The sequence below is a fragment of the Dermacentor andersoni genome, chromosome 10 (genome assembly GCF_023375885.2).
Source record: "Dermacentor andersoni chromosome 10, qqDerAnde1_hic_scaffold, whole genome shotgun sequence".
Classification (NCBI taxonomy): domain Eukaryota; kingdom Metazoa; phylum Arthropoda; class Arachnida; order Ixodida; family Ixodidae; genus Dermacentor; species Dermacentor andersoni.
Window position 1 is genome coordinate 62,787,922 of NC_092823.1, and position 60,948 is coordinate 62,848,869.

Consider the following 60,948-nt stretch of genomic DNA (forward strand, 5'->3'; position numbering starts at 1 on the left):
TGTCATGGTTATAAACTTGCACCTATATATATGTGATACATTTCTTCAATAAAATATCAGTTGAGAGTCAGTGCCGTGTCGCCGTTTAGGCTTCCTCCGTTCTTGTTGTGCCCTTGTCTTCTATTGCGCTGTAACGAACCATTATGAATCCCAACCAACTGACCCAACTTGCCGTTTTGAAACCATTGTTATGCAGCGATGATGACAAAGTTGTCGCCGACTCCTCAATAAAATGTTGAAAAAAAATTCACAAAGGGAACGCACCGGTCATGTGAACGTGTTTTCCTAACGGCTAGCCCTGTCAGGCCACTTATTGAAAAAACAACCCTGACTGACATCACTAAAATTAAACATTTTTTTCCTCTTTGGAGGGTGGTCCCTTCTCCAGTACATAACACCAACTCAAGGCCGACCAGAATAATCGATACTTTGACAGTAGATAAAATGACATGCAGAGCTTTCAGGCAATCTCGCGTCTTTCTTTGACTTCCTTAAGCTGATGCAATACTAGTGAAACGTTTTTCCTCAAGTAATTTTCAAAGTATGGCTGCAAGCTTTTCATTACTGATTTGATTGGGATTCTGCTGTAATCGTCTATCCTTGCAAACGCTGCCGTACTGTTGCACATGCGTCTAACTCTCAGGGTGATGAACCTAAGCATCTGGAAATATATACTCGATAGAAAACATTTCCGATGTCAACTTGATGAGCAAAGGGGTTTATAATCACCCGTTATAATCTGAAGAAGATGGAGGCAAGAAATCACTAGACCATCACAATATACTACTATGCTGTGTCGGCATTGGGATGTACTGTTCGCTATCTACCTACTTTCTTGATGCGTTGTAGTGTATTCTACCACTACAGTGTAGAATTGAGTAAAAGTGACCTGCTTGCATTGAAAAGGCCTATAGCAGTCGTATACGAGAAAGCTTATATCTATAAGGTATTTTATGCAAAGAGCCAACAGTATTTCTTGAAAGCACAAAATTGGATCAGGTTGATTAGAATAGAGTGTGATTCTGGAGAAGTAATTTGTTCTCTGTTGCATGAGGACACTACCATGCGTTGTGAGAAATGTGACACAGAGTTCAAACGAAATATTTAAAATTCTATCACAATATACAAATAAATTTTTTGCAGTGGTGCATTTGGCTAGTGTCCTAAATGGAAGATGTCTCAAAATCGGCAGTTAAAGTATTATCAGTAATTTGTTGATACTACAGTCTCAAGCTCCTGAGAGTCTTTTTATCAAATACTATTTCCAAACTTTTAACTTGACGAAGTTTAGGCACATATGGGTTTAACCTAAACAAAACATTTAGCTCAAAGGCAGCTTCTCAATAAAAGCCGATGTACCAGTGTACTCCCGAGAGCATGCTCAGTGGAATGCTCCCCAAAAAATGCGATTAATAAACGAACCCACTAAGCATGTGGCAATATCGGACGTGTGCCACATGAATCACATGAATAATTAGCATTACCATCACCTCGACACAAACACTGAGACTGCAGCAGTGTAAAACCTTCGGCTACGTGTTCCATGCGTTTAGATCTAGAATAGGAATGAAGTTTTGTCTTCCTAAATCTTGGAATCTTCGAGATATTTCTGGCCGTTGCTGCGCGAAAAATATCCCGTGTATATTCGGTATGTTTATTACTATTTATTTGTTAAGTGAGCTGAACAAAATTTGTTTATTTGCAACTCGAAATTGCTAGACATTGCCGCTCCCCCGTTCACTTGAGCAAGAAAGCGTGCAGAAGGACGTACCCCGAGTTTGTTTTATAGGAACCTGCATGAGACAAACACGAAAGAAAAGCTAACGATGACGTGACATTAGTGCGTTTCTTGCAGGAGCATCTACATTTGTTAACAGAGATTATTGTTAAACAATTTTACTAAGAGATGGTTTCCGTGGGCGGGGACTGGCATGACACTTCATACTGGGCAGAAATCACCAGTGAATAAGGCCAAACAGTCTAAATTTCAAGAAATACAGGAAGCAATCTTTCCTACAAATGTGGGGGCCATGTGACTTCCAGTGAAGATTGGTTTGGCCTCGGTAAAATGCAGCAGTTCAGGTTTTCTAAATTTATTTAGTCAGCTCATGGGCATCTCCAACGGCCGTTGATAGGAGAATGGGTAACTTTGAATATTTTCCTATAGTTTGATTCCGCTTGCCGACTAGCCCTATGATGCGTTTTTTGTTTTGAAGTTTCAAGTAATATATAATTTTCACACCATCATAAATACACACACACACACACATCTACACACATCTGAAATAAAAATAAACTAGCTCAGTAGCATTTTCACAAATCTCATTTGTTTAAAATTGCTATTACAAAAGTGTGAGTTCTAGCCACTGTTCATTTGTACGTGCAAATTGTACCAAAAACTAAAGCGATATGTGTCGAAAGCTCATATCACCTTAATGGGACATAGAAAACATCAATACACATCATAGCAATTCTAATGAATATTATTAAAACTTATGCTAGCAAAAATGGTAAAAATCTGGCCGCTATCTCCAACCTGTTAAAGCTAGAGTTGGGCGACTCTCGAGTATTCGAGACTTGTGACAAAGCACACAAAAACATGCGATGAGGTCATGCAGCGCACAGGTCACGGCGCCAGGAGAACTCAAAACTACCGTCGTCTCTTAGATGCTCCTTGATTCAGTCCGCCTTGTATTTTTGGTTAATCAAATATGTCTCAAGCAATAATTTTCTCCTCAGGAACAGAAACATGGCGGAAAAGTGCCTTCTTTTGTACAAAATGGTATTCTCATATGATCACTGCTGGAGAAATATAACGACATCCTCAAAGAAAACGTTATATTAGGCAGCGCGCCATGCGTTTCACGTTAAAAATGTCAGTAAAGGCAAGGTTTTTTTTTAAATAATTGGCAGCAGCCGTATGTTACCTACAATTCACCAACTTATTGCCAAAGCGCAAAGCACTTGGACAATTGAGTGAAAGCAACAAACGAAAGCGAGTTCCATATAAATCGTGTGAAACGAATTTCTGATCATTTAATGGACACCGAAGAACGGAAATCCACACTAGCAAGGTAAGCAAATTTGTCTACATACAGGTGGTGACGAAAGAGCCGAACTAAGCTTATACAACTAAATGTATGGATTTCATTTCATTTTCATTTCTGCTCATGCCTTTTACGATGCTTGGTCTCCTCCTCGCAGCGACTGCTTTCAGCTTTCTCTGTGTGAGAGTTGATGGGCTGAAGTGAGCAGGAAGCTGGCTGTAATGCCTCCTGACAGCTTAACGAGCTTGCCTTCTTTATCAAGGAAACGGCGTCGGCGTTGTTTGAAAATCACGAAGCCTGAAAACGTGGGAGATGTTCGTAGCCGAAACGAAGAGCGCTTGGAAGATCAGGCAGTTAAACAGAAGCGTGCAGAGCAAACGCTAATGCAGGAAGCTCAAATTCCTGACAAAACTTGCACGTCGTACATCGAGGAAGTGCTCAATGGGGCATTGGCCAGGATAGTGATGGTCTATTAACTTTTTTATTCGGTTAAGGATTAGTCATTTCTCATTTTAGCCTTGAATTGGTTAATCGCATTGGATGTTGGGCTTTTAATTGATTAATTATATAGGAAGCACAATTATTGCTGGGCTTATGAAAAAACCCTAAATGACAGTTATCTATACTTGAAAGACCTTAATTTAATAATTTGCAGGGACAACATGGCCACAATTAGTACATGACCGGGGTAGTTGGAGAAGTATGGGAGAGGCCTATGCCCTGCAGTGGGCGCAACCGGGCTGATGATGATAATGATGATGATGATGATGATGATGATGATGAATTTAATCTTTGAGGGGTGGAACTCAGTTTGAAAGACAAGTGTAGAAACGATTGATAAAGGATAATCCTTAAGTTGCTAAAAACTAAATACATTTGGCATTAGTTGCTTTTGACAATAAAAACCACACATTTTGGAAAAAGGCACTTAGTACAGAAATAAATAAGATGCGAGACACTAGCGGGTCTCTGTACAACACTGGTAAACAAGAAATAAGAAAAATATCAAAGGGACAGGTGAAGTTCAACAGTAATTGGTGGGATTCCAAATAGCCGCCGTTAATTGGAGGTACTTTTAAAGAGAGATAGTAAGAAACAGATAAGATCGCGTGTGGCATTCTTTGTTATGGGCTTACTGCTGTCTTTTTTTTTTTTTGCGAGCACCACAGGAAGAAAATATGTGGAAATCCGTACCTTTCAGTGCACATTTCTCAACCACACCCTAACTCGCAAGAGGCGCGAGATATAAGCTGCTGCTTAGTTGATTCAGCTGCAGAGCGGTCCAGAGTTTTTTCGCTGCACTTGCCACTTTACTGAACTACAACGCAAATCAGCTAAGTGTGTAAAACAAACTAAGCGCAGCATATGAATTCGCTAGCCATAGCTGTCAAGGGTAGGTCTCAAAATTGTCTCTCACAGTGAGCTACGCTACACTGGAACATGGGCGTTCATACAGTCCCGCTTCTAATACGGAGGTGTCATGCGTAACGACTTCGACGTTATTTTCAAATCATAATACATATATAACATTATACCGTGCCGGTGAAGCGGCGCATTGAACACCACTGAACTGAGCAAAGAAGAGAGTACACAAAGCTACACAACAGTCACTTGCTTGTGCTCTCTACGCTTTGTCTTGTTCTGTTCGCTGCTTCCCCCACATGATGTGATAATGAGTATGCAACTCACCCTACATGACACGTCGCTGAAATACATATACATATGTCGCGCATGAAACAAGCACCTCAGTGGCAAGACGTGTCCTTGAGACTGGCCTGACTATAGCATCTTAGAGACGCCTGAACCATCTTGCGGTTTTCTTCGAAGACGCAAGCCATTACCTGTTTTTTTTTTCCTATTTCTTTTTTTATCACACATGTGAAAAAAAAGAAGTTACAGGCCTGCGCGGCACATGTAGCACAGTCACAGCGTAAGCTGGAGGAATGGCTTCAGTGGAACACCGTCTTCGGCAGCTCGCACGAGAGAGACTTCGAGACGTAGTCTCTTCGCATCGTTTTCAAAAGAATGACCTTAACTGTCCGCCCGTCGTCAAAGGCGAGCTGCGGCTTGTCCACCCTCTGCACAGCGGTATTCTGAGCCCTATGCTGCCTGACTGCAGCCGCGCACGTATCTCTACGATTCGCTTCTTCAGCAGCGGTTCGTACCTTGTGAAGGGGCGGCATAACGTGTACCGAAGAGCGAACACATACTACGCGGCGCACACGTAACATCCGTTGCCCCGTGGCGCGATACGACGCTGTTGATGGCAATGATGATGGCTCATTGGCACTCAGTACGGTGACAAATAGTCACCTTGCCTGCTTGAGTTACCAAAGTCCAGCTTACACGCAGGAAGCAACTGATATATGCAACTGCTACATATGGGGACACCAGGTGAATTACAATGCAGCCGCAATGCAAAGTTTGCACGTATCGATGCTATGGGGCGCACAGGTAACATTGCCTGTCTCCTCTCGCACTAGGATGTGTTGATAGCGTATGTTTCAGGTGAAAGCTAGCAAGCGCTGGTGCAGCTTAGTGGTGGAGTGGCTTATCCCCGCGCAGCGGTCCCGGTTTCGATCCCGGCATTACCTGGGTATTTTTTTTAAACTCGTTCCTTGCTGTACCTGGGACGGACACCAGTGGTGATGGACAACACCGCTAACCTAAACGCCTATTGGAATGAACCCATAACAGCTCACGCGGTAAAATACACTTACACCTTTACCGCTAATATTTGTAGACACATCTGAGATGTTCGCGACGATGTTTCGAGGGAACAACATGCCCACCTTGTTTACTTCATAGCTAATTCATAAGATATCTGCTTAAAATTATCAAGCAACAACCAGGGTGAAACAATTTGTACATGGACACATCCCCGCAATGTATCAGCTTGGTGTTGAGCAGTAATACACTTAATAATGAGCGTATATATCGAAATGCCACGGTCCAGACGACGCTTTATTCAAAGAAGGAAAAATGGCGCCGATGCAAACACGAGCCGATGATTGATGATGACTTTGTACGGATGAAGATGAAGTCCGCATAAATGCTTACACTAAATTCCACCATGGACGGAAGCGGCCAGCCTGGCCGCACATTAGACAGTGGAACGGAGATGAAAGGGCTTCAGGCGGGAAACGTGCGCGATCTCTGTTCCGCGGCAGCGTCAGTCAGTTAGGGCATCAACAGGTGTAACGTGACAGTTCACCGGCGAGGTCTGCTCTATGACTTTGTAGGGGCCAATTTAGCGAGGCTCAAGCTTTTCACATAAACTGGGTGTTCGTGCAGGTGTCCATAGGAGCACATCGTCACCAGGGCGGGAGGAAACGACGCGGTGAGAGGCATCGTACCCATGTTTGTGATCGTCTTGGCTGGCTTCAGTGTTCATACGGGTCCGACCACGACATTGGGCAAGACGAGACACAAACTGGTCGTAAATGAATGGTGAAGCGCTGATGGGGCCAGAGAAGAAAGAAACGTCGAGTGATGAGGTTGGGTGGCGGCCGTATACTAAGAAAAACGGAGAGTATCCGGTGGTCCGTTGAACAGACGTGTTGCATGCAAATGCAACAAATGGGAGAATCCCATCCCAGTTATGATGGTCTGGTTGAATATAGATTGATAGCATATCGCATAGCGTGCGATGAAATCGCTCTGTTAGGCCGTTGGTTTGAGGGTGGTAGCTAGACGTTGTCTGGTGCACGGTGTTGGACGCTTGGAGAACTTGATTAAGAGTGCTTGAGAGAAATGCCTTGCCTCGGTCGCTCAAAAGAACGTGAGGCTCCCCGTGACGTAAGTAGATACCCTGCAAGAAGAAGGCCGCTACTTCTAAGGCAGCTCCTGAACGTATTGAGGCCGTTTCAGCGTACCCGGTCAACTGGTCAACAGCAGTGACGATCAATTCGTTGCCGTCTGGAGTAGGTGGGAGCAGCCCGAAAAGGTCAATGCCGACAACAGAGAAGGGTTCTGCTGGACAAGGAAGTGGTTGTAGCGTCCCGACCAGAGCAGTATTAGGTCGCTTATGGTGTTGGCGAAGCGTGCATGAGGCAACATATCTAGCTATGCTCGTGGAAAGGCCTGGGCAAAAGAATCGGCTGCGTATGCGCTCATGTGTTTTGCGGTAACTCAAGTGGCCTGACGTAGGGTCATCATGTGAGGTCTGCCGAACTGCAGCGCGAAGAGAGCGCAGTAGAAGGGGAACCCATCGATGGCCTTCCGGGTGAAAAAGTGTACCGGTAGAGCACGTCGTCTTCGAACTTGAACAGTTTGAGCTGTTTCGGTAACCTGGCATTGGGTGGAGATGAAACACCGCTAAGGCGATTGATGATACCATGGCAATAAGAATCGGCGCGCTGGTGAGTGGAAACCACTGAAGGGTGGTTTGATGGAGTCAAGGAAGAAATTGGTGTAATAGACGATGCGTCCTCCATGCGGCCAGTTTAACAAGGTGATGTGATGTGCTCCGATGATGGTGGTAATGGGCATCGTGAAAGAGTATCGGCATCTTGGTGCTTCCCTCCGGACTTATATATGACATCGAAATCATATGCTTGCAATCGGAGCATCCAGCGGCCAAGGAATCAAGACAAGTTTTTGATCCTCGACAACCTACGACAACCCACATGGTCGGTCACAACCGTGAAATGTCGACTGTGGAGATACGGGCAAAATTTCTGAATGGACCAGACAACAGCCAAACACTGTTGTTCGGTTATCGAGTACTTATTTCCGCGGAAGGGAGAGCGCCGCTTGCATATGCAACAACCTTTTCGCAAATTCGTGGTAGCGCTGCAGCAGTACGGCACCAATTCCTTGACCACCGGCGTCAGTATGCAGTAATGTGGGCGCCTTCTCATCACAATGACAAGGAACAAGTGGGGATGTTAGTGCGCGCTTGAGTTCTTGTAACGCGGCTTCACACTGTTTGTTCCAATCGAAGGAACTGGAACTTGCAAGGAGCTTGTGGAGGGGTGAGGAAATGCTGGCGAAGTTCTGGTTAAAACGTCGAAAGTATGAGGCGAGTCCAATGAAGCTGCGCAGTTTGTTTTGCACGAAGTGGGCGTGGAAAGTTGAGCACTGCGAAAATTTTGTCCGGATCGGGCTGGATGCCGTCTGTGCTAACGAGATGACCCAGGACTTTAATCGTTGTGCTAGCGAAACGGCACTTCCTCGTGTTTAGTTGAAGTCCGGCATTAGAAAGGCATGTGAGCACTTCATCTAAGCGGTGCAGATTGTCAGCGAAAGTCAAAGAAAACACGACGATGTCGTGGAGGTAACATAGACAAGTTTTCCAATTGAGGTCGCGAAGAGCAATGTCGATCATTCTTCCAAATGTGGCGGGAGCATTGAACAGACCGAAAGGCAGTACGGTAAAGTCGGAAAGACCATCCGGAGTAGAAAAGGCGGTCTTTTCTTTGTCCACTTCGTAGATTGGAATTTGCCAATATCCGGAGCGAAGATCAGGGCTGGAAAGGTATTGCGCGCTTTGCAAAGAGTCAAGGGCGTCATCGATACCAGGCATGGGATATGCATCCTTACGGGTGATCTTGTTTAGCGCGCCGTAGTCAACTCAATATCGTACCGATCCATCCTTCTTCGGCATTAGAACGACGAGTGATGACCAAGAACTGGCGGAGGGACGTATGATCTTTCTTTTCAGCATATCGGCGACGTTCTCCTCGATGATTTTGCGTTCGGCCAAAGGGACTCGGTAGGGACGACGGAAAACAATAGTCTGGCCATCGGTGTCGATACGATGGAAGGCGACAGAAGTCTGTCCGACTGACGAACTATCCATATCAAAGGGGGCCTGGTGCTTCGTGAGCAATTTAGCAACGCTTCGCTTTGAGGAGCAGTAAGGTCAGGACTTATCACGGAAACAAGGGCAGATGAAGCAGATTTAGTCATGTTGAGGAAGAGCTTGCGAGGCGGCAAGAGGAAGCAGGGAGACTAGTTGGGTATCAACATAACAGGTCAATGCGGAGCCTTGAGGTAGGAGGATTGTCTAAGCGGTCGCGTTTAAAGCGATGATTAATACAGAGCTTTCTTTGAAACGCACCAGGCAGGAAGCGAATGCAATCCCACGGGCAAGACAGCGACCGTAAGGAGTGATGAACACGTCGCCATTGGTGATGTCCGTAGAAGAGAGACTTGTGATTTGCTCGTGGCCGGGAGACAGTACAGAATGGGAAGCAGTGAGAAAACGCAGTCATGGCTCATCGGCACTTCCACTGGAATGAACTGGCTTGGTCATATGGACTACACGTTGAGGGCAAGAGATTAAAGCGGACGCTGACGAAAGTGCCAACCTAATATTAGTTCATGAGCGCACGGGAATAAAATCTTGAACTTAAAGTGATGACGGATACCATCAATGAAGACGCGCGCTGTACATTGGGCTGATAGTCGAATGATTGCTCCATTAGGCCCAATCAGGGATCAATCAGGCTAGGTTAAGCGCGAGATTTGCGAGCGCCTGCGCACATAGCTCAATTGTTGGGAGAGATGATGATGATGACATCCTGGAATGACACATACCCACAGCGCGAGATTGGCGAAGAGCGCGCGGTATAAGAATATCAAGTCAGGTAGGGACAGAGGGAGGAAAACTACTCTAACGAATAAAAGCGGTAATGATTGACAGTTCCCATTATTTATTATGAATGTTTAGTTAACAGTAGAAAAAGACAGAAAGAGAAGAACATTGTCTTTGCAGTAGGTCTATTACAAAGAAGAAAAGAAAGAATTCCAAGGTAAAAAAAGCAAATATACATGATTACTTGAGGGCTGGTGAAATAAGACCCATAATTCTTGCGGGATTGTAGGAAAAGAATCAGAAGCTAGAGGTAACGATGAATAAGCTCAGCAATAACTTTTGAAGCAATACAAGATTGCGCACCAAATGGCATGCACCACTGTGGCTAACCCCAATAGCGGACACCTCGGGAAAATGTGTAATTCGATAGAGTGCATGCCTATATTGCTTGTCTTATTCAATGGCAATGGAAAGGCATTATCACGCGATCAGTAAGGAATTCGTTAGGCGGGGACGCCGATACAAATGCAAGCATTTGGCTTTCGCGCGTCTTACTTTGTGAAGGGATCGACAGAGACAACGAAGGAAAGACGGGTAGTTGAGTCATGATGGCAGCGGGTCAGCAACTTCACGCGTGTAGGAGGAAACGGGCAGAAAAAAAAAGAAAGACGACAAGGACAGTCCTTGTGCGCGCACCCACAGATCAAAGCAAACGCTGCCATAAGAATGCTCGTGGAATGATTTGTTCTTGTTGTTGTGCCATTTCCCTAGGGAACCAGACCAAATCATTTCATGAGCGTTCTTACGGCAGCGTTGCTTTCGGAAGCACACCCTTCGGCGAAGATCCCACGACGTTTGCTTGGGAGCACAGCATTTCCTTTAAACAGTTGAGACGCCCAAACCCATGGGGCCCATTTAAGTTGTTCCTCGACGAGTTAACCCCCGTGACCGACAAAGTTGCAAAAGCTGAGCTGCTCAATATGACAAGTCTTTTTCTTTCTTTTGGTCAAGGTGAAGAAGTTTAAAATTTATTGTCATCGTAAGAAGACAAATCATGCCAGAAAATTTCAACAAGATTTGTTATTTGGTCCAGAAGTTAATCCCTTCATTATATCGGGCTTGAAGAAAACTTTCAGAAAAGTTTTCGCTCAGCGATGGCGTGCAGCGGCGTGCTCGGTGTCCCCTATTAGTAAACAGCCGGCAACGCGACATCGAACGCAGTTGCGAATTGTTGAAATAAAATTAGTAATGAATTTATATAAAAAGATAGCTTGAGTTCACGGGAATCAAAAGATAGCAGTTTCCTTTTGTTGTATTTCAACCAGTAACCCGTATTTTTTTTTTCGTTTTAGGAAATGCACGTTGTGCCTGAGGTACCGGTTTATACAGCTGTGACTGTGGGACAAGACACCGGCGTCCACGTACGCGTCCGGATTAGAAGCCCTAAAGCCACTGTATGACAAGGGCGTCGGTGAGAAAACAAAGGTGGTGTAAGTGATGAATCATTACCTAAATTATTACGTAAAAAAATATTACGATAGCCATCTCACGATGAATATCGACACTAATGCGAATTGCGATCGAGCAATGTAGTGACAGGCGACATTCGTAAACTGTCCATTTATCACGGGTGGTCGTAATTCAGGCTTTCGTAGCTTAGGCTACAGAGCGTGCAACGTACTCTGATATCGTCCTACTTAGATGGAGGATTTGCTTGCCAAGGTCGCCCACGAGCACGGATGTGTGATGAAGACTGTATGACGCTGATGCAGTGAGGATAGAAGGATGAAGATGGAATGATATCAATCGAACGACGGAGGCGCATAACGACGACAGCGTCACGTCAATGAGATGTCAATTAATTATTTATGGCGATGTTATAACGATGAGAACCTGACAACGACGGCGGTATGCTGGAAGCTGGACGAAGAGTCGAAAATGATGACGATGAGAGGACCAAGATAGCATGACGGCGATGACATGGCAACGGACGTATGATAGCGTCTGTGGGACAGGATCCTGTGTGGGATGGCAGGATCACGACTTAATCTTCATTGAATTGCGATAGCCTAATAACCATAGAATAACGAAGATGGAATGGTATCGATGGATCGACGAAGGTCGTATGACGACCACTGCATGCCCACAATGGGATGACGATAGCGACGTGATGACGATGGTGAAACAATAGAGTGATAAGGATGGCATGATGACACTGGTACGACGTCAAAGTTACAATGATGATAATGGAACGACTCAGGCGGCATGCTGACAACGATACGAAAAGCGACATGTGTATGTTGACAATGGCGTGACGACTGCTTCACGAAACCTGTGTGACAGCGATGACATGAAGATGACGGCGTGATGGGAGCCGGATGATGAAGCTGGAGTGGCGATGATGGCATGACTTCGACGGCATTATGACGACGATGACCTGGCAAGTAAGGCCTGGTAACGACTGCGTGTCGGACTATAACGGCGCGCGATGGGCGACATAATCACGGTTGAATAGCGATAGTGCGATTACAATACAATGACGAAGAAAAATTGACGAAAGTTGAACGATGAAGGCGGTAGGACGACTAGCTTGCTGAATTTGCATGATATGGAAAAACTAAAGCTGCAGTTGTGCGTTATACTTATTCCAATAATTAATTCCTAATTATTGTTATTTTCCAGATTTTTCTGTCTTGCTTGCCAATCAAGTCTTCTTCTTGTTCTTTTGGCAGTAGTTTGTGAATATTTCTTCTCTTCGGTATTCCTACATAAAATATCTGTGTTCAATTTCATCTGGCTGCCACTTTGGCCTCATTCCCTTTGTTGCGTACGTGGCAATGTCAACAAGAACAAAAAAAAAACGTTAGGCGTTTGGGCCTTACATGCCAAAGAGATGTTATGACCACTAGGTACAGCGTAGTGGGCGACTTCGGATTAGTTTTAGCCACCTGGCGTTCTTTAGGGTGCAGCTAAACCTAAGCGACTGAGCGTTTAGGCAGTTCGCCCCCAATCGAATGCTGCCGCACACGGGAAACCAACACAGTTGAAACATAATCGTCACCATATGCTCAGAATGTAAAAGCATCGCCCAATTATTACTCTGTTGACCTCCAGAAGACCGTTTGAGTCTGGCACAGAACGGTGCTCATAAAGAGAGACCGACAGTACCGAGCGCTTAGCACTTGATGTCACAAAGACCTTTATTGCTTCCCATAGGGAGCATCTTCTTGAAACCGGAGTCAGTTTTAGGCCCCAGGTGGCGGAGCTGCTGTGCCGTGCCTGTCACCGTGACACTGCTCAAGTCGTCGCCGCGCTCCCCGCTCCGCTCGGCGCACCGCTCGCCGCTCCACTCGCCGTTCCGCTCGCCGTTGCGCTGGCAGCAGGGTTGACGTAGGCTACTGGAATGCGAGGCGCTCCTGTCGTTTTCGCGAAGTTCAAGAAGATATCTTGCAGAGTGTTCTCTCCGACGAGAGCGTGTTCAAGCTCGAAGTCTTTATAGAGGTGCAGGACCTTGGTGAACAGCTTGCTCCAAGGTATTCTATGTGCCAGGTGATAGCAGAGCAGGTTCTGGGTGACAAACAACATGCGTTGATGCAACGCCCAAGGGCACGAGGGTTTGTAAAGCTAACGTAAAATTTGCGCCATCTGTATAAAAAAGGACATATTTCCCGTAACCCTCAATATTATTCCGTACGAAACACAGAGGATTTTATGTAGAAATGCATGCTTTGGTCATTTATTATATGGGATGAGTGGAAATGGGAGCTAAACCTAATTCCTTCACTCAGACATTCAACCCTTTTTATGTCTGGATTTTTATATGTTTGAACTTTAGTATTCGCCGCTCTTTCTTGTTAAAAAAAAAGAAGCTTACAAATTCCCGACATGAACAAACTAGTCTTCTATCAGTAATAAACGACAGAATGGCAGTAAACGAAATATTTTTCAGGAATACCTCTAAAAAATTTTTTTGTTAGGTAGGAAAATAAGTTACCGTTCACCGGCCACGTAATCTACAGGTTGCTATGCAGGCTTTCGTATCTGCGACTGAATTCACGTATGTTTCCTTTCGCAAGTCATTTATATACAAATATTGATGTCTCTATACAAGACGTAGCACGGGTGGGTAAATACAAAGCTTAGAAGACACAAGAACACGTTTGCAGAATATAACAAGTTAGGTGACCATACAAAGGAGGCAAAGCAGGCTTACAGAATGCAGATAGAGGTTAAGAATGCTAACAGATACTAACACGATATATATTTCATAACTTCTGCACAAAATTTTCCCGTGGGTAGTCGTCTAACGAATTCATCAAGCTTGTTCCACAATTAAATTGTTGACGTAAGGAAAAAAAATTGAAAGCAGTTCAGTAGCGACCTAAGCAGGACAATGTTAATCGAATCAGTGCGCCTGCTTCTGCGCACACAGCAGGTGAAGAAAGACACAGGCACGCAGACATGAACAGCACAACTGACAGTTTCGTGAAGCATGATAAGACGATCGCATGTGCGTGTCTGAGCCAGCGACTGTAGGGATAATAGCTGAGCATGGAGAAGGGAGAGAAATGGCCATCGTACCTGCCTTATATAAATTGTATCGCTTTTTTTGTACAGCTTCAAGTTTACCTATGTCGCATTTATGGTGAGGGGACCAAATTATAGAGGCGTATTGAAAGATGGGGGGGTCAAGCTAGCGTTTTATACGTTGTGTATTTGCACTCTTTTGTGGAATTTTTCAGCGTGCGTTTGACGTAGCCAAGCCTCTGAAGCACTTTTGAAGAGATGAGGTCAACGTGCTTGTGCCATTTTAAGTTAGTTCATCGCATCTTGTCACGAAGCTGGTTTTTTAAGTTAGTCGTGAAAGTGACTCCAAGATACTTAGATTCATTGACGTACTCAGCGTATTTCTTTTCGTTACTGTAGGCGAAATACAAAGCCTATTTTTTTATTTGAATAAGCCATCGAAACTGTTTCTTTATATAATTATTCGACATTTGTCAGGAACAGCTCAAGCGGCAAAACGAAGAAAAAAACGCTATTTAACTGGAGTTGGTCTTCAAAGCTAGTAACGTATGTATAAAGCACACAGTCGTCAGCACAGATACGGTTTGACCCGGATGTTACTAATGACTTCGGCCGAATCGTTAATGTATATTGTAGTATTGGCCCCAAAATCGAGCCCCGGGGAACACCTGAATTAACGGTAGCTGACGACGAGTGAGGGTTGTTAAACGAAACAATCTGAGACCTCGAATACGAATAGCTATTCAGCCAGTCAAGTAGTTTGTCATATTTAGGAACCGAGCGTAGTTTAACAGGAAGTGTTCTGTGAAAGACGGTATCAAATGTTTTCGCATAATCTGCAAAGGCGGCATTTATCTGTCCACGAGGGTTTAGTGCGAACGCAACGGCATGAGTGAATTCAATGAGCTGCTGGAAAGTTGAGTGGCCAGCACGGAAACCATGTTGCTACATAGAGATAACGCAATTATAAGCTAAAACCCTGCTGATACGCTTATGAATGATGCGCTCTAATAACTTAGAGCATGTGTTAATTAAAGAAATTTGCCAGTAGCTAGAAAGCATCTGTTTGTTGCCAAATTAAAACCGGGATAACAGTGGCAACTTTCGAGAGACGAGGAACGCTGCATGAGTCAATCGATTTTCGGTAAACGATGGTTAGGTGACGTGAAACCCATTCCGAGTAACCTTAAAAAATTCATTTGGAACACCATCAGGTCTATTAGGTTTGGTTGTCTCAGTATTAAGCAGTACCTTAGGAACCCCTGCTAGGGAAATTCGGATGTCAGAAATGGACTCCAACATGTCGTGTGCCCTGGAGCTAGGGTTAGCACATTCGTAAGAGACAGAGACCAATGTAAAGCAGTTTCCAAATGCTTGAGATATAGAAGGAGGATCAGAACATGGTTGCTCGTCTGTAATAATTGTAGATGAAACTGGGGATAAAGGGTAAATAGATTTCCAAAATTTCGCTGGGTTCACTTTCATGAGCGTAACCAGTGTATTGTTATCACAAAGCAGTCTGTTGTATCACGTATGTTAGCGTTTAATGTTGACTTCAGTGAACTTAGTAAAAAAAATGATGGTGGCTGTTTGCGGGGAGTTCCGATGCTTGGGAATCTGTTTTACTAGACGAGCAAGTTGCATGATACACCTTTAGTACCAGGCGGGTTTCAAGTTACGTTTTATGCATTTCTTTGCAACAAATGTTAAAATTACCTCTTGGACAGTATGGTAGAACTACTCAAGTAAAGTATTGACGTCACAGTGGGCACTGGAAGTGAAGAATTGATCAAAGGCTGTTGCCAGTAAATCAGTAATAGCAATGCCATCTGCACAGTTAAAATTCAATACAATATTGAAAACAGGTGCTATGTTGTGAGTAGCCAGTTTAAACGTAACGAAGACTGTTTTGTGATCGGAAAGACCGTCAGTTATTTCACATTCCAAACCATGACATAAAAGTGGCCATTCACAAAGACAAGATCAAAAATGGAATCTTCGCGTGCAGGAACCGTGACAACCTGAGTTAAGTCGAATGAAGTAGCCAAGACAATCAACGACTCGCGTAGTAATTTGTCACGGTCATCGACAGAATGAGAGGCCCAGTTTATACTCGGGACATTAAAATCACTACACAGTATCAAACCACAACAATGGAACCTGTGTTTAACTATGTATTTACAAACGATAGAAAAGATCACCAGAGCTGGGCGGGCGGTATATCGCACCCTAAACAACGACCAAACCACCGATTTTAACTTCGGGCCAAAGTGATTCAATATTTGGGAGTTCTGGAAGTACGCAATATTTGATGCCGTTTCGAAAAAAGAGCTCCGCGCCACCACCTTGCCCAACCGGCCTATCTCTCCGTAGAACCGTGTAGCCCTGAAGGCAAACATTCAACATCGGAAATAACAACGCTGAGCCAAGTTTCGGTTACACAATCCAAAGATGGATCGTGGCTATCCACAAGAAGTTAAAGCCATCAGTTTTATTTAGTAAACTACGGGCATTTGCCTTTAGTAGCGCCAATCGACACTTAGATTGCAGTCAATTGGAAATGTTTATAATTAGCCGAATACCTTTATGAATGTTTTGACCAAGATGGCTTTTGACTGGTACTTGTACTAACCAACTATCAAGGCGCACGAATCTTTTTTTTTGTGTAAACAAGATGTAAACAATTTTTTAAAATGCTCACCAGACCTCAGCAATACAAGCGTTCAACATTAGAAACACACACAAAAATAATTCCTATAAAAAGTACTGCAAGAAATCGCACTTTAAAAGTGCCTATGTGTGTATTTTATACACTCTGCTTGCGTCTTGTTTCAAAGTGCACGCGTGCAGCATTGGTGCCTACCGCGTCTGGGAAAAATTTTGTAAAATTTTACGACAGTTGTAGTTAGCTTCAAGAATGTCCAATCATACCAGTAGCAAGCCAAGTTATGCGCTACTTTACCAGTTTTCATAGTGTCCTATGTGTGAATGGCCTTCTGCGTTATGACCGTATCTTCCAAGACGTTATATAGAGGAGATAAAGTATAGCGTCGGCAGTGTCGGCAATGCTCACACAGAACTGCCCACCACTGTTGTCAATATTGTTTAATGGTACTAGTAAGGTAGTTGCACTAAATGTAATAACGATGCCACTATTGTCGTCATCATGGTCGTCGTACTTGTAGCTACCAAGCACATTGACCATTACCGTCCGTAGGCATGTACGTGAGATAAGCGTATCTAACGAGCGCAAAACAACGAGAAAACTATGTATGTATATATATATATATATATATATATATATATATATATATATATATATATATATATATATATATATATATATATTGTTTTTCTGGAAAGCAGTAGGGCAGCAATTTTTTTCTTTCATCACAATTTTGAGACGTCGACTTCATAGTGTTCAAAATCTGCCACTTCTACAGCCCATTCATTGCTTTATTGTCGTTATCGTCTATGCTCCCAATGTATCATGCTTTTTTCTTTGTTCTTCGTTAACGTGGAGTCCTTGTACCTCGTATGGCCTTTCCTGGATAGGACTGAATAGGCTTACAGTAGTGAATAAATAAATAAATAAATAAATAAATAAATAAATAAATAAATAAATAAATAAATAAATAATAAATAAATAAATCAACACAACTTTTCCAGCGCCTCTTGCCAGTCACTGAAGGCTCCCTAGAACGCAGATACTGGAATGCTCTTCAGCTTCCTGGTTACGGCCTGTTGAATCGCTTGAACCGAGCCATTGTGCTATCCTTTCATAACCTTCTTCAGTGGGGGGTAGATGTAGAAGTCTGAAGGAGCAAGATCTGGGCTCTAAGTGGCTGGGGAAGCTGTTCGATGCTATGTTTGTTCAATAGATCCATGACAGCAAAGGCAGTGTGGCTCGGCTCATTGTCTTGATGGAGCCTCAATGATCCAGCGATTGCTGGACGGACGACAGCGAGTCTATTTCTCAGTCTTTCAAGTACTTCCACGTAGAATGCAGCATTCAGTCTGACTAGGCGATGCAAATTCTCTGTGAACCACTCTTTTGCAGTACAAAAAGATTATCAACGTCAATTTCATTTTCTACTTGCTCAAGCGGGCTTTTTCGGGCGAGGTGAGGGGGTGGGTCATTCAGAGCTTTGTCGCGCTGTCATGGGGTCGCAGTCAAAACGCCACGACTCGTCTCTGGTGATAACACTTTCGAGAAAATTTGGATTGTCACGAACACAAGAAGTTCTCGACAACTCATGATAAGTCTTTGTTTTAGTTCATCGGTCAACACATTAGGGACTAATTTTCCACAAACGTTTCTCAATACGAAGTTTTCGGTCACAATTTCGTGCGCAACACTTCTTGGCAAGCTTAACTTTTCTGATATCATCCGCATACTCAATCTGCGGTCAGAGTTAAAAAGATTTCGCAATTTCACTGAGGTTTTCTTCCTTTTTGCGATTGAAGGGCGTCTTGACCATTGCTAATTTTCAACTTGCTCTCTTCCCTCCCGAAACTATTTGTGCCACTCGAAAGCACTTGATCGACCCATGGCATCACTACCATAAGCAGTGTTAAATATGTCATGGGTCTCACCCACAATTTTGCCAGTTTGACGCAAAACTTCAGTGCGTAAAGCTGCTCTAACAAATGATTCATTGTGTAGGTGAATCGGCACGTTGAAAGGCGTTCACCTTCAACTCGATCTGCACTTTGTGAAGGCTTGCAGACAACTGGCGACTGGTGCGCTTGCCGCTAAGATCCCCCACCACCCAACCAGCACAGTAGCATCCCCCTCATTCACGACCTGGTGGCAGGAAAGAAATCAGTCCTACTACACCCCTGACAAACCCTGCATATATATATATATATATATATATATATATATATACGTGCCAGCTTAACGCCCCTTTTCCCTGGTAAAGGTTAACGAATGAGTCCGCAGTACCTGGTGGTCATCCTTGAGTTCAATTCCGGCGAAGAGTTGCTCAACAGCCTTCTTCAGCATGGGCGCGCTTGCTACAGCCGTGTGTTTGAGCAAGAACTCGAGACGGTAGCCTTGACCAAACTTTTCTCGCAGGTGCTGGACTGTGCCTAGGCACATCATGCTGCCTTCGACCATGATCGTGAGCCGATCGCAGGAGAACTCGCACTCGTCCATGCTGCGTGTATTCAAGGCCGTACGCAGCAAAGTGTTACGGTAGCAAACCCCATTCGAATGAAGTCACTGTTATGTTGTCATAGCCAAGGTTTCCTCCCGAAACCACTCAAACGTTTCTAAATATGGCTGCTACCGCTGCTGGATTGCCGCATAAAACTTATTTATTTAAGAAAAAGAATAACTTACGCACTCGATGGCGGCATCGAAAGTCGGTCCTCAAGCGCAGCAGCCCGATAAAGTAATCTTTAGGTCTCAATTGCTCGTTATCTTTATTTCCTTGCTTGAAATTTCAAAACATATTGATAAATATGGTAAAGATGAGGGTGCCAAGCACTTCGAGATGGACACAAGTTATTTAATTTTTTTTATAAATCATTCTACCAAATGAAATATTCCACCGACCAGATCAGATTGCAGCTGGTATTCATCTCATATACATGCGGACCTCTGGATGAAACTTTCGTTTACAGGAGGTACGCTTTTATCTGAATGTTTGTCTTTAATACCTGTCTTCTCACTCATATGATATCATTATTGGCAGGACAGCTTCCTCCTCATCGCAGTGCGTATAAGATTTCGTGGTTGTGGCCAGGCATTTTTGGTGTCATCATGCAATATACTTTTTCTGAGTGCGGCTGAAAAAGGATACCTACGGGAAGTCTTCCATGCCCGTCGAATATTAGGCAACAAGCGGATGCATACTTCTATCGTGTCATCGCCAATCGGAGTCGCGGAGTCGCAACACCTAAGTTGGAGTGATTACTGATGCATTTCACATGTTAATATATTCGGAATGGAATGGGAGCCCCAGGTTCCGAAATTAACTTTGGAATGGAATGTGCACAGAGTTCTGCAGCGCTAGATTTTCATTTTATGGGAAACTACAAAACTGGAAACTTTGCTAATTAGACTGAAATTGACTAGGTAAATATTTGAAACTTAAGCAATGTACCGTATCTCGCAGTATTGAAACATACAAAGGGTCATTCAATGGACGGTACAGTTCTAAAGACTTGGAATGATTAGTGCGTTAGAAGTCTCAAATACATATACAGAAGAGAATGTTACACTAAAGACGATGTGAATTATTAAGAGCATCCTTGGCCTGGAACGCCAGAACTGATGCCAAAAACTACGATGCCAACGCTGCATTCTGCTAGAGTCCACGGTATTTTGGAATGGCCATGATATTCTTTTTCAGCTGTGATGTGTGCAGAAGATAAGCTAACCAGCAGTTAGAGATGTGTGCTGGAATAGATGTTCGTTAATATGCCAGTAAATGTGAAGCAAACAAAAACGTCATCTCGGATGCCTACGTAGTACTATGCAAAAGGCTCCGAAGGCAACTAAACTCTTAATGTATAAAGTTCTTGTTCGCCCTGTTACCTATTATACCGCAACAGTCTGGTCACCCCATAACCAAAACAACGTAATCAAACTAGAAGCAGTTCAGGAAAAAGCCATCCGTTGCATTTTTCACCGGTATGATCGCTATTTTCACCCTCGTCTGCACTCCCTACGCTGAAACTAATATTACTTTCTGTACGTCGTGATGTGGAATCATTAAAAGTTTTGCACAACATATTTAACAAGTCCTATCTTACTTCAAACACAGCTTGCATATCTTTCACCAAGCCTTCTTGCTCGCGTAACTTCCACGAGCTTGATTCTAACCCTTGCTATGCTCGTACAAATACTTTCAAGTACATCTACTTTCCCCGAACAATAGAAGTATGAAATTCCTTACCTGGCTGCTTTCGTTCACTGCCGATAAGCGAATTCTAAAGTGCTCTTTACGAAAACCAGTATGTGTAACTACTTAGATTAGGTTTCGTTTCTACTTTATGTGTATGCATATCGCTATGTTGTTGCTTTTAAGAATCGATGAAAACAATTTAAGATGTTGTAAACGATTGTTATGATGTTGTAAGAGTCATTGTTGATTGCACTTTATTTTTTGTTCACCACTGTTTTCACCCACTCCGCCTTTGTCATTCCGGCATGCTCATTTCGCAACTTTCATGCCAATGTGGTCATTTTTCGTAGCCATGTCGCCATTAACTTCCGTCCTCATCACCTCGTCGCCCCTGCGTTGTCATATGGCCCTCTGCACGCCGCCGTCTTTGAGATGTCATGGCCAGAACTTTATTGTGAATCCGTAGTCATCTCTCCGTCCTCTTTATTATATCGTCATGGCAATGCCGCGATTGCGCCGTCAGCACAGCGTCACTGTCAAGCAATTTAGGTCATTATATTGTCGCCAAATTGTAGTAGTGATTTCACGGTCTTAATCCCATTGTCCTCATGCCATTGTCGACGCACCATCGTCGTCATACTGCAATGTTGTAGTAACGGCTAAGGGCAGAGTGGCAAAAAGAGCTTATCTCGAGACCATCTTCCTTATCGGGCGAACCTATGCCCCTATAGCAAGCGACACTCGAAGCCCGACGACAGCGGGGAGCCCAGTTGGCGATCGCCAAAAATTTGACCTACGGGTCAAGTACGCCGGCTTTTAGACGTCGCTAATCGAAGGTCCCATTGTAGTTATTTGTGCTCGCATAGCTTCAAAAAAGTGTAACCCCATGTGCGTTGCGCATACAAACTGATTGAACGATGTTCCGCGAGAGGATACCCAACAGATATAATGAACGATAATTTTCGAGTATAATGCAGGCGAGGCTTGCGATGAGCGATAATCTCAATTTGTCAGCTGGTGAAATACAGAGGTCGAAAAAAGGACAGATAAGCGCATGTGTGAATCTCCCCTCTCATAAAGCGTTGTCTCGATGCTGTAAACAGGAGCACAGGAAACTTAAGTTGACACAGTAAAAAACACATTAAAAGGAACTCCTAGAGTTGCTGAGCGCACGTGGAAGGGCTCAAAGCTCACAACGTGAACTACGTGGGGTCGCGAGTACTGGCGCTGTGATTCAGCAATGCCGTTTGGCAGGAGCCCGTAGTCCACAGCGCCAATCAGTTGTATGACCTGGCAAGGTCCGAAGTATCATCGGAGAAGTTTCTCACGATGTTCTCGTTGACGTATCGTATTATTGGTGGTCCGTCATTTGCTGGTGCTTCATGCGCAGGTGGGCGAGTAGTCGTGGTTCGTGGTCGACTCTGCATAGGCGGCGATGTCGAATTTTTCATGGTCTGTGATGTGTGGCAGCATGACATCCAGAGTAGTCGCCGGGTTCCTTTCGTAAACCAGCTTGAAGAGCTGGGTTACGCGTTGATCAACAACGCGTGATCAGCGTTGTTTCTTCGACTGACATGTGTAAGTGAAGGTTACGTATGAAAAGACGGCATCCCACGTCTCGTGCTTGACGTCGACGTACATTACTTACATGTAGGCGAGGGTATTGTTCACCACTCCGTAAGACCGTTCGTCTCCGGGCACTAGGTAGTTAAGTTCCTGTGGCTTGTGGGCGTGCATTGCAAAATGGCTTGGGTAAGGTCTGCTATAAAGGTCGTTTATTGATCAGTGATGAATACTTCTAGGGCACAATGTCGTAGAAGGATGTTGTGGACGAAGATTTTTGCCAATCAGTCGGAATTCCTTTAGGCAGGGCTTTCGTATTCGCGTACCGGCTGACGCATTGGGTAGCCATGACGACCCACTGATTTCCGGAATCTGACATACGTAATAGTCCCCGATAAGTCTATCACGATTTGTTTGGCATTTGCTGTCGCAAGGAGGATTGAACGGCTGCAGCAATCACGCTTGTCGTGTTGGTGGCGTCTTGCGCCGCTGATAGTATTTGGTGACATCGGTGCACACTAAACATTTGAACACCCTTATGGGTGTTTTAAGGGATGTTTTCTGCATTTACACACACGTCTAGACCTGTCCGCACCCTTTTTGGCCCAAACACCCTATCATAAGGGTGTATACCACATATAAGGTGTGACTTTGCTCGAAGAAGGGAGTTACATCGACGACTGAAGGGTGTTGAACGCATTGATGCATAAATCTCGATAACGTGTACACGTCCGCGCATTAAGCAATGTGTTTATGTATTGCATTTTAAATCCAAAAGCACTTTATGTCCTTTCAGGTAGAAAAGCTGGCGTTCTCCACAACAACAATTTTCCGCTATGCTCACCTTAGATTTATTGTTTATTGTTTCCACTTAGATGTCGCAGTACTTACTTGTGCGACGTGAGCACGAAAGTGGTCCGCGAGCGTTTCTTGATCTCAGCGATGGCTCGGAAGATCTTGTTTCGAGACACCACGTCCACGCCAGCGTAGGGTTCGTCGAGAAATATGAACGGCTGCAGACCCAACAACGCTGCGCCGATGGACAGCTTCCGGCGGTTTCCTCCGCTGTGAGGCAAGAAACAGCGCTCTATTCGCAATCGCGAAATGACAAGCACTTCTCACGTCAAAATAGGCGATGAATGTTGCTTTATGTATCGTTATGGTTACTGAAAGAGTGGAAAAATGGAGCTTCCAAACATGCCCTGTCGTGAGGCAGGGAGTGAGCAGACGACGTCTAGCACTTACACTCCAGGAAAAAAGCATGCGCCTTCTGCATAAGAGCAGGTCCTCGGCAACTTCATTACTCTATTCTAAATTAGTTCCATTAGGTTGTCTGGGCAGCACCTAGGATAGGCTATGATTCGGACCATCTTGATGTGAGTGGTGATAGATAGTGCAATGTGATAGAGGAAAAAGAAGATATACATTATTCCAGCACTAGTGTTGAACGTCCGGCCCGTAATAACGAAATTCCATAACCTGCGGCTACTCGTTAGGGCAGCGGCCATGCTTTTGTGATGCCGGAGAAATTATCAAAGGCCAAAGGCAGTTGGGCCTTTCAAGCACACTTACGACAGAAAATTTTTTTAAATTTGCTGCACGCGATTTCCTTGCGTTTTCTTGTTCTTGCTGTTGCTGTACCGTGGCCAGTCTTTTGACAGAAGACGATGAAACTGTTTAGTTAGAACATTTATTCTTACAATGGCCAAACCCTCCTCATTAGGTCAACGAAGGCTTTAACATTTGTTTCAACGCTTTCGTGGGCGGATTCCCAAGCTGTACACACTAAAGAAAGTAGCCACTCAAGAAAAGAAAAAGAAAATGTGGTATGTACGCTCATTGTAGATGACTTCTGGCAAAAAATGAAAATTAAGTCCTTCGTAACACCCGTAACATCATTGCACTTCTTGAGAAACTGCTTTGCACCAGGGGCCGGCCACCCCTTGATTTATATATATACATATACATATACACGCAGGCCCACAGGACAGATATTTTGCCAGAGCAGTAACCACGCCGGAGTAGCACACTCGTATAATTTATAACAACGAAGCATTCTTTGCATAAGGTAGATTTTAACCGGAGGCGAGCCTGCCATATTCCTTACATTTTGAGCTTAAAACTTCAAATCTGAAATTGAAATCTTGTGCAACCGCAGCGCCATTCTAATTTACTGGAGTCAGGCTAATTTCCTGTCATTTTATATGCTTTGATGCTTTCCATTCGACTCGGTGCCTATAACTTGAAGGAAGTATTTGAACAATAATTATGTAAGGACACTATATTCCTACCTGACACAAAAAAGAACACAGCGTGGGCACACTAAGGCACCGTGTACATAATTGTGTAGGACAATATTAGCGCGTCAACAGCAAAATCACTGACAAAATCAACGGAATATAAATGCGTACCGTTTATCTTAAAGCCCTTCTGATAGTAAGTGTGTTCAAAATTTTAATAACTTGCACAAGATACTTCAATAAGATAAGTGGAAACGTAGGCGGCTGGGTGTGCTTGCTGAATGGGAGTATTTGGCCGAATGGAGCAGCTTATGCAATAGCTGAAAACTCGGCAAAAACAGGAAAATTAAATTTCCATATGCAATCAACTAGAAAATTGCACAGTGGAAGTTTTGCTTCTAAATGGACGGTAACACTGATGAATAATGATGAGTTGGAAATTAAAATTCTGCAGACTTGTCCTGAGAATTCTCAGCTAATTAATTTCGAGTGGCAAACCTGTACAGTCCGCACTCCTTGGAGGCGTACTCCGTGAGGTCGGCAACTGATATGATGCTGTCTATCATGGGCTTCAAATCGCTTTCGGGGATGCCTCTCAGCCGACCAACCAGGTAGAGGTACTCGTACGAATTCAGCCGGTCCAGTAGACCACCTAGCTGAAAGCAGTAGCTGATCTGCGACTGCCACTGTGGTGAAGCAAAAAAAGAAGAAACAAAAACAAATTTTTTCTTCCTGGCTGAATGCACACCCACATTGACTAAAATGGAATCTTTTGTTTCTGTTTCTAACGTATTTTTTTTCAACAATTCCAGCACATTGGCACCTTTTCCTCTCATATGGTACTCCCGTATGCATACTGGAAGTGAGTTGAAGTTGGCGCCAAATGCTCCCCGCTGTGCCCACATTTACTGGCTATGGATGCCTAAATGTGGCTCCGTAAATGTGTGTGTGTGTGTGTGCGTGTTTTTCACGCCTAACGCGGGTGCTTGTGGTAACATCTTGCAATGTTCCTGAAAATTTCTATGTTTTAGCTGTTAACTGATTGACCCACATGTTTTACCCCGCAAGAACTCTGCAACCACGACAGACCTGATATTGGAAGGCTCCGGAACAATGGTCCATACCGCAGGTCGCTTGAAAGATACTTCAAACTAAGGTGTTCTTGCGTTTCGTTCCCCGTATTACTACATTGGGTACACGCCGCAGAAAGAATGCGATGATTTGGGGAGAATTATGCGTTTGCGTTTACGTCGTGTTTAGTTATGATTAGGTAACAAAATTGCGCTTGCGCGGTTTGTAAATTCTATTTTTTTTTCAAAGCTGCAACTGTTTTTTGATGACTCAGTGAAATTATACATTCAGCTAAATTTATGATAATCAGCCTCCATGGAAGGATGCAGAAGAACGTCTCTTCCAATTACTGCTTGAGCGGCACTGGCCAAAAACAATACTTTTAAAGCGATTTTGTCTTTTCATTGCGTCGCATATTTACAGCAAATGGCGCAAGTTATTATTACAGGCTGTGTACTTGTTTGTAAACTGTCAACGTTTTTTTTTCCGTACTTGATGTTGTCATTATATTTGAGGACTGATAGAGTTGTGCTGTTGGCATAATACAACCAAGAAGACATATATGCCTCGTTTACCATGAAATACAAAGTAAAAAAATTAAGGAGGCTTAAGCTGTGGTTTTAAGATCGGAAAGCAATGGCATTCAAAGATCCCCTAGTGCTTCTCACGCTTCCCTGCAACTGCAGCTCTTGCAGCCGTAATGTTTATCCGGAAATGCTAAGCGGCGAACGCTAGGTACGAAGGAGAGCTTTCTGGTAAGCACACGGCCTCTTCCGTAGGCCGCTACCAGAGCTAGTGGGCATCCACGCGACAGAAAAGAAAATTATATCATTTCCAGGTTTCTCTTATTGTTACGCACTTTTAATATTACAGTTTGAGAAGATGTAACATAGAAGGAATGCGCTGTCGGTGTTTTGTTTCATGGCATTTGCTTGTGGGCCTCCATTCTCAACATTGAGAGGAAACACTTTGTAAAGAATGAAAGACAAGGTATGAGCAAATTTAGTGATGGAATTGTGTGGAAATACAACCCGCACGTAATATAACGAGGCGTGGCATGTCCATATACCTAAATATATACGGGAATGCTGTAGGAGCATCCCAACAGCATGGTCAGTCTGCGCTACGTGAAAGGTTCCTTGAACTCCAAGTCGATTCAAATAGAAAAGCTAGAGCGTTTGCAAGGACATATTTTGTAAGTGAAATCCCTGGAAAACACGGAGTAAACTATGGCTCGCGCATTTTAGGCTCGATGTTGCGCAAGTCAACACTTGCACGCGATTTGTGAAAAACAGATTTTTAAAACATAAGGAACATATTGTCCTGAACTAGTAAACTGATTGCTTCAAAATTCGCCCAAATCGTTGAAATGTGCCTCCTTGCTCTGGTGAAGTGTAACATGTTTGTTATCTCCAAATTATTTTTATTACGAACATTTCATAAACAATTATACTTGTACTGGGATGTTTCTGATGCGAAATTGTGGAAGAAAAAGAAAACTGCTAATGTCATTGTTATAGCTCAGTAAAAGGCAAATATTGCGGCACTTTCTGACACAAATATTTTTATAGCTTTAATATCACTAGTTCTCTTTAAATGTTTCTTGATTGAGATACAAGAGAAAAATACACATAAGAATCCCCGTTAAAAGACTTCTCCATATTTCTGAATGCACTTCGTGTGGATGAAAGTAAAAGCCATCACTAAGCACCTAAAAATTTATAAAAGCTTGACTTCAGGGAAAAGTAACAAAATCACAGTATATGAGGTCCCGTTTGTTCCTTATTGTCAAACGCAGATGGGAGGGGAGCGAGTAAAAAAAGAAACTAGAACACAAAAATAGTAAACAAAAACAAAAATGCGGGGAAGAATATTAGCCATATGAAATTCAAGTAGTGCGCTGGGATGCAATGTTGGCTAGCGCACCAAGGAAAGTGCAATTGTCTCCACTCGTATACGGCAACCAGGTTTCAGTCTGCTTATTATGCCAGCAGAAAAGAGTCAGGCAGCTGTTTTGTCTTACAAAAGAGGATGGATACTATGGTCATTTAATTCCCAAAAGAGGTTTCAGTGACGCATAACTGAAAATTAACTTTCATGGCTATCGGCATGCATGAAGAGTGCTCGTGTAAAAATCCGCTTTAAATTTAATTTTCTTGAGATCCGTGAATTGAACTCTACTGGGGCTTTCATGGATAGCGTTGTAATTAGTCTTACTCTGTACAATGAGCAACATTGTCGTGAAAGAAATCACAGCAAGGCAGGGAAAGCAAGCTGAAAAGAAATTAGCTATTCCTAAGGCTATTCCTATTCCTATTCATATTTAGTTTCTGCGAAAAAATTAGTACTAGTTTCACATTTAACCATTCACATAAATTCATCTAGGTGTCCGTCAACATTTATCATCATCGTTATCATAATGGGTCCACTGGAAGTAGAATCCGTCTCCAAGCAACCTCCGGTAATTACTCCTGTATTTCTCTCGCCGATCGTATTTCGTGCAAACATAGTTCCCACTTTAATGACATCTACTTTTCCGCAGCTATATATATATACATATATATATATATATATATATATATATATATATATATATATATATATATATATATATATATAATAGGCTGCAGTTATCGGGTGCCCCATTGGCTATCAAATCCGCCACGATATCGTCCCATCTTTTAACATTAGGCCTAAAAATTTTAGTCCCATCGCTGCTTGCGCGGCGTTCACTTCCATTCCAGTTTCAAGTTCAAGTAGTGAGGGAACGCAACAGTTGTACATATTTCCCTTTAAGGATAGCATTAAGCTGCCAGTCATGACATGGTAGGGCCTGCGCTGTGCAATCCAATTCATTTTTATTCTTTTGCAATTTTATTGTAGAAGTCAAGGTCCCGTATAACCGATTGCTCTAGGTAAACGTATTCTTGCAGAGAATCAGAGGCTCAGAAGCAAAGAAGTTTCGTTATCTTGTCGAATTTTTCTAAATTACCCCCCTGCCCTTTATGTTCCACATAAAATAAATTTCAACCCTACTCCTACATCTTTACGGTTAAACGCCAAGTCCCCTCTATACCTACCCATTACATAACCATTTTATTTTACGCATATATTTAAGGTCCTGTTATTAGTTCTTTCTGCTATGTATTGATTGTTCCAGAATCGTTGACATCCGTTTTAAAATAAGCCCTCTAACTTTCTCGTAGCCTATGCAAGCTATTCTAGAACTATTGGACCCGGACGTTAGTTTCTTGTTTTGCTGACGTCATCATGGCGTACATGGCCTTATGACGCAGGAGCGAGATACGGCCACAGGGCGTCCAGCAATTTTAATGAGCGACGAATGGAGAAATGTATTGTTACTGTTAGGTGTGGCGTGGCTTGATAGAGTCGTAAGAACGTTAGATGCAAATTGCCTGAAAACTACTGTACGTAGTAACAGTATGGCTCCTCTCACGCTGCACTGCTGCTGCTGCACGTTGATTTACACTGCACGCGCTGCTCCGTCTATCGGGGTCACCGAAAAAGGCGCGATCGACGCTCTTTTGACGCCGTCGAGCACCCGTTCAAATCGAAAGGTTGTATTTTTTTCCTCTTTATGCTGTGGAGCATTCCTGGTGCCAATTGTCTGGTTACCTATGATGACATCAAACGCACTATTTGAAGAGTGGCGCGCACCTACCGCCCGATATATCCGGCGACCCAAGTTCGTATGAAGGAGATTCGTAGAAGTCTTTAGACACGAAACGAGAGGCACATACTCAGTGCTCCCCAATCAAGCGTGAAAGAAATTCACTGAAGAACGGTACGTATCGCACATACCCGCCCTGCATCCCCAGTGACCCACTGCCTCATCAACGAGGTTGGTCGAGAAAGCTGCACACAGGTATACAGAGCTGCACAGCCGGTGGCCAAAGTTGATCCGACGGTTGGATTCGAACCCGGTTCCTTTAGAAGAGCAGCATAATGCTCTAACTATTCGACCATGGCCTACACATTGACCCACGTTGGGGTGAAAATGGTTAGCGAAATACATGCATAGGTAGATGGACAGTTAGCCCTCAGAAACTCCGTGAAGTACCCGTGATGGCGATGAAGCATTCAAGCTCTCCGTAGCGTTATAAGTGGGCATGCCGAAGTGCGAAGAACTTCGCTTACTCTCTTTAGAGGTGTTTATCACTGAGACCAAATATTATTTATTTCAATTCCGGGGTTTTACGAGCTGAAACAGCAATCTCGTTATGGGGCATGCTATAGTGGGGGAGTCCGGAAACATTTTGACCGACTCTGGATCTTTAATGTGCACCCCATGCACGGTTCAAGGGCGTTCTTCTATTTCGCAGAAATTTCGCTGCTGTAAGCTATACTTCCGTGCACCTTTGACCGAGTTCACAACAAATAGCAATGGGCGCACGCAGAGGCTAATTGCGGGCCAATGTTTAACAGCTCTGACCTACGCGTGACTGTTGTAAATAAGAACACAATGCCTCTTTTTTGCCCATTTCTACGCATTTTTCCGTGCACGCCAAGCGTTTCCCCAATGTCGATGTCATCAGTGCATGAAGCCAGGCATGTGCTTCGCGTTTGCGAGGAATGCGAGGTGGATTGTGGGCACCTTGTAGGGGAACTGCGCGGGTTAACAACGCAAAAGAAACAAGGACGAGTCGACTACTCCGGGCTAGCGCTGTGGTATGTGTTTCTATCGTGGTGCGCTGTTTTCGCTTCGCAGCTACGGAGCAAGTCGCCCCACAAGATATTTTACTGTGCGGGTCACTTTCATCATTGGCTGTAGCTTACTAGGGCTCTGGACTCAGGAACGTGTGTTAACAGTTAATAATAAGTTACAAATGACGCTCAGTTAGGTCAACCGACGGGAACGTCCCACAATTGCCGCCGAGGGAAAATTTCTGAAAAAGAAAGGGGGGGGGGGGGGAGGAATCATTGAGCCAGCGTGCAGGCGAAGCAAATATGTGTGCATGGCTGTCAGCGTTCGCAAAAAAAAATGCTTCATTAAGTGTTGAAAGCCTTATGCACGACTGTTATCAGCTATATTTTCTGTAATGTCCGGAGATGACGATATGTTCCATCAAGCCCAGACTTCCTGAAAGTAAATATTGCAGCTAATGTGTGCTGAAGGTGAAATGCTTCTTTTTTACTTGCATTGGTGGCCAATATTTCGTGATTGCTCGTTTTCTACGCGACTGATCGGTTAACAGAGTCATGTACTTTCATGCTGCTCGGTAAAAAAAAAAGGGAGGGGGTCAATGGTGTATGTAACTTGCAGGCAATTCAAATCGCGACCTTTCACACGTACGTTTGCGTTGCTAAGTGCATTTACTGTGACAGAAACAAAAGAGTAGAAAAATTCACGCGCAGTTTGGGGGCCATGTACAATCTTTACAAATGATTTTCATCTGAATATGTAAACGTGTTTACGTTCACAAAATTACGTTAAGCTTTGGCGCTAGTGGTAAACCGATTCAGACTGGAATATATGAACTTCATTTCAAGCTAACTTACCACCTTCAATGTACAACAGCCAATTTCCAGTGAGGCTAGTTTTTAAATTGGTGCCTCCTTCGGCGTCGAAGAGAGGCGGTGGAAGAGAGAGAAGTGGTTCTTGTGGGGAAGGAGAAAAGGCTAGCGCTATTTTCTGCAACCCATGCGGGAGCACGGCTCAGCGCCAGCAGGGTGGAGGGGTGGGGTTAAAAGAGAGAGCAAACACTGCCATTCAATATAAGTACCAACTCACTGTGCGGGCCCTTCCACTGAGCTTGGCCGTCGACGTGGAGGCGTCGCCATATGAGACGCTCACCAGGGCGGCCAACATCTGGAACGTGGTGGTCTTGCCGGCGCCGTTCACGCCGAGGAGGCCGAAGCATTCGGAGGGCCGAAGTGCCAGGTAGGTGCCTCGCACGGCGAGCAACGTGCCGAAGCGTTTGTGCAGACTCCAGACGAGCATCGAGTAGTTGGCGAAGTCTCCGTCTCGACGTGCGGCGTTGACCAGGTTCTTCTCCGCTTCGACGTCTTCTTCGCCAGACCACTCTTTGCCCGCGAAGCCGTCACCGGGCCTCAGATAGCCGGAAGTTAAGAAGACCATGATCGCCACGACGACCAGGCCTTCCACTATTATAGTCACTAGCTCGATTCCCGCTTCATTAAAGGTAAGTGCCAGCACATTCGCCTTGCAATCAATTCCAAAGGCTGAAACAGTAAAAAGAACCGTTAGCGGCGATGTCATTCAGGAGGTGTAGAAACAAAAGTTGCAGAAAATATTTTCCGCAGAACAACTGGTTCTTTAAGAAACAGCCCCAGTGAAAAAAATTGTAGAAAAAAAATCTCACTGCCTTTCCACTCTGTGAAGAGGGACGACCAGCGAATCTGTGTACGTGGGGCCAGTAATGGCGAACTGCACTTCCGCCGCGGGTCGGCCCAGCATTGCACTATCTTCGGGATCGGCCCACGTATAGGGAGTTTTTTTGCTTACCACGCCAACAACGACACGAAAATTTTCTTGGACGGTAGAGGTATACAGCTTCGCTGTAAAAAAATTAGCGCCCAAATACTCCGTACAGATGGTTAACAAGCGAAGCTGGAACTAGCGCCCAGGGTGTTTATCACTGGGTTAGTGCCAATGATTCATTACACGACGGGTCGTTTGGCAGCCAGATCATCGGTACGAAGAAGCTGCTTGCGCTCGGCTGCACGAGCCTGTTCTTGTGTCCGGGCTGCAGCATCGGCACGGCGTAGACGTGCTGGTTCTTGGTTCTGCTCGTGGAGTTGCTGATGGAAAGCTGCCTGCTCCTTAGAGGTACGTTTGACACGTGGGCTACCCATTTTAGAGCCGGAGAGAAACTTCTGTGCGCGCGCTCGGTTACGACGGTGAGCAACGACATAACTACTAGCGGAGGTTATCGAACACCACCCAGATAGCACAAGGTTTTTTTAATCCGATGCATGACGTCATGTTACCTGGCCCCACTGCGAAATAAACTGATGCGGATGCTCCGGAGTAGGCAACAGTGACTTTGACGTCACCCCTTTTATCACGCCAACCCTGTAAATGTAAATTTCGGGCAAGGTAGCGTGACCTCATATATCGGAGTAAACAGTTCCTGTGTTATCTAAGTTGTGTTGGCTTATCGCGCGCCCCTATTTTTTGTGTGTGCATGCGTATGGGGTTACGCCGGAGGAGTTTTAGGTATACAGGTCACTCACAGATGGACGGACGGACTGGTGAATCCGCTAGCCATATAAACTTCGTTGTAAAAAGCGGCCCTTAAGTGAGCAAATGGTAACTCATTGAACCCATTCGGAAATGGGTATCAATAGATACGCATTTTTACCCACAGTAGATTAGTAGGTTGATTATGTCTTGCACCTGAAGTGCTTTCACGTGAGAGCATACTCAACGAAGCATGCCGAGCACTTGCAATTCCTGCCGTAGCGGGTGCCATACGGTGGCAGCCGCTCCATTGTCTTGTTGACTGTGGAGGCTGGGTAATCTAATGCTGGGGAGTTTTGGGATATCCGCCCTATGCTGGATGATGGTTATTTTTTGTGGCAGCCCATTGTGGATAATGGGAGAGCAGCATTTCATATTTTGAAACGGAGGAGTTTAAGCTAATTCTTCGTGCGTAAACTAAACAGCATCTGCCACGTTTTGCAGACTGTTTTCAATGTGACCTGGCAAGCCTGAGCTGGTACGCATCATGACATTACCCTCATAAATTTGGTATTCAATGTCCGATGTGGACCGCAGTGCTCAATGCAACTTACGCACGGCCAAATTAAATCATGTAGTGGTTAGTACGGAGCCCTGAGGTGTTTCACTCTGAGGATTAGGAAAGGATGGGGAAGTAGCACCACAAATGCTTATGGTGATTGCGCGGGCAAGTAAGAAGTCACGGATATAGCTGCAAGTACGCGTCCCTCGACCTCACCACTGCAGTTCATCGAGCACGCTGTCATGGGTTACTTAGTCGAACACCTTCTTGAGGTCAAGAGTAAATATGGCTCTTAGTTGAGCTGGAGTATCAATAATTTGTTCGGAAATTTGAAGGAGTGCCTGATACCGCACGCGTGGGCGAAAGTTTCTTTTACCCCAAAGACGCAGGAATGAAATGGGCAAATCTATAAAATTTTATTAACCACTTCACGAAAGCTTAGCTTCCCGTAGACTCGATGATGTGCACAAGATACACCTATTTTTTCTTGCGCTCTACGTTTCGCGATGGATACATTGGAGGAATGGTATGGACATCAGTTCTGATTGGTGTAGTCACAGCAATGACGTAAAAGCACCCCATGGATAAAGAAAAGCATGCATTGGTCAAATTCAATGCGGTATACATGTGGGCGCTTGTACATGAAAACACGTTTTTTTATAAAATATAACTGTCCTTCTTACAGTCGCCCAAGTCTGCATAAAAATAACTTATTCTTCTATCCAGAGTGACACCAAAGCTGAATTGCAGGATGCTACTTTTCAGGGGTACCTGATGGAGCATCTCTGGAGGCGATCAACCCTGCACGCGACTTTTAGAACATTAAGCGCGCACGAGCAATGAACCGCTCGACTTGATAGAGAGAAACAAAATACTGCACCTTTGAGAGTGTCGGGATAGTTCTCTAGTAGTTTGCACTGCACGGACTTTTCCTCGTTGTTCGATATTTTGCTAAGCATGGACACCAGCGCGTATGGAGGAAGAATGAGCGTGGCATAGTGCACCAAGTGTGCATCAGTGTAAGCCCCAGAAGTCAAACTGAGGATGGTGGAGACAGCACCTGAAATGCAGAACAAGTGCCACAGAATTACGCAGTGGTTGCCGAGTAGTTGCTGAAGCAAATATTGTGCCAGTGAAAAGAGAATCAGCTTGCCATAACCTGTTGGATATAGGAGGCGCAATTTACTACAGCGTTACGCTGGACGCACAAGGTCACTGACCGGAAACGCAGCTGAGCGGCCGCATTTACATGTCGGCGAAATCCAAGACAATGCTCGTGTATTTAGGCTTTGGTACAGCCTAAAGAATCCCGGCTGCTCAAAATTATTCTATAACTTCCCGCCAACGCCGGAAATACCTGAATTTAACCAGGACATAATTATTTAAATGAATATGTTGCAAATTATATGTAAATGAAGTCCTAAGTAATCATGACTCGGATCATGCGGGATTATACTGACGGGGTAAGTGCAGATCATTCCAAGCAACGCAACAAATCCTTGCTCTGTGTTGCAGTTCCGAAAAAATTCGTATTTGTGCGCGAATGAGCACCACGGTGAGTTTCCATTCAAGTGCGAGAGGTTAGAACAGAATAGATTTCTTTGGCTATCTCTCATTTTCGTGTTTCGTTGGTCGGTTGCCAAACCCAGAAAGGAAAGCGATCGGCCGTTCGTCCTGTTGTGCTCTTTTTGTCGCTGTTCCTCGCCCACGCTTTCTTTCTTCCTGGCTAGCTTGTTCGCTTACTCATTCGTCGGTCGGTCGGTCGGTCGGTCGGTCGGTCGGTCGGTCGGTCGGTCGGTCGGTCGGTCGGTCGGTCGGTCGGTCGGTCGGTCGGTCGGTCGGTCGGTCGGTCGGTCGGTCGGTCGGTCGGTCGGTCGGTCGGTCGGTCGGTCGGTCGGTCGGTCGGTCGGTCGGTCGGTCGGTCGGTCGGTCGGTCGGTCGGTCGGTCGGTCGGTCGGTCGGTCGGTCGGTCGGTCGGTCGGTCGGTCGGTCGGTCGGTCGGTCGGTCGGTCGGTCGGTCGGTCGGTCGGTCGGTCGGTCGGTCGGTCGGTCGGTCGGTCGGTCGGTCGGTCGGTCGGTCGGTCGGTCGGTCGGTCGGTCGGTCGGTCGGTCGGTCGGTCGGTCGGTCGGTCGGTCGGTCGGTCGGTCGGTCGGTCGGTCGGTCGGTCGGTCGGTCGGTCGGTCGGTCGGTCGGTCGGTCGGTCGGTCGGTCGGTCGGTCGGTCGGTCGGTCGGTCGGTCGGTCGGTCGGTCGGTCGGTCGGTCGGTCGGTCGGTCGGTCGGTCGGTCGGTCGGTCGGTCGGTCGGTCGGTCGGTCGGTCGGTCGGTCGGTCGGTCGGTCGGTCGGTCGGTCGGTCGGTCGGTCGGTCGGTCGGTCGGTCGGTCGGTCGGTCGGTCGGTCGGTCGGTCGGTCGGTCGGTCGGTCGGTCGGTCGGTCGGTCGGTCGGTCGGTCGGTCGGTCGGTCGGTCGGTCGGTCGGTCGGTCGGTCGGTCGGTCGGTCGGTCGGTCGGTCGGTCGGTCGGTCGGTCGGTCGGTCGGTCGGTCGGTCGGTCGGTCGGTCGGTCGGTCGGTCGGTCGGTCGGTCGGTCGGTCGGTCGGTCGGTCGGTCGGTCGGTCGGTCGGTCGGTCGGTCGGTCGGTCGGTCGGTCGGTCGGTCGGTCGGTCGGTCGGTCGGTCGGTCGGTCGGTCGGTCGGTCGGTCGGTCGGTCGGTCGGTCGGTCGGTCGGTCGGTCGGTCGGTCGGTCGGTCGGTCGGTCGGTCGGTCGGTCGGTCGGTCGGTCGGTCGGTCGGTCGGTCGGTCGGTCGGTCGGTCGGTCGGTCGGTCGGTCGGTCGGTCGGTCGGTCGGTCGGTCGGTCGGTCGGTCGGTCGGTCGGTCGGTCGGTCGGTCGGTCGGTCGGTCGGTCGGTCGGTCGGTCGGTCGGTCGGTCGGTCGGTCGGTCGGTCGGTCGGTCGGTCGGTCGGTCGGTCGGTCGGTCGGTCGGTCGGTCGGTCGGTCGGTCGGTCGGTCGGTCGGTCGGTCGGTCGGTCGGTCGGTCGGTCGGTCGGTCGGTCGGTCGGTCGGTCGGTCGGTCGGTCGGTCGGTCGGTCGGTCGGTCGGTCGGTCGGTCGGTCGGTCGGTCGGTCGGTCGGTCGGTCGGTCGGTCGGTCGGTCGGTCGGTCGGTCGGTCGGTCGGTCGGTCGGTCGGTCGGTCGGTCGGTCGGTCGGTCGGTCGGTCGGTCGGTCGGTCGGTCGGTCGGTCGGTCGGTTCGAATGTTCGTTGTGGCTATTCGCTTATATGAAGAATCAATGTTGATGGCGAGTTTCCATTCGGTGCGAGAGGTTACAACAGATAGATTTCTTTGGCTATCTCTCATTTTCGTGTTTCGTTGGTCGGTTGCCGGACCCAGAAAGGAAAGCGATCGGCCGTTCGTCCTCTTTTTGTCGCTGTTCCTCTCCCACGCTTTCTTTCTTCGCTGGCTGGCTTGTTCGCTTACTCATTCGTCGGTCGGTCGGTCGGTTCGAATGTTCGTTGTGGCTATTGGCTTATATGAAGAATCAATGTTGATGGTTTCAGAAAAATTTGGTCCCTTTGCACTCCCCACATTGCTCAATTGCGCGCGCCAGATCAAGCCAGCATCGTTCTCGGCTCACCCTCACACGGTTTTACCAGCACCGACAGTAGACGGGGCGCGGCCGTGATGTTACTGCACTTGACTTTCTATGGAACATCACGGCTAGGGCAGTGACAACGGTGGAAACTCGTCAGGGGTGTCCATATAGTTCCGACCGCAGGGATGACCAAATAGGCAACTAAAACTGACGCATATCGTGCCGGAATGCTCGAGTGGGTGAAATAAATGAAACACTTAGTACTGAGCACGCGGCATATCAGAAACTCAGAAACACAGTGTACTACAAACACATCTTAAATGTCAATAAAGAGTGCGTGAAAACAATTTTTATGCCCGACAAATTCGCACGTTATTTACAATTCACGTTTGGACAAAGCACGCAATATAGCCGAAAGCCTGGAATACAGTAATTGAAGCGCCACATAGTGGCTTCGGATCAGAGTCATTTCCAGTGACCGTGATGTTTTGAATATTGTCTGCATCAGTAACATCGCTGAATAACCTTCCTCAGAGCAAGTACCCCTTTAGTGCATAGGCTGTCACAGCTACTATCATAATTTATATTTTTGTATGCAGTTTGAGATTATTATGCCACGATATCCATAAACAACTATCATTTTGCCTGCGCAATATCGGTATCGCATTTCCATCAGAATAAAATTTTTTTCCATTAAAGCTACATGTAAAGTTATCACAAAAGGCAGTATAGAGGAGGAGGTGCCGGAGTCAGAGACTGAAGTGGGACCACCGGTACATGGTATACACGAAAAGAAAACTTATGTATAGCAAGGGCAGTACAAGAAACAGTAACTATACAGAAAGAAAATGAGAAAGCTAGAACTTATAAAAATGTACAAGAACACGTATTAACACATTTATAGAACATTTACCCTGCAACATACTGAATTATGACCAAACTAAAAATATCATGGGCATAATTTACCAATTTCACATGTGAGTAATAAAGGTAGGGGGATAAAACATAGCACTTATCACCAAGAATGCAAATGCGCGTATTATGTAATATATGCAGATAGTGTTATGTACGACAAGATTGATTCAAAAGCAACTTTCTTAATCCTGTGGTAAATGACTGCCATGTCAATAATTTAAGAGAACTGGTAGCGACTACCATAATAAAAAGCCCTGCAATCAACAGTGTACGTGCTTGCTGTGGATAGTTCAGACATTGCCCAAAACGAGGTCCTTGTTATTAGCAAACCTTGTGCTGTTAGTGTTATCTATTGAAAAAGGAGGAATGAAAGAAAAGTGGTATAGATTGTTGGTATGAGCTATAACGAGATACCGAGAATATATTCAACTAAGTTGGACACTGTAAAGACATTATTGCCTTGTAATAATTGTTCGGCATTGGTGCAGTATGAGCAAAACACTAAAATTTTGATTGCTCTGTATGGACGATGTATAGTGGCGCCAGATCAGCACTGTATTGCCGAATGCAATTGTACAGCAGTAGATTTGTTAATGAATGAATGCACATTACAATAATAAGTGTATAATACATGAAAAAGATGGACGAGCTGGAATTGGGAAGCGTATATCAAACTACATCTTTGTTTACGTGTGAAATGTGGTAATGATCGGAAATTTTATATCTTGTCTGACACCGAAATACTTGCAATCATCGCTACCCTGGATCAGGTACTGCAGTAAAGAGATGGATGAACAGATGAAACAGATCGTGAAACGCTGACACGATAGCTCAGTTGGATTAAATTCTATTCTGTGTAATATACACCAGTGGTATATACTAACTAGGTCGACATTAGGTTTACGTACAAGGCAGTTAATGCTTCCATCCAAGCTAAATGCTGTTGGATCGTCGGTTTACAGCAAGTGGTTACAATGCGTGATGAAATTAGGGAGACCGTTAACATAAATAAGGAACAAAAGTGGGCCTAAAATGAACCTCAGTGGTACCCTTATAACCGTCATTTCTTGCTTTGAGTGAGGGCAGATAACGCTGACACAATTGGTTTGTATTACGGACGTAACTATTGAATAGTAGCAAGGCAGGACCAGGTATTGATATTTCTAGTTTTAGAAGAGGATCTCGGGGCGAATAATGCCAATTCGTTTACTTAGGTCAACAAAATTAAAGAAGGCAAAGCTACCATCCTCAATAACATTTTATGTAATCTGCGTGAAATATTAGAACTAGATCTGCTGAATCTCATGATAGAATACTCACCTGCTAAGACGTAAAATAATAAGTTTGTTGAGGCAATCTATCGAGCGTTTCCCAGGTAATTTAGCAATTATGTTACTGAACAACGGTAGCACACAGATGGGCGTGTAGTTCGGTAATAATTACAGAACTCTCTCTTTCTTTAAATTGGAGTAACTTTGGGACGCATGAATTCTCGAGGTGACGTCCCCGTTTGAAGTGTTATCAGCAATAATAGATATCACATAAGCGAATATTTTATATGACATGGCTTAATATCATCGATAGATTTTTAGATTATTATTTAGAGGGGTAACCTTATCGGGGATAGTAGGAAACGTGTAAAAGGAATCTGGGAGACCTGTCAATAGTTAACCACAAATCTTAAGGAAGCCACGGCCTTACAGAAAAATGAGTCCCTCGAGGCGTCTGAAATATCACAAGAGTTTTAATTGCCAATGTGGCTTATGATAGTTGCCCTTTACTGGTTGTTTATTCTGTGTGGGAAATAATTTAAGATTTTTTATGTTTTGTAAGAGTTATTGCCGCGCTCTTATAGTTTCTGTTCCTAATCGGTCTTTTATCTTCTTGCTCTTTTAAGGTGCGTACAAAGATAGTTGCCCGCAGCTTATTTTTTTTTTTGTGTAAAATATTTCTTGTAACGAGCCATCAGTCTAACAATAGATGACAGTATTTTTCTAGTTTTCTTTTTTTATTGATATTCTAGCGTCTGCACAAGGCTTCGAATAATCTATTAGTAAGCTATGGATTCTGCAGTGACGTTACTACGCTCTTGCTTTTTTCTAGTGTGAATGGAAATTGAATTTTTGGAAATGTATAGACAAAAAGCGCGAGAAAACTTGCTGATGGTCGTATATTTCTTTTATTCTAAGCTAATTTGTTGGGTTCTCAATTTTTTTTTTCTATCAAGAAAACGCTTGTAGTAGAATACGGTGTGGGAAAAGGGAACATAAATATTCTTGCGAAAGATGGGATAACGGGCGCGCTGTCACTAGAAAGAATGCCTCTATTGGGTGGGACTAAAAAGTTGCCCATAGCGGGATCAAACAGTGAGCTTTCACCGTCTTGGGGGTCCCGTGCGGGTTGGGTAATTAGGCATTCATACCCGAAACAATGATAACCGGTATAGGTGGTGCAGGTAAGGGACTTCGTGCGAATTAAATGTACAGCTGTGAGCAAAAGTGTACGGACCACGGGAGCGCGCGCCAAACTGCATGGATGCGCCACCATCCGGTGCGCCGCCTGCTGTCGAGCGTAGCGATCTAGCTCCGGTGCGCATGCGCAACCCGCCGTATCTGACAGCCTGTCGTGTTGCTTGCCTGGACGACGTTCGCTGCTTGCCGATTGAACTTTCAAGGGCCACCGCGTGTGCCGCTGTCTCTGCTGCGTCATTTCTGCGCACACCGTTTCATCGAGTGCATGCGGCAAAGCTAATCATCATCTATCATCAACATCAGCCTGGCTACGCCCACTGCAGGGGAAACGCCTCTCCCATACTTCTCATACTACCCCCATCATGTGCTAATTGTGGCCATGTTGTCCGTGCAAACTTCTTAATCTCATCCGCCCACCTAACTTCCTGCTGCTTCCTGCTACGCTTCCATTCTCTTGGAATCCACTCCGTAACCCTTAATGACCACCGGTTTTCTTCCCTTCTCATTACATGCCCTGCCCCATGACCAATTCTTTTCCTTGATTTCAACTAAGATGTCATTAACTCGCGTTTGTTCCCTCATCCAGTCGGCCCTCTTTTTATCCCCCTTTAACGTTACACCCATCATTCTTCTCTCCATAGCTCGTTTCGTCGTCCTCAATTTAAGTAGAACCCTTTTCGTAAGACGCCAGGTTTCTGACACGTAGGTGAGCACTGGTAAGACACAGCTGGTATACACTTTTCTCTACACTATACACTGTATACACTACCAATGGTTATACACTACCAATGGTTATGCACTAACCAGTGTAATGTACGGCGTTGCTCATTTACTGATCTATTTGTCCCTTTACCCACAGCGCCATGAATGGCGTTTCAGTGGGGAGGGATATAGTACAGTCGCGTCTTTTGATGACTGCGCCAGAATGCCTTGCTTCTGGCTTCGACATTCGGTTATAGGAAGCGCTTCCAATATTTTGTATCGACGTGCTGCTGCTACTTCCGTAGAATAAATTCTCCATAAACTGCTGCGATCCTTTTGCGCGATAATGGAATACGATGAAAACCAAGCTTGAGTAGGAAACGAGAAAAAAGGGGTTTAACTGAGGGGCCCGATTTTTATTAGTCATATCACAAGAAGCCAACAAACACTGACACCAAGGACAACATAGGCGAAATTACACGTGCTTAATAAATGAAATAAAGAAACGATAAATTACTGGGAATGAAAGTGGATGAAAAACATCTTGCCGCCGGTGGGCAACGATCCCTCATTTATGGCATTTCGCGTGCGATGCTCTACCAATTGAGCTGCCGCGGCGCAGTCTCCCCGTCCACTTTCTTGGGTATTTATTTTTCCTTATAGAACCCTGGGAGTGTCAGCCAGTGCCACCACTCACAGACCTTGGCGGCGGACGTGGAACATCCTTTCAGCCCTGGCGTCAGGAGAACGTGATCTTTTTGGGTGAAGGTAACCGGTCAATAAACCCACATATGCTGCCGGAAGGCATCAATGTTGCCGCATTCGAGAACCTCCTTATGTAACAAACGAGAAGAAAGGGGGGTTATGCGAGGGGCCCGATTTTTATTAGCAACATCATTATCATATCATATCATATAAGCTTGAGTAGGAGGCAGATAATATCGGAAGCACTTCCGATAACATCACGAAGCAGTAAGAAGCAATGTATTAAGGTCGAGTAGCAAAAAAAGGTGGCAGAGATGGCATGCAGAAGGCCGCACAATAACCGATGAAACGAGAGGTGTGATGGACGCTCAAGTCAGCTTCGCCGCAGCCACTCATGGTCACTCATTGAAACAGTGGCGCTGGTGGGACGGAGCAGAGTTAGCGGCACCCGTTGAATGCTTAGCCAACGAGCAACGTACCTCGTTAATATAGGCACCAAGGCAGCCCGGCATATATCAGCGCTTTTAAAATCTTATTAGCACCAGCCACAATTACACAATCTGGAAAACCGGCCTCTCTGCATCTCTAGGCTTGGACCATCAGGCTACTGGACATCTGATGAGTACACGATTTTGTGACAGCCATACCGATACATCCTGCTACAATTCCGAATTTAACAAGCTTAGAGTTACAAGACGTGTAGTTTACAAGAAGTTTTTCACTCCTGGGAGCGTATCGCCAGCATACATGGTTAGACAAAAAGGTCAAATTCAGATTTAAGAACTGCAGGGGGTTCCTCCGTGGGATTTCATGTGTGAAGCTCAGTCCAGACCCATGCTTAGAAAAAAAATGTAAGGGTGCTGAATGTGTGCCTGACTTACTCGATGTTTTTTCCAAGCCAACAATTGCAAAAATTAGAGCCTTCGTGAATAGCGTCTTGCGTTACGGCGTCAAGTGGTCATTTACATGGACTGGACTGTCGATTGTGGTTGTGATGGTAACATGACCAAGACACTGCTTGTCTTTACGCTCCTTACCATTGAAATCATCTTTTTTTACTCGAGAGCACAACTGAGCAAGGTAGCTTTTTTTTTTTCGTGGGACGGGAGGGGTGTGAGGTGCACAATAATCGCGCACAACCTACGATGGTAAACTTTACCAAAAAATTCGGCGAATTGGTAGGTATGGAATTCGGTGACTTTCAGCATATGTCTGGTGCTTCAGTCATGGTAAATTTATGGTGCATTTTTCAATGGTAGGTTGTCTTGATAGGTTCTTTTTAGAATGCAGTTGAAAGCTAACGAGGAGCGGTCCCAGTATAATACCGACAATGGTCGCTGTAAACAAAAAGAACTTAATCATCATCAGCAACAAAAAAGACACTCCCTGTTTATTCCCTTAAGTATAGCACATATAAATATGTGAAGACTGATTAAATATTATATAAACATGCAAAACATGCCTAGAATAAGCAAAATGATGAAACATTTTTAAAAAGGTTGGAACACATTGACGAACCCTATGGCCTTGCTAGGAATCTTTACCTCCACATGTAAAGCATAGTGTACATTACATATGGGACATCATGTATGCAACACTACTGCAGCCGGAGGTCGTGCATCGATATGTGTCCCATAATAAAAATTTCAAAGGGAGACGCGTGCAAAACATTGTATTGTGTTCCTGCTGGAAACCAAGAAATGACGTTTGCGCCATGTGATCTGTTGTTGGCCAAAGACAGTTAGAGAGAAACTTCGTACTGAATGCCGAAATCGTACTAGAAAAAACAACAACAATTGTATTACCTGTAGGCAACAATCGCAAATATAGTGTTAAAGCTTCATGCTAAATATAAGTTGATTAAATACAGGAGCTTACATCAACGAAAAACGAGGCTCATCAATAGCATAGGGAAACCAAGTGTTTACTTGAGTTCTCATGTTGCCTCAACAAAAGTTAGCGCCGGTCGTGAGCAAATAAAGTTTACCGATTAGCTACGAGTATTGTGTTTGCGGACTGCAAAGTATGAAGGCCGCATCGGGATGACGCATATTCGGAGGGAATAAGCAGGTTTGGGACGGCGGACGCGAAGGTGTACTGGACCACTTTTTTGTCGAGAAGTGGTCAGAGCCTGACTGCCCGTGCTTTTCAAGAAGATGCGCTTTGACCTAGTAGAAATCGTTGGGGTCCTGGCCCAGTTGTCCGGCACCCCACGTTTTCCTGCCTCTTGGAGTAAATTCTGAAGATCCGTGCCAGGAGTGCAGACCCAGAATTTTACGAGAAGAAACCAGGTCGTTGGCAGGCGCAGAGACAGCTAGGCGGACATTTCTTGAACCCTGTAGAAGCATCAGTCATGCTCGCTCGTCTGGCTCCACGAGCTTTCACGCCCTTTGGTGCATCTCTGTATTGATGCGACCGCTTTAAGGGTCCCATGTCGCAGAAAATCCGGTGTCGGACATCGTTTCGGCAAAAAAAAAAAAATCGAACCACTCATATACCCAGGCCCTCCATGTGGCGCAAGGAAGCGACTCAACTTATTTTCTCAAGCTAAAATATATCGAAAAATCGCAATGTTCGACTTAAACATGACCTACAGACATGACAGCGTCGGATTGCTATATGACATAACGAGAAAACATGATTCTGCTGCGCGAAAAGTCAAAGAAAACACTTTTCCAGCGTTTCTACTATTCATAGGCCGGCCACGGCATCTGCCATTTGCGCACGCCGGCGCGCGTGTTTCTCGGGGGCTACGGAGTGGCGTGCCTCGTTCTTTGCAACACCTCTAGATGTCCCTTGCCTCCATGGCATTGGGGCCCTAGCAAGAGGCCGCGTTTTTACCAGAAATTCCGCCTTCGGGCATATCGTTCGCGGCCAGCCTTTTCTGGCAAACATTACGGCTACATAGGCGACAGTTTACGGGATGCGTGAGAAGTAGTCAGGGGATCTTTGAATGCTATCACGTTCCACTCTTAAAGGCGAAGCTTATGGGTCTTCCGTCGTTTTGAAAAGCTCATCGTTGGGCTCTTTGCGTTCAGGAGTTCAATGGCTGGGTCATATACCCTTCCTAGAGAAACGTTCAGACGCCGGAGTTCGATGCCGATTTCCTTTGCCTGCTGACCCTACTGGCTTTATACCCTTTTACTACGCTGATCACTAGTTGCGCGTGTTGCTACTGACGCTTGGCGAAGGAAAAATTACCTTCGTTTATGTCGCAGTTTTCCCGGCATTAAGACAAAAAGGAACATAAAGAGTAAAAGAAACACGAGACGACAGCAAAACATGCGCTCGCATGAAAAGTCTCAGGTATTGCTTCCGTACACTTCCGCGCTGCGGCATTTTATGGAGTTCGCTTCCCTATTTAGCTCAACGAGGGAATCGGATGTCCATCTCTCAGCCAATTCGAATTGCAGCGGCGTCCGCAAAATCCCCCTTATGATGTCGCACCCCCTTGCCGGAATCCGCCGCTGGTATTCAGCCTTCAACCCACCCTTGATTCGACCGAGAGGCAACCTTTGACGAAATCGACGCCGAGGTGGTTCCATGGAAATTGTGAGCGTTGGACGTTTGTAGGCGTGACTCGCCACCGTTTCCGAAGAATGTGGCGGTTCTGGTCAACAAGGAAGGGATGTTCTTTGTCTGCCTGTCGATACTCTGCGCCGGGCCCCGGCGTGGTACAGGCCGGCGCAGGTGCCTCTAGTGATGCTCAAAAAGAAAGGCGTCCCCATTTACAGTCGTCCATGACCGATGACCAATTCTAGTTTCAGGTCCAAGAACTTGTCTCTCTTGTCCGCTCTGGGTCGCTGATCACAAGAAACCGCGACATATATACGCTTGCTGAAAATCTTGAGCTGACTCTGGTTTCGTCGCCAGCTCTTTGGCGTAGAAATAAGGAGGAAGCTGGATGACATTCCGTAGCTGCAACGCTCGCCGGTGAAGCACCCTTTGTCCAGATCGACTTCCAGCACAGCAGCACCAAGTAGCAGCAGCAGCAGGGACTCGACGGGCCGTATGTAATATGCGGTGCGCCGAAACGGCAGCTGTTCCTACGGCCACGGCGCACGGTGTCACTTCATTACTGCCTCGCCGTTGCATCCTTCTTCAGACTTCACCTGGTGAATTTTCTCTCAGAGGTTGTCGAATTCATCCTCTCACATTTAGAAGACATTCATTGCCACCACGCAGTGCCACCCGGAGACCAAGTGCGTCAGCGAGCACTTCAGTCGGACCCTAGGCAATACGCTTGCAATGTATGCCCCACCTGATCCCCAAGATAGGGAGCTAACTTTCGTATAATTTGCCAAAAGATCGCCAGCCAGACAACCACGAAATTATCAGCGTAATTTCTCATCTGCTGCCGCCATCCGCCGCTTATAAGGGTCACTATAATGCCCTAGCATCACGCTGTATCTGAATTTAAAGTAGTATATCAGCTGATTGACATACCGAAAAAAAAGCATACAATTAGTACACTGTTTTACCACTACCGAACATCAGCAGCACTACAAACGTGTAATTGACGCCAAAGTACTCCCATGTTTTTTTTTTTTTTGTTTTTCTATCGCAGGGACTTAGCAGGATTGTCTGTTTCTACCGACGCAAGTGGACCTTTTTCAAAACTTACTCTGCGGTTTGATATATCGTCTCGCATCGCTGAACACATGTTACCGATGAAAGAGTTAAAACCGTTGATATCCCCCGTGGGTCTCGTCGGCGCTGATACAACATTGTTCTCATCAATCGCCTCAAGCAACCACCTCATAGAACGTGCCACATTACCAAGAGCTGTTCGTATGAAAAGCTTGAGTTGTCAGCATGGCTTCTTTTTTTTTTTCTAAGCCGGGACAACTATGCAGCAGATGAGAAACGCGAATACCGGTCGCAATTAGTAAGGCGAAACCAAGTAAACCAAGCAGCAGCGTCACCAATGCTACACAGTTGAAACTGACGCCCGAGCTAGACGGAGGAAGTGCGTTCTACTACGCAAGCACTGCACTACCATTAAATAAACCTCAGTGCTATGAGTGTATACATAGGGTGCACCACTATATCGTTATCCAAGGTATTACAGAAAAATACGGGAGGAAAACACAGTAAAAAATATGGTTCTTAGGCTTGCACAGCGGACGTTAAGGAGTTCCATGCCGACAAAATTATTCCAGGCTCCCTCACTAAGGCATGCAACATAATGAAATCGTGGTTTTAGTAGATAGAATCCCAGTATTCGTTAACTATAGCTAGGCGTGTTCAGATGTCACACCTGCTACGAAGGAACACCGCAGGTTTCATAACTGCAGTTCGCACGATGTGTTTTTCTTCATTTTTGTTTACCAGCTTGGCTAACGTTAGCTAGGACACGCAGCATAGATGAGCTAAAAAAAAAGCCTTGAGAAAATCGTTTCAATTAAAACGGAGACTATACCAAGGAAGCGAATCAATATGTGTGTAACTAGAGACAACAGACAAAAGAAAAAAGCAGATCTATGAGTTAGTTCTATGGATACACAAGATAAACGGTCGCACATGTAACCACAATGCACGAAATAGCAGCGTATCTAATTTACATTATTCTGTAGCTATCACGTAGAGGATCTCCTTGCTCCCCAAGTTCAGTTTTTAAGTGGCGCCACTGACCTGTAAATGGTTTTGCTGCTTACCTCCAATGTAGAGGGCCAAAAAAATCCTAACGACCGCCGAACCTGGAGAGACTGCATTTTCCGCGAACAGGTAGGCAAAGCCAATCGCTTCTGGCCCGAAGGACACAAATGCAAGCACCAAGAGCCCTAGACGAGAGAGAAAAGCATATGCATTAAGAACCCAGCCATGATTTATTCTAATCGCCATCCTACTTGATGCGCATAGCTGCAAGGTCATCATCAGGATTATTAAATTTATCCTCTCTTGCGACAGTATTTACTACTTCGTATGCCGAGAAATGTCTAATGCTACGACTCCAATGTTTGTGCATTTTTCGGCTGCCTTCCCTTTTCCCCGGCAACAGTTCTGCGAACATATTAGCCTAGACAGTGCCTGCCCTGTGCATGACATTGCCTGCTAAACTTCTTTTCATTGTCTGGTAGTCTCATCTGGAATAGCGGCTGCCCTCTTTTGTTCTCAAATACACAGCGCTGTCTTCCCGTCTGTTAACGTTAAGCCTACCATCTCAAGCTCTACATTAGGTCGAGCAGTACTGAAAGATAAGGCTTCTTTTACTGAAACTTTGTTATGTGCAGCAATAACACAGCTTCTGTAAGCACGAAATTGACGAACATGAAAAACCGGTATAGAACGACCTATATTTGGCTGAAACACATCTCCTGTGGCGCTAGCACTGACTCATTCACAGAGTGTGGCCGAGAGGGAGGTCACGTGAGGATTACGACGACTTCTACATTTTGGTGCGGTAATTACAAACTGAGGAACACCAGGGGTACCTTCGGGCGGCTATCTTGTACGCAACATAGTCACATATTGCCGCACATAAAACGGTCATCGAAATTATTCGGTCTAATATCTAACATTTTCATTTGGTGCTTCTTTGCTTTCTTTTTGTTATGATTCGCAGTTGATATCAAATTTAGCTTCCTTCTTTTAGTGGACGCTTGTTGGCAATGATAGTAAGCTTTTCAAGGATGGCACTTAGCTGCTCGCGTATTGAGGTAATGTCTGGCGGGTAAGTTCCAATTGATATTTATTACTCTGTACATCTACGCATTATGATTTCAGTTCACTGTCACTCATCACATTGTCGCGTAGTAGTGACGGTGAAGAAAGCAGCAAAACTGTGAATAATGGAACTAGCGTTTTATTTGGCGAACCCAGGAAATATAAAGAAAAACAGCTGGACTGGAGGGAGCGTCCGTGAAGTGCAGCTGCCGCGTCACCATCTTGCGGGGTGGAGAAGCGCGCTAGTCGCCGTAGTTTATGTGCTTCGGCGCGTGGTATCTTGCGGTGCGCGGCGTTGTACGGATCCCAAAATGTGCTAGCGCCCTCTGGCGTTTTATATCCAATGTGTTAGCCTCTCGTTGGTCGTGGTATTTCGTGTCGCTCAGCGAAAAGAAAGACATATCGCCTTTGCAATCAGGCATACAACACGCAGCTCAGTATTCAGTTCAATAAAGAAAACAACAAAACAAGCCTCGAAACCACATGATGGGTGATAAGGCGCCTGTGAACAATGCCAAGCATGTTCCTTCTCCCCGCTGGCCTTTCCCGGAAAAGATTCCAGCTGCATAAGCTGCTCCGGTGGGAAAAGGACGATAACAGCCTACGAATCGGCGTGTGACGTCACCAAACTTCATATATAAAAGGGAGCCCTGTCTGGGAACTCATTCAGCTCATTGCAAGACTGCTATGACTAGACCCCAAGGACTCCCGAACAGAAGCGTGAACAGGATGAGCGTCCAGGAGTGCAAAATTGTAATGCTCAACAACGGTGTCGTGCTTAGACTAGGCAAAACAATCAAACGTTTCATATCCCCGTGGACGGCAGTAGAGTGGTTTTGTAACAGCTTCGCTGGCCATTCACTTCCGCATAGACGGGATGGTGAGTGAGTTTTTTTTAGGAAGGTTGATAACGAAGCAGGTGGGATGTTGTCGTTGTCGTTCTCCTTTAAATATCGTTGCAGATTAGCATTGCTTTGGTCTAGAATAACGAAAAATTTAATATTTGAGGATAAAGCGAAACGTCTGCCACCAATTTTCCGAAGACCCTCCATGAAATGAGAATGCTAAAGCACCGGCAAGACCTCATAATAATGAAGATACCAATGAATACTTACGTTCGTTGCATGTACTGCTATTTCTAATGCTATATTTTCAGTTTTTCATTGTTTTTGCTATGACATATTTCATGACTGATCGATTTCTGCATTCCATTAGAGAAGGTGAATAAACGCTAGTTATTGCGCAATTTTTTTCTACTTTGCGGTGGCTACATATCAATGCCGATAAAATGGAAAAATGCCCCAGTAATCGAATATCTGCGATCCGGAGACCTCCAGTATGGCTCGCCTCATAGGCCACAGTGTTACATTACAACTTTAATATCCGTTAAGCAATTAAAAAGTGCTGGCGAAGTCGGCGAACAGCTCAGCGAAGCTCTTGGCAGGCCGATTGTTGAGCCCTACAAGATGGCCGCCACCGACTTAATCCGAGCCTATAGGCTGGTACAGGGGACTTCCACTCCAGTAGTTCTTGTTTTATCTACTTGGGCGAACATGTGCCCTCAAAAACGGGCTACGGTCAAAGACCAACGATAGCGGCGAACACAGTCGTCGATCATCGAAAATGACGGACGCCGCGGCCGGTCTGTGAATTAAAGAAGTGCTGGAAAAGGGCTTTCTTTGAGTTTTCGCGTAACAGAATTATGTTACCTCGTGTAGTGAAATTACAATGCGAGAGCTCTCATGTCTGTAGGTTGTGTGTATCTCCTAGTTTATAATTTTTCCGCGTATTTTACCTTGAGAAATGCAATTATTTCTGTAAGTTCCTTGCGTGAGGTGGATAGCCTGGGTACGGGTGGTTCAAAAATCTTTTTGTCGAAACGACGTCTGAAGCCGACGCCGGATTTTCTGAGACGCGGGCTCCTCAACGCTATCAGTTTAAAATCTGTTCTGCCGGTTAAAGGCGTTGCTTACACAAGAGTCATTGAAGCTTCCAGGGTAATCGCTGCGCCCGTCTGTCTTCAAGAAAGTACTTCACAATTCGCGCCGCATTTACATTCAGATTATACAAGCTTCGGTGCCACAAAGAACGCCCGGAGCCATCGATAACATTCCAGTGTGTTGCAATTATGCAGGCGCGTTTTGAGCATAGCGATAACTTTAAGACGTTTGTGGGTGAAATGCAATCTACCAAAAAGGGAACTAAATTACAGAGCCATTCAACTCTGTGAAAATCATTGGCCAGCGCAGCTGTATATGTTGTGATCAATATGTTCAAAATAAATATGCTAATTAAAGTAGAAAGATACACACAACATTACATTTTGCTTTCTTCATGTTTTTTTTGTGTTTTAAGAAATTGCATATTCGATGCTTTTTTATGTTTAAGCTAGTTTTCTTGCTTTCTTTGATTTATTATTTGGTTACCAAGGTGACTATGACTTTATGGTCTCTATGATATACGGCCAGTCGCCCTCTGGTGACACTGGAGAGGTTCTTGGCCAATGTGACGTCTATACACGAGCGATGACACGTCGTGGGTACACTGATGTTTCTGTAACACTGAATGCAGAACCTTACCAAGAGAAACGCCACGAACCAGTTTCCGTCTGGCAAAGACACAACTGTCTTGAAATCCCCCGCAAATGCGATGTGAGTCGAACCGGCAGGGCTGATCCAACCAAAGCTGCATGCGCTTGGCGCCGGCCTCGGAAACACCGCCGCTTCGGTGGCAGAGGTAATTGGCGCCATCCACCGGGAGGGCGGGAAAGTAAATCCGCTTCACTTGCACGACCTCCTAGACGGGCGCGCGCCCGTGCGCAGCGATCCACGAGGCCGTGTCCTTTGACCCTTCCTCTCAAATACTCTCCCCTTGACCTCCCTCAGAACCCCGTCACCTTCTACTGTCTCCGCGCGCGCCCTCCGGCCCGGCGCCAGCTTAGTCCGCTGCATGAAGTTGCATATATTGTTATCTGATGTTATCGGGAAGCTTGGGCTTCCCGTGCTTGGACCGGTGTGGGCAGTTTCGTGGCGCACGAATACCCCAAAAAGAAGCCCTGCAAGGTTCTTCCGGGTGCTTAAAACAGGTGAGCGCGCAGAGCCAAGGTAATCAGAAGGCGCCTGCGCACGAACACGGCCCTGTGCATGTGTGTGCTCCATGAGTCTCCGGACGTCGTTGCACCTTCATTGTGCTACACTTCCCTCTTACCGAGACAGAAAGCTGACAAACGGACGTTCCTACGCCTTGTCATCGGGTCTATGAGTTGGGTTTTTCTGTGCCACATTTTGCAACTTCAGTAACTCGCCCAGCTTTCCATTCCGCTCTCAGCGCTTTTTCTTGGTGTCACCGTTCTACAAACGTACTAAAACCTGAAAAATTACTGCTCCTGCTTATGTATTATCTCAGTGATTGCCCATGGGAAAACCGCGCGAATAAATTTCATGCGTAGGCATGATCACGTCTTTTTTTCTTGAAAGCATGAGCATTGCGAGTGTCCTATATGCAGCTTTCTGCAGTTCGTGTTTATTACACAAAGGAGTGCCCAGTAGGTATGACGCAGTGCCCTAAGTAAACTAATAAACGAGTTTTGTGCCGAAACCACATACACAAGAAAGAAACAATACGGGCTCTTTGTTGTGCGTGTGGTTTTGGCGCAAAACTCTTTTATTATTTCATATAACCATCTAGCCCAGCAGTTCACTTTCCTCAAGTGATGTAATTTTACTGCTAAGCATTGCATTCGTGGTGAAAGAAAAGTTCTGTTGTTGGCTTATTTCACCAGTTCTTTGATTCAGGAATAGTCCTTTCTGCGAATTAAAAAATTATGAGGCTTTACGTGCCAAAACCACTTTCTGATTATGAGGCACACCGTAGTGGAGGACTCCGGAAATTTCGACCACCCGGGGTTCTTTAACGTGCACCTAAATCTAAGTACACAGGTGTTTTCGCATTTCGCCCCCATCGAAATGCGGCCGCCGTGGCCGGGATTCGATCCCGCGACCTCGTGCTCAGCAGCCTAACACCATAGCCACTGAGCTTTCTGCAAATGTTTTCTATGTGTACTGAAAATATTTTTTTCAGTACGCAAGATCACCAACTAGCCCAGCAGTTAACTCTTCTAAAGTTTTCTATGTGCTCCTGCAAAAGGTGACTTCCTCCCGCTCCCCCTTGCTGCCGTTACTCAAGTCGTGGCCAAATGCAAATTAATATGATAGTGTGTTTTTATGTTTTAATGCAATGTCATTTTTGTTCTGCCATACCTTTTTCATTTTATTCACTAGTACTAAACATGTGATGCATTTCATATACATACTTTTGCGCAGGTATATAGGTAGGTTCTTGTTTTTTTGTGTGGTATGACTGTCAATGAAGCAATCTTAGCATTTTATTCTACTTTTAGGTATTTTGCATGTCACTGTTTTTGTTATTACCAGTGAATTTTCCTTTTCTTTAGTTGTCATGGCTATGTCATGCATGTCGTCCAGCTTTGTCGAATATCTGAGTATTTCAGGAGCCCTCAGTGCGCATATCAGAAGGTCTTTAGCACTTAGGTCGTTAGGGCACTATTTAAAATTCTCTTTTATATATGTGTACATGAAACGGCTTTCGCGTTTCCTTAAGTACTTCTTTTTTTTTCACTGTCTGTGAACTTCTATGTTGTTTAGTAGTGATGTACACGTCATGAATTTTTTATTATTGTTCACTATCTGAGGGTGTATGATACCCAGTTTTGCGGACATTTATTTTTGGTTGCATTTACAGATCACCGTCTTCATCTTACGTTGACTTTTGTTCCGCCCTCGATCAATCCCTAGAGAAACTATCATTTGAAAACAAGAATGTGGTTATTATGGGCGATATTAATATAAATCTTCTGGATGAAACTTCACGTACCTCCTGCCTTTATAGAAACTGTTTTCAGAGTTACAGTTTTGAAAGTTTGGTAACGTTACCTAGTCATTGTAATAAGATAAATGAGGGCACACTACTAGATCATGTGCTAAGCTACCTGACGTCACCGCCAGAGGCTGGTATCCTTGATGTCAATATAACACACCATTACCCTATCTTTGTTTTCCTCAACTCAGACCCGCAGTTACCCACTCTTTCATACTTCCGGTACGTACTGAAAAAAGATGCCTTTTTGGAATCTGTGACTAAACCTGACTGCTCTGCTGTCCTTGAAAATAATGATCCGCAAGAAGCCTTTTCTCAGTTCTCCGCAATTTTATTTTCATTATCAATTCACATACCGTCAAAAAAAAATGCTAGAAAATCCTCTTCCTTCCTCTAAACCCTTGGTTAAATGCTAGCATACTAGCCAATATGCGGAAACGTGACAACCTATATAAAAAAACTAAAAGGCAACCTTTAGTGTCGCCTTCTCTGCACGATACAAAAATTTTGCAACGCACTCAACAGCAAAATAAAGAATGCAAGGAAGAGCTGCTATGGGCACAAACTTGGTCAGTCTGGCAGCAACTCAAGACAAAAGTGGCAAGTTTTAAATTCCTTTTTTGCAGAAATGAACAACTATCATTTATCGATTTAACGATCACATTACATATGATCCACTATTTGAGATAGCAAGAGCGTTCAGTGATGCCTTTTTCTGGACAAACCAGTCATCAGTAGCCGTCCTTTGTCACTGAATCGTGTGCCGCATTCATTTTGTCTTTGCCCTACAACTCCCCATGAAGTTCTTGATGTCATTCGCACGCTGAATGTAACAAGTGCCGGTCTTGACAATTTTCTTCCTAGTAACATAAAAATAGTTGCTCATCTTATATGTGATGTTTTATGTTTTATTATCAATTTAATATTCAGGACCGACATTTCTCCATCTGGGCTGAAACGAGCAAAAGTAATTCCAGTTTTTAAGAGAGGCGATCGTTCGTTACTAACAAATTACCGCCCAATATGTATACAGCCATTCTTTAGTAAAGTGATTGAAATGTTGACTGTTACTCGATTAACCAATTACCTGTCTAAATTCAATATTCTTTCCAATTCTTAGTATGGTTTTCGTCCTGCCTTTTCGACCGACCTTGCTCTTATCTCCCTAACGGATCGCTTAAAGGAAGCCATTGTGAAAGGGTATTTTGCAGGTTCAGTTTTTATTGATCTTACGAAAGCTTTTGACACTAATAACCATCATATTTTGTTTTCAAAGTTGGAAGCTCTAGGCATAACTGGGCCAGCACTAATGTTACTACGAACCTATCTGCAGGATAGACGTAACAGTTAAAATTTCTGTTTTTTCCGAAGCTAAGGTTACTAAGCTAGGGGTACCACAGGGTTCTATTCTCGCACCTTTATTATTTTTAATTTACATTAATGATCTGCCTGACTGTCTAACATCATCACACTGTGTGTTGTACGCCGACGACGCAACCATTATTAAGTACGATAAAAATATTTCGTCCTTGCTTACTAAACTCAATAATGACTTGGCTAAAGAGACAAACTGGTGCATAAATAATAATCTTGTTATTAATCCCTCGAAAACCACTTTTATTGTATTTAATTCCCCTAAGAAACCATCTTGTTCAGTTCCGTTGCTGATTCTTGGTTCCCATTTAATCCCTTCTAGCACTCATTGCTCATTCTTAGGGGTAACTCTAACTTCAGGTTTCATTATCATGACTCGAATATTAAAAAGAAAGTTGCTTACTGCATTCGGTTACTGATTGGAGCCCGCCAATTCTTTAACTGTTCTATACTTGCCTCGCTATATTACGTTTTTATACACTCACACATTAACTACTCGTTAATATGTTGGGGAAATACATATAATACTCACCTCAGTTCAGTTCAAACTTTGCAAAACCAAGCAATAGGAATAGTCACCTATAACACTAGCGCTCTCCCATTGCTGCACTCTAATAACATTCTGTCTGTCAAAGAAACTGTGTTGTGTAATCTGGGTATATTTATTTTTAAGTTATTGGTTAATGAAGTTCCTGCATGTATAAATCCGAAAACATGCCTGATAAACGCTAATGTCACTAGATTTGCTTTACACAATAACCTCATTTAACCTCAGGTGTGCACCAACTATAGCAAACAATCTGTTCATTTTGCAGCTTTTTCACTTTAGAATTCCATAGCACATTGCGTCAAAACTTCGCCTTCAACGTCCATATCTAAAAAATTAATCTGAAGAATTTTCTTCCAACAGAAAATTTTTACCATTAACTTTTTTTCCTTTTCTTTCTCTTTTTTTTCTTCACCCTTACTACTTCAAATATTCCGCTGTTCAGATACCTTTCTTTTTTATTAACAGTCATGTGTATATCGAAGTTTTTTGTTGTTGTTGTTTCTATTACTGCATATATGGTCATGTATATTTGAAATTCTTTTTTTATTGATGTTTGTATTGCATGTTTGGGTAAAATGTCTTGTCCGTTACTGTTAAATTGGTTTAGTTCGTTTAGTTTTGCTGCATTTGCTCCTTGCAATTGTTTAATTTCCTTCGTAAGATTTATTGTCACTCCTAATGTTGTTTTGCATTCTCTAGTAGCCCCATTCTTCCATGTTTGCTTATATGTGATCTTAATTTATTTCTATTCGTTGCTTTAGAAAACGCATATTTATAGATAACAGGAGGTGCCGATACAGTCTTTGACTGTGGGACCTCCTTCTGTATATTATTCTTTTTATAACCTGTCCTCTATATTGAATAAAATCAATTTCACTTTTAATTTCGATATTTCTTTTTAGAAACGGAAGTCCATAAAACGGAGGCCAAACATCTATTGTGCTGGAAGTGGAACTTACATGAGTTCTGGCCTATGCTAGTGTACTCAAAGTATAGACAAGACTGCGTGCGTGCAAACACATAAAGAACCCACGGTGCACCACGCGCCAGTTCACAATGCCAATGTCTGGCGTAGCACCTGCTCGAAAGAGCCTCTGCTTAAAAACAGCCAACGGCAGCCATGCAACGCTTCACCCCTGGGCTTGGCGTCTGCGGCACGATCTTCGTCCGCATTACATGCCGCCTGTCTTACCCGTGTTCATTCCCGCTTCTGTTCACGCCGGTGTTCTTCGAAGCCGCGTTGTTCTTCCACGGTGCTAACTGCACGCGGCCTACCCATTTCCCGGGTGGAAGGGAGCTGAGATAAGGTTACATAGTTTGCCCACAGAGCCTGTGACGTCAAACTGCAATCCATACTAAACAGTGTATATCCAAGTCTACTTCTATATTGCAGTATTTTTGTATAATAATACATTTTGACTCTTCTTGCGATCAAAAGGAACTAGGGCATGCCAGGCAATACGCTTTACCATTATGCTTTAGCATTTTTAGCTCAGGGGTTGCCGTCGTCTTTCTTTTGCCTGCGCACACAAACCACCAGAACCTACAGTGTAACAGCTCCTCTGTAATAAGTACACGTGTCAATATTGCCTTTCATTTGTTTCGAAAGGGGCCACGATTGCACCTCTGGCGAAGGCAGGCATGCCTCATTTCGGCTCCAGCATTTCTGTTCGGTGCCACCAGGTTTTCAGTTTATCTGTTTGTTTTTATCTTAGGGAGTGAACCTCAAGTACACGGGGAGCCTATGCCGCAAAGCCGGCCTTTTCTGGACAAGTATTGTCCTTTTTCTTTCCATTCTGTGAAGTGACCACCCTGAGCATAGTGTGACGCTTCAGAGGCTACCGGTGACCGCGGCTGGTCAACCTCGTGAACCTGCTGCTCCCGGCACGGTTTACTCCGGCTCTCCTAACCTCCACGGAATGCACAGGGCTTCGAAATGGCGTCATTTGTCAACCTTATCTGACTTAAACGAGACCTTGAATGCGACCCAATCTACACCGGCATCGGAACTTTGTTAAGGGCCAGCTGATCCTGACACCTCAGCCGTGTCAGAAACATGGAACATTCTAACAATGGTGGGCAGGGAACCGTCGCCTACTACGGACGCCATGTTTCACCAACAAGACTGCACACTGAACGGGTGAGATGGCCTCTTGACATATAAATTGTTATAGCGCAATCACATGCAACCACAAGTATGAAGGACAGGACACAAGCGCTTGTGTCCCGTCCTTCATACTTGTGGTTGCATGTGATTGCGCTGTAACAATTTTTATGTCAAGTATGCACCAACTCGCCCAGAAAGAAGTTTTTATGGAGACGGCCTCGCTACACCGTTTTTATCAGGCCGCTCAGCAAAGAGCACGTGACAGATATTCCGAAGGAGGCGCTCACAGACGCCAGAGAATAAAATATTCCAGCAATTTGTATTACAGAAAAGGCCATTTCTAGGTTTGACACAACCAATAACTGCACACAGATCCCTGGTCGCTCTGAGGGCCATTTTTCACGAACTTTGCACACTTTCGCGCTTAGTCGCGACAAAAACGTAACATGCGCGTTCTTTACGTAGACACACGGTCTCTTCAAGGAGCGCGCCGTAGGCAGCTCTATAGTGACGTGATAAAGATAATACCCGGCGTACAACTGTAGGCTTCTAAGAGCATCTGTGCTGTGAAAATGCGACTATCACCGATGCGCGCATGCTAGCTAAACTCTGCTACTGCTCTTGACATTTTACACGGTGCGCATACCACAGCGCTTGGTGTTTTAACATGAATGCATTCCTAGCTGTCCGCGAACATTGACCTTGTCCGGTGGCATGCTACTATTGTCACTGTTTGGGACATCTTGACAAATATTGCTTTTTTTTTTTGCGCCAGTCTGCCGGGACTGCGGCAAAGCTCCACGTGAGGTCGAACGCAACTGCAAACAATTTTTCACGCATTTTACTTCGAGAAATTCAATTAGTGCAGTAACGCCTCTACGCTACACGGAGCGCCTGCGTGATTGAGTATGCGCGGTGCGGAATCATTTTTCTCTCCCAAGACGGTCGATACTGGACGCCAAAAATCGACGCCGAATTTTCTACTACACGGGGCGTTTAACGCTGTCGTGCTAAAATGCTTTATTTCAATGAAAAAAAGAAGCTGATGAGCCACGACTGGTGGGAAGCACGCGTTGCACATACGCGAGGTGCGCGCTAAAAATTTGCTCTAACGTGTGTCAGCGCACCCACTTCCCCTCACATGTCGTTTTTGCATACAGACGCAGTCGGCGTCTGGGGAGACCGAGTAATGCTTCGCGCGCGAACCGTGCATGCGCATTCGACTGAACAGCACGACGACGGCCACCTGCGCAGTGACGCCATCAACACGAATCTTCCTCCAGCGTACGCGTAATTGCTGTCGTGCTCGAATCGTTCGCGTTGGGATTCGTGCGGTTAGTCAACGCAACTACGGATGCATTGACCTAGGAAGTTCGCACGGTTTCGCGAAGGAACCCACGCACAGGCCAAACCTACCGAATGTGGCCGCAGAGTAGGAGCTGAGGCTGTACAGGATGGTGCACCACAACACGCAGAAGAGGACGTGGTAGATGAAATCGAAGACGAAGTGGGCGAAGATGAACTCGAGGCCCGAGATCCCCGTCATGAGCTGCACCTCTCGAGCTCCGCTCAACCGCTCGACAGCAGGGAACGAGCCGTAGGCAGCGAAGGCCAAGGAGTACGTCATAGCCGGCAGCATGATCCAGTAGACTAAAGCGGCGAATTTTGCAGTATAAACTAGCACAGCAGGTGATCCACGTTTGACCTTTAAGTAAGTGATGGTGGTATTAATGCTCGCCATCGGCTTCGACGTCAGCACGCGCAGCCAGGCCGTGTGCACCAGGTTCACGAGGAGCGGAAGTGCGATGGCGCTCGTCGGGTTGGGCATCATCCGTATGCTGCGCCGACAAACGACCAGAGCATGTTTTCAGTCGCTGCAGTTTCACGAATGTGCATTGCGCAGCAATCTTAGAGAGAAACATCACTGTTTGTATATCCGTCTATACTTGGCGATTTCCATCACTCGTTAACTGCCTTTTACCGCCGTTATTTCTGCCAAGCGTACCTATAACCATACCTTCCCTTGAAAAGATGACAATTCAGCTTACACACGTTTATAAGCTGACCTGGTGGCGAATATTTGTACGTTCAATGAAAGACTGGAACAGTCATGGAACGTGCACAGTTATGCTTTTGCTTTTAGGAGGCCCTTTGAAATATTTACGTTTCTATACAGTTATCCGTGCCTAATTTGTTTACTACTAAAGGTGTTAAATATGGGACATTCAAATTACGAGGATTTAAATAAATAGATGAACGAAAACGTAGTGCCAAAACGGCACTTAGAACTGAGGTGAAACAGCGCGAAAAAGACGAGGGCACAAGGAAACAAATACCACAGGCAAGCGCTGACTGCCAACTGGAAGTTTATTTGAAATTCACCGGACCTTAATTCACCTCAGTTCTAAGAATGAACCAACTAGCCCTCATCAAGATCTTACCAAAACGGCACGTTTGCTATATTGTATCTGCAGCTTGGGGCGCTATAACGTAATACTATTCCAAACCTTTCTATTCCAATTCTGCAATTAGCCATCCGCGATTGGTAAATACTTTTTTTAGGCCACATCCACTTCACCTGTCTGTCACGCGACTTCACGAAAACCGCGATTGCTTCCCGTCTGACATCACATGTACACACTGATTATGCATGATGGCACCGAACAAACAAAAAATAGTTATTTCTGTTTCGACGCCTTCTCACCGTTAGCCCTCGGCTATTGGTGAAAAGTTTTTGGGCTGGACCCACTTCACCTGCCTGTCACACGGCGTCACAAAACCGCAAAAACTCACCACGTCAAAGTGACGTGTACGCGTTCAAGGTGCATTAATATGCCGAACAAAACTGAATTTTCTTCTGAATAGCCTAAGGCTGCCCCGTTCCGAAAGGAATAAAAGATGGCTGCTGCCGATCGCTGAGGCACTGGTTACTCGCACCTGCCCGAAAGCATGCATGGGTTTCCTTGCGTTTAATAAAACGTTTTGCGTGACAGCGTAACGTCTTCGAGCACTTTCGGAATGTTTACGACAGCGTTCTGCCAACTCTTTTTTGCTGCGGATCCGTTTTAGTGTCATTCTTAAGCTTCCGTGGCATGCCGCCGCGATTTTCGACCAGCCACCACCAGCTAAGCAAGCGAAAGCGGACCAATCGCAGACGCAGGTACCACCCTTTTTATCCGGTTCTCGATATTCAGTGCAGTGGCTCCGACCCATCGAATCCCTTTCCACTTGAGCGTGCTCCTCGCCTCTTGTCAGCCAATTAGATAAGACAAGCCGCTCTGTGTAGGCAATGTTATTAGTTCTTCAAGCAAACAAAAGTGAACTATAAACAAGAATAGCGTTTTATTGGTCTGTTCAGACAACCCTGCGGGTGACCGCCCGATGCTTGCGTCGGCGGTT

The 60,948-nt window shown here is 45.1% G+C and overlaps 1 protein-coding gene across 1 annotated transcript; it reads right to left on the bottom strand.

The window, feature by feature from the left end:
- Positions 1 to 12,763: 12,763 nt before the first annotated feature.
- Positions 12,764 to 59,648, bottom strand: LOC126543861 (phospholipid-transporting ATPase ABCA3-like). Its single transcript, XM_050190993.3, has 8 exons — positions 58,966 to 59,648; positions 47,614 to 47,739; positions 34,454 to 34,633; positions 31,599 to 32,050; positions 25,274 to 25,461; positions 23,427 to 23,600; positions 19,064 to 19,277; positions 12,764 to 13,155 (listed from the first exon to the last, which is right to left on the bottom strand). Exons 1-8 carry the CDS (start codon positions 59,378 to 59,380, stop codon positions 12,886 to 12,888), a joined length of 2,019 nt encoding a protein of 672 aa, XP_050046950.3. The 5' UTR covers positions 59,381 to 59,648; the 3' UTR covers positions 12,764 to 12,885.
- Between the last annotated feature and the right edge of the window lie 1,300 nt (positions 59,649 to 60,948).

What these genes read in the sequence shown, in the direction of transcription:
- LOC126543861 (XM_050190993.3), bottom strand. Translation starts at nt 59,380, where the DNA reads ATGATGCCCAACCCGACGAGCGCCATCGCACTTCCGCTCCTCGTGAAC. An exon ending in CTACTCTGCGGCCACATTCG is followed by an intron (nt 47,740 to 58,965) that starts GTAGGTTTGGCC and finishes TCTCTCGTCTAG; the next exon opens with GGCTCTTGGTGCTTGCATTT. An exon ending in AACTCAAGGATGACCACCAG is followed by an intron (nt 13,156 to 19,063) that starts GTACTGCGGACT and finishes TTTGTCACCCAG; the next exon opens with AACCTGCTCTGCTATCACCT.